This window comes from Bos indicus, chromosome 5, assembly GCF_029378745.1.
Source record: "Bos indicus isolate NIAB-ARS_2022 breed Sahiwal x Tharparkar chromosome 5, NIAB-ARS_B.indTharparkar_mat_pri_1.0, whole genome shotgun sequence".
NCBI lineage: Eukaryota > Metazoa > Chordata > Mammalia > Artiodactyla > Bovidae > Bos > Bos indicus.
Window position 1 is genome coordinate 54,907,699 of NC_091764.1, and position 72,089 is coordinate 54,979,787.

At 40.3% G+C, this 72,089-nt stretch overlaps 1 long non-coding RNA gene across 1 annotated transcript; it reads left to right on the forward strand.

Moving 5' to 3' along the window:
* Positions 1-16,308: 16,308 nt before the first annotated feature.
* Positions 16,309-51,406, forward strand: LOC139183133 (uncharacterized). Its single transcript, XR_011566617.1, has 4 exons — positions 16,309-16,418; positions 25,863-25,959; positions 50,201-50,324; positions 51,143-51,406. It is a non-coding gene; the product is annotated as an uncharacterized lncRNA (long non-coding RNA).
* The last annotated feature ends 20,683 nt before the right edge of the window (positions 51,407-72,089 follow it).

Here is a 72,089-nt window from a genome sequence, read left to right on the forward strand (position 1 = left end):
TTTTTTAAGGAATCTCCACACTGTTCTCCATAGTGGCTGTACTAGTTTGCATTCCCACCAACAGTGTAAGAGGGTTCCCTTTTCTTATGTGGAGTATTATCAGTCACATTGAGGCAGGATTTGAACTTGAGATCCAGAAAAACCTGGAGTAAGTTCTCATTGGTTCTCAAAAGAGTTCAGACTAACAAGTGTAGGATGGGAGAGTGAGTCAGGCAGCAGGGATCAAAAGCTTAAGACAACAAAAGTTGAAATCTAATTCATGGGTATTGATATTAGGAAAAAGCATCATCAAGGAAGAAAGTAGCTTATTATATGGCAAATTTCATACAAAATGGGAAGTCTTTCTCTTTTTCCTGCCAAAACCAGGTCATACTCCCAAATAGAGGGTATTCCTGAGCTCAAAATTATAGGTTAGTAAAAGGTTCTGTTTTTGATGGCATGAAGATGCAGAGGCAGAGTAGAACATCTCTGACACAAATAGTGTGTGGACTCTTAATGATTTGAAGATAGTTGTCTTTTCACTGCATCTTTTCATGGCATAGAGAGTGGCTCTTGGTCTTTCTTCTTATAAGCATACTAATCCCATTGTGGGGGTCCCACTGTCATGACTTCATTTAAACCTAGTTATCTCCCAAAGACCCTTCCTCCAAATACCATCATATTGGGTATTGGGACTTCAATATTTGAATTTGGAGAGGACACAAACATTTAGTCCATAACAACATACATCATGTTATGTGTGTATGTATGTATGTGTATATATATATATATATATATATACACACACACACACACTTATATATGGGCTTTCCTGGTAGCTCAACTGATAAAGAATCCACCTGCAATGCAGGAGACCCCAGTTCAATTCCTGGGTTAGGAAGATTCCCTGGAGAAGGAACAGGCTACCCAGTACAGTATTCTTGGGCTTCCCTGGTGGCTCAGAGGTAAAGAATCTCCCTGCAATGTGGGAGACCTGGATTTGATCCCGGTGATGGGAAGATACCCTGGAGGAGGGCATGGCAAACCCACTCAGTAATCTTGCCTGGGGAATCCCCACAGTCAGAAGAGCCTGGTGGGTTACAGTCCACTGGGTCACAAAGAGTCGGACACAACTGAGCAACTAAGCACAGCATACTGAAATATAGATAATGTATATAGGTATCCCCCACTTTTCAAAAGCTCACTTCACATCACTTTGCTTTTATGAAAGACCTACATTAGTACCTGTTTTCACTAACCAAAAGAAATCTAAAGAGAATTTTCATCGCAGCACTGTTTATAGTAGCCAGGACATGGAAGCAACCTAGATGCCCATCAGCAGAGGGATGGATAAGAAAGCTGTGGTACGTATACACAATGGAGTATTACTCAGCCATTAAAAAGAATACATTTGAATCAGTTCTAATGAGGTGGATGAAACTGGAACCTATTATACAGAGTGAAGTAAGCCAGAAAGAAACACACCAATACAGTATACTAACGCATATATATGGAATTTAGAAAGATGGTAACAATAACCCTGTGTACAAGACAGCAAAAGAGACACTGATGTATAGATCAGTCTTATGGACTCTGTTGGAGAGGGAGAGGGTGGGGAGATTTGGGAGAATGGCATTGAAACACGTATAATATCATGTATGAAACGAGTCACCAGTCCAGGTTCGATGCATGATACTGGATGCTTGAGGCTGGTGCACTGGGACGACCCAGAGGGAGGGTATGGGGAGGGAGGAGGGAGGAGGGTTCAGGATGGGGAACAGAGGTATACCTGTGGCGGATTCATTTCGATATTTGGCAAAACTAATACAATATTGTAAAGTTTAAAAATAAAATAAAATTAAAAAATAAATAAATAAAAGAAATGACAAAAACAAAAACTTAAAAAAAAAAATTTCCTATTTACAAAAAAAAGGTGAGAAATGAAAATAGCATTCAGCATTTGTTTTGCAGCAGAGTCATTATAGAGGCAGCACATACTCTGGGCAGCCAGGATGGCACCACCAAAATGGGGAAGAGTTTTTAAAGGCTGATTTGTGGAGGCAAGAATTGTTACAGGGTGTGTGATCCACTCGTGGACATGTTTCTAATTGGCTGGTGGTGAGGCAACACGGTGGTATTTCAGGAGTCAACATTATCAACTTTCTGGTCGCAGTCAATCTGGGTGCTCTGTGCTGCTAGTGAGCATGCTGTTTCCTCCACCTGCTGGGGGTTTTGTTGTTTAGTCACTCAGTTGTGTCCAACTATTGGTGACCCCATGGACTACAGACCACCAGGCTCCTCTGTCCGTGGGATTCCCCAAGCAAAAATATTGGAGTGGGTTGTCATTTCCTTCTCCAGGGGATCTTCCTGACCCAGGAATCGAACCCGTGTCTCCTGCCTGGCAGGTGAATTCTTTACCGTTGAACCACCTAGGAAGCCCAGGTAGGGGATTTAGTATCTACAAAACAACTTAAGAATATATGTCAGACATAGTTTTACCTTTGAAACAGAACTGAGGGTCCTTTTGACTGATTTATTAAGTTATGGCTACTTTCCTATATGACTGTCCTCTGTTCCTGCAGTTTTACTTCCCCAAATATTGACTGCTAGGCCCTGTTCTTTGCTCCACATGCAGAACCTAGGAGGGTTACAGTTCAGTTCAGTTCAGTCACTCAGTCGTGTCCGACTCTTTGCAACCGCATGAATCACAGCACGCCAGGCCTCCCTGTCCATCACCAATTCCCGGAGTTTACCCAAACTCATGTCCATCGAGTCGGTGATGCCATCCAACCATCTCATCCTCTGTCGTCCCCTTCTCCTCCTGCCCCCAATCCCTCCCAGAAGGGGGGTTCCAATCAGGGTCTTTTCCAATCAGTCAACTCTTCGCATGAGGTGGCCAAAGTATTGGAGTCTCAGCCTCAGCATCAGTCCTTCCAGTGAACACCCAGGACGGATCTCCTTTAGGATGGACTGGTTGGACCTCCTTGCAGTCCAAGGGACTCTCAAGAGTCTTCTGCAACACCACAGTTCAAAAGTATCAATTTTTTGGCACTCAGCTTTCTTCACAGTCCAACTCTCACATCCATACATGACCACTGGAAAAACCATAGCCTTGACTAGACGGACCTTTGTTGGCAAAGTAATGTTTCTGCTTTTGAATATGCTATCTAGGTTGGTCATAACTTTTCTTCCAAGGAGTAAACTTCTTTTAATTTCATGGCTGCAATCACCATCTGCAGTACAGTGTATCTCTAAAACCTCTTTTCTCAGTCAACAATAAGCAGGGATGCAGACGGATCTGTAGCCAGGAAAGCCCCTACATGTTCCTGCTTGGTTTCAACTTATCTATATAAATAATACCCTCAGAAGTCATTTCAGAATCAAAAACTGCTATGTATATATATGCTTATATATGACTTTATAGCTATGTAATTATTTTTATTTTGAAGGGAACGTATTTATTCATTAAATAATCATTCATTGATTAGCTATTTTTAGATCTCCTTATGCTAGATACTGGAGAAGGTGATGGCACCCCACTCCAGTACTCTTGCCTGGAAAATCCCATGGACGGAGGAGCCTGGTAGGCTGCAGTCCATGGGGTCGAAAAGAGTCAGACACAACTGAGCAACTTCACTTTCACTTTTCACATGCATTGGAGGAGGAAATGGCAACCCACTCCAGTGTTCTTGCCTGGAGAATCCAAGGGACGGGGGAGCCTGGTGGGCTGCCGTCTATGGGGTCACACAGAGTCGGACACGACTGAAGCGACTTAGCAGCAGCAGCAGCAGCATGCTAGGTACATAATTAAATGACTTCTGTGTCTAAGGAAATTAAAATGTTGCTGAGAAACACACAATATATACTTTCAAGCAGCAGTCTGATGCTACGTGTTTTGCAGATTCTTTCCAGGCGCTATCTCATTTGTTTCTCAGCATTTCACAGATTTCCAGCTGAAAGAGATCCAGAGATCATCTCCTCCACTGGGGTATAAATGAACAAAGATGAGACTGACTTGCTTAGACAATTAATATTAGAACCAAAATCCTTTGACCCAAGAGCAATGCACAGACTACATTCACTCTTCCTGAGCAAATAGATATGCCAGTGCTTCTTTTACTTTTTAATACACATTTAATTTTCAGTTTGTCTAGTTCAATTCCAAACTTGTCAAATAGCTTGAACTACTTTTCACATATTTGAGGTTTGGCTTGATATAAGTCATATTTATGAAGAACATTTTATTTTAATTTATATATATATTTTAAGGAAGAATTAAAACATATGCTTCTGATTTATTTACAATTAACTCAACCTTTTATTTTTCAATAGTCATTTGATGCTTAGATACTTCATTGTGGCTTCAAAATAGTTTCTCCTAAAAGTTGAAATCATAGTTCATTAAGATTAAATAAATTACCTCTAAAAAATCATTGTGTGTGTCTCAAAACTAGTTTTCATAATATTTTATGAAATATTTGGATTCCAAACTTAACAAACATTTCTCATTTTTACTAAGGCAAACTTATTCTCCATTTAAAATCTTTTCCAACTCTTAATGTGCTATTCAGACAGTGATTCTATTTTACATTTTCTCAGAATCCTTTAGAATATGTATATTATAGTTATTAAAATGGATTTGTCATCAAAAAGGAAAGGAGGAGGAAAAAACACTGAGGGTTTTTTTTTTCAAGAAAAGGTAATAAGAAGACTTTTAAATGAATACCTCTTTTCACCGTTCAGACATTAGTGAACTTGGCATTAAACCCATTCTTAATTCAACCCATCTGTTCAGTGCCCACTGCTTTATTTTTAGTGCCACCATTTAAACCACCTGAAATACTTCTTAGTGAAAATTAACAAAGAACACAACATTCCCAATATAATAAGTATGTATTATATATTCCCATTACTATATACATATATATATATTCACCAATGAACCATTTTCTCTGATATGGTATGTTTATCTTGTGTCTCTTAATACGAACTATACTTTCTGAAAAAAATTCTACAATTTTTATGTCAGAGAAGTTTAACCACTAATAAAGTGGTCTATTCAGTGTGGCATCTGAGTGTAAATTATTCATTTAATGTAGTGTCAAATAAATAGACTGAATGTTAGCACTTACTAGCAAAAAAGAAAAAAATAGAAGACAGAGGCATACTTTATCAACGTATGAAAATGTAAGAGGCAATGAAGACAACCAGCCTCCATATATTTACTAAAATTCTGTAGGTGGGTTTGTCTGCAGTGGCCAGCTGTTTGTTGAAGCTCAGACTTTGTCCCTGTCTTCACACCTCCTGACATCCTACAGCAGTACAGTGACGTGGAGGCAGCCTGCGACAGCAACCAGCAAGCCCTGATGGTCTGCACCCAAGCTTCCCCTGCTGACCCTCCTCTTTCCAAATCAGCCCTGAGAGTTTCTCAAAAAGACCTAATTGTACCTCTTTGGACTACAGTTTCAAGCTCTGTGCACCAGAGTTTCAGAACCAGAGTTTCCTGTTTCAACAGGAATTCCTGATATTTATTTTTAAAGCCAAAAATCAGAAGTTCCTCATACTCTAAAACTTTTTACTTTACATGAGCTGAACATCAAAGGTACATAACCAGGTAGCTTTCATTTTATGAGATCCTGCAGTTTCAGCTTCTGGGGTAATATGTTTTTTGTAGGATTTTTTTCTTAGTCTTTTCATTTCTAATAAGAATCTAAAAGCACTGGTGGGGATGGAGAGAATAAAAATGTGTGCAGGTAATTGCATAATCCAATGTTTTTCTAGTGTTGAGCACATTTTTAAAATATAATTATTGCTATTATAAGAGACAGGATAATCTAGTAGAGATGACAAAGTTTCATAGCTGCAAGTGACCTCAGAAAGCACATAGTTGAATTCCTTGGTGCACAGAAGCAGCCTTGCAAGGTTAAACAATATCCCTGAGCAACAGCCATCAGCTGACCCAGTCCTCAGGTTCTACATCCATTATCTGTTCTCTCTGCCCCACAACCTGGACTGGGAGTCAGAACGTGGTCTTTAACTTTCCACCAACCCTATGACCTTTCTGGGACTCAGTTTCCCCACCCCTGAAACAATGGTGGTTAGACCAGACGTCCTTTCCAGTATTAACATTCAATGTGTTCTAGACAGAAAGTTGCATATTTTTAATTTAAAGAATACACATTTATTTTTGAAAAATGTAGAATTCTATATTTTATCTTCTAATCCTTCTTGAATGATTGGTTTCATTGTTCAGTGTGATATTGAGTGTGAAGACCTAAAAATGCCTAATACTCCATACACAGTAGCTCTTAATGTTCTCATTTTTTCCTGAGGAAGCAGGAATATGTTCACTCCTTTGCCAAAAAGTCTTCTCTGCTAATTCTGACAGGACTTGGGCTCACCTCACTCCCTAGTCATGTTCTCCAAACTGAAAATGCAAACCAGACAGGAAAGGCTTGAACAAAGGAAGCCACGGAGCTGTGGAGGCATTGGGAGGGGTGAGACTGAGAAAGTGTTAGAAATGGAAAGAAATCTCATAATAAATAGCAAAAAAGAAAATACTTAAAGATAAGTCTTTTAATAGTCGACTACTCAGATTAATTAAAGAGGTCAAAAGAACTTCTGGGGATTTCCAAGTAACTTCCAATCACCCAAGGGATAGAAAACATTAAGTATTCAGTTAACAGTGCCCAGGGACACCCAGGGAAGGCCTGATACAACTCTGAGGGTTCTCTATGCATAATTAGACCTCACTCCAGGGCTTAGAACAGCTAATATGCAGCTAATATTCCCATCTTGCCTATCGTGTATGTAGAATGTGCACTGCAGCAACCCTTGGGATTGCTTTTTAATTCCTGCTGGTTTTCCAAATGCTTGGATGCTGTAGCTGTAGATGTGACATATACCAATTTATTCAACTAGTTTCTCCAAGTTTTCCAAATAAGCTGAATCCCAAGTGAGTTTTTCTTCCAAAGCCCATTATGAAATAAACACTGCCCAATCATGCAGCAAGGTATTCTCAATCCACAGATGGCCTGTCAATCAAAGGAGAGAGTGGGTGACTTCTAATTTTGAATACCCAGGAATCCAGCTGGATTAGAGAAATGATCCCTGGAGCAAGATCCTATCCATGGCCAAGTTTCCAACCCACCAGGGTACAGTTGAGTGCTCAGAAGCAAGAATCTGCTAAATTAAGCTCTGGTATCCTCGGGAAATGAAGGCACCTGCAAAAAGAAGTTCCTGGGGAACAGTGTACTCAGGCACAGGATCTGGCCCCAAGGTTAATACGCCACCTCAAGGCTCCATGAAATTGTTTCCATGCTCAGAGGGAAAAAGGAGAAATGAGGCAATGATTCTGGCTACTCTGTCTGTTCTCCCTTACAGTTATGCAGAGCCCTTTCTCTTCCTGAACTTCTGGAACAGTTTTCAGCTTGAGACATTTTGGGCTAATGAACTGTGTAGTAGCCTTCTGGGAGTTAATCTTGAGTTTAACTGGCAGACTGGCAGAACAATCTGCAGCTAGAGACCCCTTTGCATTTTCAATTCCCTTATCAAGAAATGGGGATAACTAGCCTTGGTTCTCCACCTCATGGTGGTCTATGTGATTAAGTAATTAATGTGAGTCAAGTTCATTGAAACCAGAAAGAACCATATAGATGCTAAGAAGTATTATTATAACAAACCCCAGTGGCTTGTCTGGTTAATTTCCTTGCTAAGTCAGACAAAAGGAGAAATTGAATTGGATTTGTAGGATGGATATGACTGTTTTGAGTCAGCTGTGCCATGGTGACTTCAGATTGCTTATAGTACTTGCCAGAGTGATTTTTCCCCTGAAGACAAGAAGGATTTAAATTAAATTGCATTCTTTCATCCTTTGACTATGGAAAAGATCTAATACTTTTTCCTAACCCCAGATTTTATTTGACACCATCCTCTGTTTTACGGTCAGTGAGAATTTATTCAGTACCCACATACTGAATATATGTAATGAGAGATGGAAAACCTTCACTTTGTTAAACAAGCTTCTCTATTCAGTCTATTGCTGGTAAGTGTTATGCCCCCAAAAGGGCCTCCCTGGTGGAGGCTCTGGGTAAAGAATTGTCTGAAATGCAGGAGACCCAGGTTTGATCCCTAGGTCAGTAAAGATCCCCTGGAGAAGGGAATGGCAACCCACTCCAGTATTCTTGCTTGGAAAATCCCATGGACAGAGGAGCTTGGCAGGCTATAGTCCATGAGATTGCAAAGAGTCGGACATGAGTTAGAAACTGAGTACACATGCACCCACACATGCCCTAAGATTGACACCAAGTTGAAAAAAAAAATACAACCATGCTTTATGGGAAGTCACAGTCTAGCTGGGTAGCTGGACCCATACACAAACAGTGAGAATGCAAGGGATGCATGAGTGGTATCACCTAAACACAAACATCTTCCAAGCATGAACTTCCTAAAATAAAGACACACTCTAACCCAGGAGAGGGAATAAATTGCATGTAGTAAGAAAGGCAGCCCTTGGGAAAGACCCTGATGCTGGGAGGGATTGGGGGCAGGAGGAGAAGGGGACGACAGAGGATGAGATGGCTGGATGGCATCACTGACTCGATGGACATGAGTTTGGGTAAACTCCAGGAGTTGCTGATGGACACGGATGCCTGGAGTGCTGTGATTCATGGGGTCGCAAAGAGTCGGACACGACTGAGCGACTGAACTGAACTGAACTGATAGTTATAAAATTGGCTATGTTCCCCTTATTGTACAATATATCCTTGTAGCTTATTTTATACATAATTATTTGTATCTCTGAAGCCCCCCTCTATGTTGCCTCTGCCCACTTCTCTCTCCCTATTGATAGCCACTAGATTTGTCCTCTATGAAGAGTCTCCTTCTTTTATTTTAGATTTGCTAGTGTGTTGTAAATGAGTCAACTCTTCGCATGAGGTGGCCAAAGTATTGGAGTTTCAGCCTCAGCATTAGTCCTTCCAATGAACATCCAGGATTGATCTCCTTTAGGATGGACTGATTGGACCTCCTTGTAGTCCAAGGGACTCCCAAGAGTCTTCTCCAACACCACAGTTCAAAAGCATCAATTCTTCAGCGATCAGTTCTCTTCACAGTCCAACTCTCACATCCATACATGACCACTGGCAAAACCATAGCCTTGACTAGATGGACCTTTGTTGGCAAAGTAATGTCTCTGCTTTTGAATACGGTATCTAGGTTGGTCATAACTTTCCTTCCAAGGAGTAAGCGTCTTTTAATTTCATGGCTGCAGTCACCATCTGCAGTGATTTTGGAGCCTCAAAAAATAAAGTCTGACACTGTTTCCACTGTTTCCCCATCTATTTCCCATGAAGTGATGGGACAAGATGCCATGATCTTTGTTTTCTGAATGTTGAGCTTTAAGCCAACTTTTTTTTTTTTTAAGCCAACTTTTTCGCTCTCCTCTTTTACCTTCATCAAGAGGCTCTTTAGTTCCTCTTCACTTTCTGCCATAAGGGTGGTGTCATCTGCATATCTGAGGTTATTGACATTTCTCCCGGCAATCTTGATTCCAGTTTGTGCTTCCTCCAGCCCAGCGTTTCTCATGATGTACTCTGCATAGAAGTATACAGCCTTGACATACTCCTTTTCCTATTTGGAATCAGTCTGTTGCTCCATGTCCAGTTCTAACTGTTGCTTCCTGACCTGCATAACTATAAATGGCATATAAACTTTAAAAATTCCAAATAACCATATTGTATATCTGTAAATTATATAATATTATACAACAACTATGTTAAATTTTTTTAAAAAATTCTTTAAAAATAAAAACACAGCCATGCTCTTCCCAGGCTTCCCCCATGACTCAGGTGTGAAAAATCTGCCTGCATTGCAGAAGACCCAGATTCAATCCCTGAGTCAGGAAAATTTCCTGGAGAAGCAAATAGCAACCCACTCCAGTATTCTTGCCTGGGAAATCCCATGGACAGAGGAGCTTGGAGGGCTACAGTCCATGGAGTCGCAAAAGAGTTGGACACAACTGAGAGACTAAACAACAAAAACAAGAACATGCTCCTCCCATCTAAACCATGGTCTTCAGGATAAAGTACAAACCTTAATATGGTTTAAGTGAACTTCATAATCTGGCCCCTGGTTAGCATCCAGCACCATCTTGACCTTCTCTCACCTCACACCTAACAGTCAAGTGACCCTTATCATTCAGTTCCAGTTTACCAAATCCACTGAGCTCTCTGTCACCTCCCTAGCACAAGGTATTCCCTTAGCCAGAAAAACATTTCCCCCAGTGTTCCCTCCTTCATTTCCCCCCAGCTCCTCCTCATTTGTCTAGTTTCTGCCTCAGTCCCAAAGTCTATATGGGATATCCCAACGGGCATATTTCAGTTTACAGTCACATCCTCCAGGAACCTTCCCTGATGGCTTCAGGTCATTGTTATGTGACTCTTTATGAACTTGAATTTCTCCATTCTTAGCCATTACTGTGCAGTATTATGATGCCTGTCCTCTTGTATTTTGTACTAAGCTGTTAGCTCAAGGGTGGCAGCATATGTTGCTGACACAGCACCAGCATAGCAAGCGCACGATAAATATTATGTGAGTGGATGAATGAGTATATAGTTGAAGAGTCTACCCAGAGCTGCAAAGTGCATCACGTAGCTACAAGAATATTAACCCCATTCTGTTTCATTTCTCCAAGACTATTTTCATCTCAACTAAATTATGTCTGGGGTCTGTCTCTGGTGCTCAGATGGTAAAAGAATCTTCCTGCAATGTGGGAGACCGGGCTTCAATCCCTGAGTCAGAAAGATCCCCTGGAGAAAGAAATGGCAACCCACTCCAATATTCTTGCCTGGAGAATTCCATGGAGAGAGGAGCCTGGTGGACTACAGTCCATGGGGTCAGACAGTCAGACATGACTGAGTGACTAACAAATTATGTCTAAAGCTAGGATCTATAGCCAAGATCGCTTTCTTATACTAAATCTCCTTAACAAGTATATATTGTTTACACAATAATGGGGTTTCTAGTTTTTATGCAGTGCTATTGTAACAAAAATACCAACCTCAAGTGACGTTAAAGTCTTAGTGTACTTTTAATTATAACCTTAAATTGAGTTTCTGTATAATCCATATCATTCATAAAGGGGAAACAGATTTATTGGCATGTTTGATACAATACCCAAATCAAATAAGATGTTTTTCAAAAATTTTAATGCATGCTGTCAATTTTAATTTTCCCTGAAAATCCATTTTGACATTGATCCAAACCCATTCTGTAAAAATGGTATTTTACTGCATATAATTATGTACTTCATGTTGCTCTACAGCTGTTCTCTGGTACTTTCATCAATCAATCAACCACACTTATTGAGTGCCTGCTAGGGGATTGCTCAGCACTAAGATGGGAGCTAAGGGGGGAAGAGAGAAAAAGTATAATTAATCTGCTTCCTGGCCTCAGGCAGTGTGTAATCTAGTTAAGCAATTGACTGACAAGCACAAACTGATTTTAAAATTCAAAATAATTATGGAACAGGTGAAAATATCTATCCACAAGCTTAGGGAAAAATGAAATGTATTTTTCTTTACTTCTTTCCTGCTCCAAGTGTGGCTTGAGAATCCACAGCACCAGCAACCACGAGAAGTTTGTTTAGAATACAGATTCTCATAGAAATTACACTCCAATAGAAAAAAAAAGAAGAAATATGATGGACCCAAATTAGGAACTTAAAATTTTCTAGTAGTACCAATAAAAGTTGAAATAAAACAAGGAAAATGAAATTCAATTACATATTTTCCTTATATAAATTATTTAGAGTATTATAATTTCTGCATATATTCATAATAAAATTATTATTGAGAAAAATTAATAAATTCAAATTCTCAGGCCTGGTCCTGGAACTACTGAATCAGAATCTGCATTTTAACTGGGCCCCCAGGTCATCAGGATGCTGAGAGAATCAATTCCTAGGCAGGTTGATAAGAAGTCCAGGGGTCCCCAAGGAGAGAGGGGTCTGGAATTCTCAAGGAGGAGGAAAGGACAAACTTGTTTTTCCTCTACATTCCTTAGGATTATATAACAATAATGTATCCTGCTTGAGGACATTTTCTGGAAAAAACCTTCTGGCTAATCCTGTAATCTTAACATGTAAATTATGGGAGTGGGTCTAGTAAGATCTTTACAACCTCCAGACATTCTTTTGATTCATTGTAATAAATAATTAAAAAGTATATAACTCCACTGCTAACACTAGCAAGAGGGTACTCTTTCTGCCCCCTTCTGATGTCTATGTCAGAAGGTTTCTCTATCTCTTTTATACTTTAATAAAACTTTATTACACAAAGGCTCTGAGAGATCAAGCCTTGTCTCTGGCCCCAGATTGAACTCACCTCCAGAGGCCAAGAATCCTGGCGTCTTTTGTGGTTCAGCAACAACCTTTCAATGCATGGTAAAGCTTTTGAAGCACTGGTCTGGTAGATTATTTTTCAAAGGAGTCCACAAATGACCTGCATTAGATCACCATGGGGCACTAGTTAAAAATGCAGGTTCAGCCAAGACCTATAAAATCATAATTTCTGAGTATCAAACCCAGGAATATCCAGTTATAAAAAGCCTGTCAGGTAAGACATATACTATCTAACATTTGAAAATTTTTGCCACGCTGCCTATAAATGAGGGAGTTTTATCTAATTATGGAATTTAAATTGCTTTTCAATAAAACCATACAAATGGGGTCTAAACATTGAAAAATGCACTTACACATTTTGATGGAGAAGAAAAGATTTATCTGATATGTGTTAGATTGATCACAAAAATACAAAATGCTTACATTTACAAAATATTTTAGAATTATATTCCAATGTAGTTCAACTAAGTTCAACAAACATTTATTTAGCATCTGCTATGGATAAATATTGGAGAAGGCAATGGCACCCGACTCCAGTACTCTTGACTGGAAACTCCCATGGATGGAGGAGCCTGGTTGGCTGCAGTCTATGGGGTCACTAAGAGCTGGACATGACTGAGCAAATTCACTTTCACTTTTCTCTTTCATGCATTGAAGAAGGAAATGGCAACCCACTCCAGTGTTCTTGCCTGGAGAATCCCAGGGACAGGGGAGCCTGGTGGCCTGCCGTCTATGGGGTCTCACAGAGTCGGACATGACTGAAGTGACTGAGCAGAAGCAACAGCAGCATGGACAAATATTACATCATTGCTAGAATAATTAACTGAATGTACATTTATTAATTTTCTATTGTGTGTCAGGGGTTGCATTGGGAGAACAGCGATGTAATATGATATGGACTCATTTATCAAGGAAAACCAGTGAAGGAACATTGTGGAGTTACAGTTTTTCTTAGAAGTATGTGTGTGCATGTGTGTGTGCTCAGTCACTCAGTCGTGTCCAACTCCTTGAGACTCCATGGACTATAGCCTGCCAGGCTCCTTTCTCCATGGGACTTCCAGGCAAGAATTCTGAAGTAGGTTGCCATTTCCTTCTCCAGGGGATCTTCGGAACCCGGGGACCAAACCAAAGTCTCCTGTGTCTCCTGCATTTCAGGCAGATTCTTTACTGCTGAGCCATCATGGAAGCCCTTGCTCAGAAGTATCTCACCTTAAAAAGGAAAGAGTAGAAAGAAGCTTGTCTGTGGGAATCTCTTAAAGAATATGGTTAATGACTATTTTACCTTAGTAGAAGTATATATCATATGGAATATGTTTTTATAGTTCAAATGTATCAGATTAGGTAAAATTTCATACTTATCATTGAGACTAGAACACAAATATTTCAGATTTTGTTATTAATCATCTTTGTTACATAATTATATCAAGCAGAATAGGCTATTATTCTGCACTAACAAACAACTCCAAAATCTTTGTGGTTTAAAAACAAGTTTATTTTTGTTCATGCTTTATGTGAATTATATTTGACCAAAAGGGCCCTTTGTGGTAGTTACTCAGGGATTGGGGCTGATGAAGGCTTCATCTTGACACAGGCTTCCCTGATTAAAGATCAGGGAAAAGAGGATATAATGGACAAACATGCTGACTCTCAAAGCTTCTGCCAGGAGGTGATGCATCTCACTGCAGCTCTCTTTTCATTGGCTAAAACAAGTTAGATCACTGCCCAAGCGCAACAGAATGGGGATGTATTGGGTTGGCCAAAAATTCACCTGGGTTTTTCCATAACATCTTACAGAAAAATCCGGATGAATTTCTTGGCCAACCCAGTATCATCCTTTTGCCTGGGGAGGCACCAAATATTTATACAGTCTATCACAGTAAACAGATAAAATGCTCAATAGAATGATAACTAAGTCAATCAGACTTCAGATCCAGGTTCAAATATTGAAATCTATAGTTTAGCCAGAAGCAGGGGAAGGGGAAGAAAAAATAACAGGGAAAATCCACATACTGTTTCCAAACTGAACTTGGGTCTACTCACCTGACATGGAGGAAAGCCAGTCTACTAACATCAGGTTGAGGTGAAGCAAAGTAAGTATCTATTGCAAGTCAAAGCAAGGAGAAGAGGAAGCTCATGCTTAAAAGACCCGAATTCTCCAATGACTTGCAGGAAAGGGTTTTTTAAGACAGTGTAAAGGAGAAAGAGGGTTGTGAGGTACGTGATCAGCTCTTGCTCTTCTCTAATTGGTTGATGGTGAGGTGACCGGGTGATGTTTCAAGAAACTCAATCATCAACCTTCTGGTTCCAACCAGTCTGGGGTCTACATTCTGGTGATCAGCATGCAGTTAACTTCCTCCACCTGGTAAGGGGTTTAATCTCTGCCAAACAACCCAAGGATATGTCTCAGGATACTATCTACAGTCCTTGAGGAGGAATTAGAAGGCTCTGACTTTGTTTTATGACTAGGTTATCAGCATTGTGTCTTTCTTGACTGCTTTTCTTTGTTTCTGCATTTTCTCACTTCTCTGGTTAAATTTATCCTTTGGAACTTGGGAAAGGCCCAGGAGGCCAAAGTTTTTTTTGCAAACAAGAGGCAGAGGACACAGGGAGAGGTGGCCCTGTCCCTAGGAAGGCCCTGCAGAATCCTGCTCAGTTTCAAGACAAGGAATGGAATTGCGGTGGTATACATCTAATTTTTTCAGTAAATGCCCTGAGATTCAATGTGGTCCTTCTGAATTTCTTCTTCAAATGAGCTATACCCAGCAGTATTCAAGTCATTGTCTGGAGAAGTCATTAATTCTTTTCCATGCCAACCATTTTACTGCCAAAGGTAAATGCTTTAATCTTGAAAGCATCAAGTTTGGCATCCAGAGGTGGGAGAGATCCACTAGCTGGGAGGTTCATTTTTTTCTCCTTTTCCCATCCTCTTTTCTTTATTTAAGTGTTAGGAACGCTTTATTCCACTGGTTTATGCAGGTTAGGGAAGAGTGGGATAATCCATTTCCCACAACTTTAATTCCTTCATCAAATAAACAGAGGTTTTCTATATATCTTAAACAAATATTACAACACATTTGCCAAGAACTGCTGTTAGAGATGTAAAGGTAATGCTGAAAAACATTGGGTAAATGGGTAAAATATGTTTTGTGCTTTCAAGTGTCCCACAGTCTCATATTATATAAGGATGTTCAAAGATAGAAAAATTCAAAAATTTTCAGAGCAGAGTGTCTAAATACTGAAGAAGTAGAAATCAAGGCAGAAAATGTAAAATGACCAAGTTGTCTGGTCAGGCACATAATGGACAGATATGACCCACAAATTAAAGAAAGACAATCTGGGAGTGGTGTGCAGTCAACAGAGTCACAGGGACGAGGCAGAAAGATATTGCATTAGGCTGGATTGGGAGGGGCTGGCAGAAGTAGAATTTAAAAGATCTGTTGACTGATGGAAGGTACAGGAGGTCAGAAGAGAAGTCAAGATTGACCACCAATCTTGTTCTCTCCCTATAGGAAGCTCCTGCCTGTTTGGGAATATCTACTGGCAGACAAGAAGCACCAGAATTCAGGAAGTCCACCTAAATATGAAACCACCATGTAAGTAGGACTGTACAGTTTCCCTCAGGGTTTTGTCCTAATGAGAAGAGTGAATATAACCAGGTTACAAAGGTTAGTCATTGCTTCTGCAATTGAAGTTATGTCAGGTCGTAGCTCTCAGACCACTCACCTGACCTTTCATGTCTCAGGGATTCTCCCTTGGATTTGTCAAAATACGGCTTCCCTGAAAATCACTTCTTTTGCTACTTATTTTCTTGCCAATGACAATCCATTCTTATGTCAATGGCATTATCTCTTTTCATTCTGTTACTCTTGGACAGGGGAGCAAACTTCTGTTTCCATGGTAACAGAGATGGTTAGACTTTATTGTGTTTCCTTCATCTGAGAGAAGAGATGGTTAGAGTGGGTTGGGTTGATGAGATCTTCTGAGACCACGAGAGTCCAATATTAGAGCTACAAGTGCCCATTTGGCTCCTTATGATCAGGTAAGGGCCATGGGGACTGTGACGGGAAACCTTCAAGTTCATTAAGAAGATATACTTGGTCTTTTTCTCCAAAAGCCTCTTCCCAAAGTAATAGTCATAAAGTTCCTCCCATCGATATGTGTCACTAAAAATGGAGAGAAGGAAGGTAACAATGATGGAACAAATGATGTAAGGAGATAGGCAAAAAAAGTGAGGGAAGGAAAGGGAATAGTGAGAAGATAGGAATAGGTAAGTAGGAGGAGTTGATCTATTGAGAAGGAAAGTTGTGGAAGTGGATTAAGACATTAGCAAAGTGGCATTTCCGATGGGCAATAGTGATGCAGAGGCATTTAGTAAGGCACAAGTGCTCTTCATGAATCTGAGGACCAAGTGGCAGGACAGAGCAGGGATCTGTTATAGATTCTTTTATCTTCTCTCTCAGATCCTGGTGAGACAAATAGTCCTTGGTGTGGAATCAGTGTGACACAAATGAGAGCCTAGGTGAACAGTGCTTTTCAGAAATGTGCATACTGCTGCTTCTAACTTCACCCAGACACCCATAAATATATTGGTGAATCAACTATGTGAGGGTTTTGTGATGTTGAATTGTGAGTTGGAGGGGGAGGGGTTTGAAGACTACTGCATGGAGGTGAACTCCCTAAAGACATGGTCGGTTGCTGAGGCTATATGCTTCTGGTTATGAAGAGCACCATTTGTATTGATAAAATTTGTAGATTACTTTTAGGGTTGTTTTCTTTTTTCTCTCCTAATCACCCCACTAAGGGACAGTGTAAAATGGGTGGAGGATTAATGTATGAGAATTTCACGTACTATTTTAAAGAAGGTGAAAGCTGCTCTCTTGTTCCCCTTTTAATGCTGATTTAAATAGGGTCAGTGTCATTCCACAGCCCTACAAGAGGCCCCTAACACTTCTTAGGTACACAAATCCCATGAGAAGAAAGGGTGAGAGGGAAACAGACCATCATAAAGGTATTATAGAAACCCCAATGCAAGAACTGTGATTGCCAAAAAAAAATGTTTTTTTCATCTTCAACTCTGGAATCTCTATATCTTTCATGAGAAAACTAATCCCACAATTTATGATGCATTTATGTCTCATTTACACTTAATTTATCAAAGCCACATTTTTCAGATAATTCTAAGATAACAGACGGATGACAGGCTTCTTTATTAAGCCAGTTTAAGAGGTAATTCTTGAAAGTGAAAAAAATAGACTTTACCCAAACTTACTAGAATTTGTTCTTGAGTTGGATTCAACTCCGAGTATTTCACAGCTTGGAAGATTTCAAACATGAAACAACCTGCTCTCCAATCTAATTATCAAGCTAAGCTTTCACTGACAAGGTATATTTTATTTATCAGACACTTATGTCATCAAGGGTTTTAACCAACTCTATATTGGGCAAGACCTGGCTACCTTCCAATTTATAATGTGCCATCTGATCACTTCGGAGCCACGGGGCCAGCAATTATCCAAGTCATCTATACTGACACAATAAAAACAGATTAGCCTTCTAAAACAAATGGATTTACAATTAGGTCATTAAGAAGATGGCCACCCTTCTAACCCCTTTTCTCCATCTCTGTCAGAAAGAAGGCCAAATAGGTCTGCTCATTTCCCACTATATTTCCCCTAACCCCTAAGGTATTTGGTGAGTGAAAAACCTATAAACTTTTCCTAATGCTTTTTATCTTCTGCTATTCTCCTCCATCCTGCCGCAGGTCATTTAAATAAATGTTTGCTGCTTGAATTCATTTGTCCTGGTGGCAGTGATTAATGTACCTGCTTGGTTTAATTTTATATGCATTTTATATCACCCATTGTGCATTTTCAGACTTATTAAATAAGTGCTCAATCTTTTCACATAGTCAGTAAGCATTTTATTTATATAATGTTTGTGTGTATATATCTGATTTTAAAAAGCATTTTCTTTTCCTTTGAAAATATAAATACCTATATCCTTAACCACCAGGGTTATGTTTGTTTTCTAATGCACGTGCTACAATGCAAAGTGAAGACAAAGCTCTAAAGTTAATAATCAGCTTCATTCATTTAAAACAAAACAGCTTCAAATTTAACTCCTTATTGACAACACTTTAAGTAGATTTCTTAATCACTTACCCAGAAGCAAATATCTACACTTTTCTTAACAAATGACTGGGTTAGAGGACTTTATAATATGGTTTATAGGCAGGATTTTACATGATTTTTATAAACTCAGTTTCATTAATGTGAAAAGTCCCATTTTGATTTTATGTGCATGCTTGGTCACTTGAGTCATGTCCAACTCTTTGCAACCCTCTGGACTGTAGCTTTTCAGGCTCCTTTGTCCATGGGATTCTCCAGACAAGAATACTGGCTTTCCCAGGTGGATCAGTGGGTAAAGAATCCGCCTGCAATGTAGGAGACATAAGAGACGCCAGTTCAATCCCTGTTATGGAAGATTCCTTGGAGGAGGTCATGGCAACCCACTCCAGTTCCATCACCAGGTGTGCAAAGAATTTTACTAGACCTAGTGTATTAAATCACTAATTTCAAAACTTCTTTATTCTGTCTTCAGTACATTAAAGGTAATATTTTCTCCTCTATACCTGCTCCTACAGTTTGAATATGATGCCACTAAAGAGCACTAAAAGCCAGAGAGTGTTACCAGTGGATAATTATGACTAAATGTACATACAAAATGCACACAAGCACATACATACACATACACACAATACTAAGAGGTTAAACAAAAGCATTTGATTGAAAGATAATGCTCATCTAGACCAATATTTTCAACCAGGATCTTTAAAATCCCCAACTTATTCAAACATTCTGGAACATTCTGCAAACTTTTGGTATAAATTTTGATATATTTTAAACTCACTTTAAAACTATAACTAAAAAAGCAATAACCCCACTCAAAATTGCTGCAGTAATACATTTTGCCAGTTGGAGGCGATCTGCATACTAACTAGGATGGTTAGGTTAATTGAATTTTGTGCCAATCTAAAAATTAATTTTCTTCTGCCACATCAACATATATGTCACATAACTTTGAGGTAGTAATTCTGTGAAGTTTTGTTCATTTGTTTATTTGTTTGACTTTTTAAAATTCAAATTTGAACATGTCTATATCTATAGAAGATAGTTCTTACTAGCATAGACTCTGGCCATGGCATAAAATTTAGTTAGACAATAACAAACAATATTATTAAAGTTCACATTTATTCAGCAACTTACTATGTAACACACAACACTTTAAGTTCCTTGCACAATCTATCTGGTTTAATGCACACACAACCCTATAAACTAGCTACTACTATTAACAAAATATTGAATAAATGAGGAAACTAAGGCACAGAGAGGTAAGTAAGCTGTCCCAAATCATGTAAGTAGTAGTCAGAAGAGCTTCCCAAGTGGAACTAGTGGTAAAGAACCTACCTGCCAATGCAGGAGACATAAGAGATATGTGTTCAATCCCTGGGTCAGGAAGATCTCCTGGAGGAGGGCATGGCAACCCAATCCAGTATTCTTGCCTGGAAACTCCCATGGCCAGAGGATCCTGGTGAGCTACAGTCGATGGGGTCACAAGGAATCGAACACAGTTGAAGTGACTGAGCAGCAGCAGTAGGCAAAAGTGGTGAGTTCTTAACCTAGGGGTGTGTGTGTGTTAGTTGCTCAGTTGTGTCTGACTCTTTGGGAGCCCGTGGACTGTAGCCTGCCAGGCTTCTCTATCCATAGAATTCTCCAGGAAAGAATATTGGAGTGGGTTGTCATTTCTTCTCCAGGGGATCTTCCTGATGTAGGAATTGAACTCAGGTCTCCTGCCTTTCAGGCAGATTCTTTACCATCTGAGCCACCAGAGAAGCCCTCTCAACCTAGTTGGTCAGGTTTCAATGCCCATACAGATTGCATTTAATGCCCATACCCAACTGTTTCTCATACTTTTTTGTTTTAAATGAGACTTCTGAGACATACGAATATATCCACATCTGTCTAATCATGGGAAATGCTGATATTTATAGTCTATGAGATAAAATTCTCTTTCATTTGTTAATGTAACTCTGCTAAGTCATTCACGCTTGCAATTATTTGCCTGCCCAATAAATCTTGATAAGAATATATGCTAGGTACTGGTAAAATAGAAAACACACTTCTTGCCCTCAAGTTCACAGTCTCATCTGTGAGACAATTGAGTCCAGATAATAAAAATACTCTAATTGGTATGATAGACTGAAACAAAATTCTGTGGGAACAGATACCTGATACTGGGGAAAGTTGAAGGGAGGAAAAAGGGATGACAGAGGATGAGATGATTGGATGGCATTACCAACTTGATGGATATGAGTTCGAGCAAGCTCCGGAAGTTGGTGATGGGCAGGGAAGCCTGGCGTGCTGCAGTCCATGGGGTCACAAAAAGTCAGACATGACTGAGCAACTGAAATGAACTGTCAATGAATCAAGCGAAGGTGGGAAAGCCATTCCAGATAGGGCCATTAGTGGGGAATTTCAAGTAAATAACTCAGTATGGCTAGAGTTCAGGGTTTAGTGAGGGCAATAAGGTGGAGATTTTGAAAAATGAACTTGGATAACCAAGTTGGATGAAATTAAAGAGGGCTGCGTGTGCTATGAAAGTAGCTTGGGTGCTGGTATGAAAGGAATGAGAAGAGTCCTTGCAGATTTTAAGCAAAATAGTGACCTTGTAAGCTTGGGGAAATGAATTGAAAGGGGAGCAGGGAATGGATGAGGAAGGCCACAGATAGAATCCATGTGAGAAATGAAGTAAAGGAAATGGTAATTCCAGTGATGATAAGGGGAGGCTGGATTAGATGAACGTCTCTCCTATGGACTGAGAGAAACATGTTCTCTGGCTGTGGAGGACTGAGATGTGAATCTGAGATTCCTGGCAACTTTGTCCTCTAACCTAAGAAGAGGCCAGTCCACACTAGAAGATAACGACACCAATATTCAGAAAGAAACAGAAGTGAGTAATCCTTGTTCAAATGCTACTAGCAAATTCCTCTTTGCAGTTTTTTTTTTTTTTTCTATTTTCATTTGCAATAAAGTGTCCTTGAATAATACAAGCAGAAAAAACTGAGCAAGTGGTCTTAAACCAAGGATTACAATAAAAAGTTGACACTGTGGGAACCTCAATGTATGACTTCCTCAACTCTTCACTCTTGTTATTTATTTGGTAAATTTCAGTTGTCGATATATGAAAATAGTCAAAGGGAGTTTCATCAGAGATAATGTCTTTGCCTTGTCCCTTTCCCCACAGTTTCCAAAGTCAATGACATATTCATTCATTTATTCTGCACTTGTTTACTGAGTATAGTATCTACTGGAATAGTATCTACTATTCCAGGCACAGAGGATAAAACAGTAAAAAAAGGAAGTCCAGTGCTCATGGAGCTTACATTTTAATAGAGATGTATAATAATGTAACAAGAAAGTGGAATGAAGCTAGGGACTTTCCCATATGAAAAATAGTTTATTTTCAGGTTTATGTTCTTGTGTTACTCCAGTAAGCTTGATTTTGCCTCAAACAATGCCTAGTATTTTAACTACTCACTTCTGATCCTAATGCTGGGAAAGCTTGAAGGCAGGAGAAGGGGATGACAGGGGATAAGATGGTTGGATGGCATCACAGACTCAATGGACATGAGTTTGAACAAACTCCTAGAAATGGTGAAGGAAGGGAAGCCTGGTGTGATGCAGTCAAAGGGGTTGCAAAGAGTCAGACACAACTCAACAACAATAACAACAAATGTAGAAGTATCCATGGCAATATAAAAAATAATGGACATGGTTATGTTCCAATAAAACTTTATTTACAAGACCATTAGGTGGGTTAGGTTTGGCCTGTGAATTGTAGCTTGCCAACCCCTTGACTGGATCATAGGATTTCCAAATCTAGGAGACTTTATGTAACAAACTACACAACCTAAAAGATCAAATGGGTTCCCCAGTGGCTCAGTGGTAAAGAACCCACCTGCCCATGCAGGAGACACCAATTCGATCCCTGCATCAGGAAGATCCCCTGAACAAGGAAATAGTAACCCACTCCAGTATTCTTGCTTGGGGAATCCCAAGGACAGAGGAGTCTGGTTGGGCTACAGTCCATGGTGTCATTAAAGAGTCAGACATGACTTAGCCACTAAACATCACCAAAGGATCAAATACTTTTTTGCCAGAAGTTTTTGGCTGACTTCCAGAAGGAGCTGTTTAACTTCTGTTGCTGCTGTTTAGTCACTAAGTCATGTCCAGCTCTTTGAGACCCCATGGACTGTAGCCCATCCAGGCTCTTCTGTGCATGGGATTTCCCAGGCAAGAATACTAGAGTGGGTTGCCATTTCCTTCTCCAGGGGATCTTCCCCACCCAGGAATCAAACTGGCATCTCCTGCATTGGCAGGCATATTCTTTACTGCTGAGCCATTGGGAAGCCTTCTGTTGAACTTTAAGGACAGTTAAATGAAGAAAAAGAAAGCAAACTGTGAGTTAAACCAAAGTGAAAATATATCATAAATCCTTATATGCTCTAAATATGGCTTGAGATTATACTGTAAATCCCAAAAGTACTAACAAGGTGGGGATCATAAACATGCATGCATGCTCAGTCACTCAGTCGTGTTTGACTCTGTGTGATCCTGTGGACTGTAGCCCAGCCAGGCTCCTCTATCCATGGGATTCTCCAGGCAAGAATACTGGGAAGGGTTGCCATGCTCACCTACAGGGGATCTTCCCAACCCAGAGACAGAATGGAGTTTCTTATGTCTCCTACAGTGGCAGGCGGGTTCTTTACCACTAGCACCACTTGGGAAGCCTTTTTTTTTTTCTCTTAAAACTATTATATAATCTATGGTATTGTTTTACTATAGATAGCATCTAAGAATTGAGGAGAAGGAACTGGCAACCCACTCCAGTATTCTTGCCTGGAGAATCCCAGGGACAGAGGAGCCTTGTGGGCTGCCCTCTATGGGGTCACACAGAGTCGGACACAACTGAAGTGACTTAGCAGCAGCAGCAGCAAGAATTGAGGAAACATAGTATTCCTTTCATGAGTAAGTTTGTTTCAACAGAAATTGTGTAAAAGTAGAATTAAAGCTTAGGGATGTATTTGGGTTTATCCAGTTCTGTTTAAAAGAGAGTATACTCTGACAGGGAGAAGGCAATGGCACCCCACTCCAGTACTCTTGCCTGGAAAATCCCATGGGCGGCTGCAGTCCATGGGGTTGCTAAGAGTCGGACACGGCTGAGCGACTTCACTTTCACTTTTCATTTCATGCATTGGAGAAGGAAATGGCAACCCACTCCAGTACTCTTGCCTGGAGAATCCCAGGGATGGGGGAGCCTGATTGGCTTCCATCTATGGGATTGCACAGATTCAGACACAACTGAAGCGACTTAGCAGTAGCAGTAACAGCATACTCTGACAGACATGAGTATTTCAGTGCCTGTTATAGTAAACACAGTAATGGGCAAATATTTTTCAAGTTTGATTAAAATAGTCTATAATAATAGAAAAATCAAAAATAATTAGCAACTTTCTTTTATCATATTTGATGTTCATCCGACTACCTACTAATTATTCATATGATTTTCTAGATACTAGGACAACGGAAACAGATCATGCTCACATGAACTTCATTAATATCTACTGCTTATTGACTGACTCTACTTGCATAAAATGCACTTTATATAAATTGTCATGACAATTTCATGGAATGGGACAATTATCTTCATTTCATATTGAATAGGTGGGGAAACCAAGACTTATGGAATTATGTAAATTTATAGGAGAAGGCAATGGCACCCCACTCCAGTACTCTTGCCTGGAAAATTCCATGGACGGAGCAGCCTGGTAGGCTGCAGTCCATGGGGTTGCTAAGAGTCGGACACGACTGAGTGACTTCCCTTTCACTTTTCCCTTTTCATGCATTGGAGAAGGAAATGGCAACCCACTCCAGTGTTCTTGCCTGGAGAATCCCAGGGACGGGGGAGCCTGGTGGGCTGCCGTCTATGGGGTCGCACAGAGTCGGACAGGAATGAAGCGACTTAGCAGCAGCAGCATACAACTAGTAAGTAGTGGATCTTAATTTAAGTTCAAGATTGATTGATCCTAATACCCACGCTATTAACCTCTGATCATTCTTGCCACTGGAAAGAAATAACCACCCACTGAAAACGATTAAATGGTCCTTCTGGGTAGTAAACTCAGTTCTGTTGAGATGAATTAGTTGCAGTTGCTAAACTATATAGGTAGGAACAGATCTTTGAATGCCAGTGGTTCCAATGTGATAAGTGCCCCAAAATGACCCACTCATACTTTATTCTAAGCCATTATTCTGACAGTTCAACTGCACCATTACAGTAGTTAATTTTGATAACATTCCTAAAAATAAATAAATATACGGTATAAATAAGCACAAATTCTAGAGCCAAACTTCCTGGGCTTGTATCCCCACTTACCAGCTGTGTGGCCTTGGACTGGTTACTTAAGCCTGAATTTACTCACCTATAAAATGGAGATTCTATTTGGATCTGCCTCATAACGTTATAGAAATGATTAAATGAGATAATCTATGTAAAGCACTTAATATGGCACTTAGAACACAGTAAATGAGTAACAATTCATACCTTTTTTAAAAAAGCCATGACTCAGATAATTGATTGGCAGTGTTCAAAAACAATCCTCTTAATGTCTCCCTCTGCCATACTGAAGCCAAAATGATTGACTGCTTTGCTTTGAGAAACAAATCCACTTCTGTAGCAGAGTACATTTAAGGTAAAAGTTCCAGTTTTTCAAAGGTCCCTCAATTCCCCCTTGACATGTCTACTAAATTTTAGATGACATAGTAAAATGCAAGGTGTCCTTTCTGAATGGCATTTCAAACATGAAGCCCAAAATTAGAGATTGGATCAGCCAACCCAGTTTCTGCCCACTTAATGGGGTAGTCAGTTCTGTCCTAAGGCTCACTACAAAATTATCACTAGCAAAATTATTTCAATGTGTTAGAAGCTGTCCTTCTGGACTGCTTGCATCAGTCATGGAAATCATATGATGAACTACCTAGCTGAGGTCAGGCAAACAGTGTTCTGAAATTTAGTCATTACACTTAAAGACTGACTGGGAAGAGGCTGCCATTCATACCACGTCAACTCCGCTTCCTCAGATCAGCTTACTCCAAGCAAGCCACACAGCAGCTCTATCATACAGGCAGATGAATGTTTGTGAAAATGTTAATAAAATGGCTGTTAGTTAAATCTGACAGCTTTGAGATTTGGGAGCCAGTCCTCTAGATAAATATGAAAGTAACTGGACAATTGCTCTAATCTGAACCTAGCCTTTATGTCTGATTCTGTGTCTGTTTCTGGCATTTTTCTAAGTATGTGCTTAGAAATAATAATTAGAATATATCGGCACTAGTGCAAGTGATGTGTCTTTCTTTCCTCTCAGGTATAATTCTGATTTTTAGAAACGAAGAGTTATGAATGCATTTTGCAAATGAAGAAACTGGAAAAAATGATGGAAGAGGACCATGTGGTATATGAAGGTATTATATTTTTTAGATTCCAACCATATAGCTTAAAGTTAATTTCAGTCCCTGAATGGACTATAATGCAAATATTACTACAGATAAAAATTGCAAAATCAAATAATTACCTTGTCAAAAACTAAAATTAAAAAAAAAAAGTTTTAGGGCTTCTTTTTCACTTCTGAAAATATCTATTAGTATGTAAGTTTATTATTATTACAAAGATGCTTTACTTCAACTGTTTTAAGGCTTTCTTTTTCTTTTTCTTAAATTGTAAATATTCTCTAGAGTATCAGTTACAAATAGATCAGTACACTCAATGTACTATAATAAGTACTAATGCAGTTTTTGCAACTTACAGCACTTTCTATGCTTCTGAAAGCATTTTTATGAATAATAGTATTGATCCCTAGACTAACATCATTTAAGGTCCAATTCAAATCTAATCTCCTCTACAGAACTGTCTCTAAAAGACTCCAGACTGAAAGACATCTAATGTCTTAGAGTACACATTTTCTGCCCATGCACTTGATTTTTATCTTTTATTTTCCATCACCTAATTAATGACTTAATTATCTGCTCATTTGTAATTATTCACCTCCTCATTCATCAATTCAATCTTTAATAAATGTGTCCTGAGTACATTCAATATATCCATCATTGTGCTGAAATCTGGGATATTAAATTACATAATAGTAATTGCTATATAATATAAAAACAGGACCAGAAGTCAGAAAACCTACCTCTGTTAAGAGGAGTAAAAGAAAGCATCACAGAGGAAAAGACACTGGGACTGGGACTTCCAGGATTGGATCCTGATAGTTTGCTAGGTGAGAAAGAGATCATTCCAGACCAAAGGATATGAAGAAATTATAAAATGGCAAGGAAGTTCAGAAAAGTGGATACATTTTCCCTGGTATTTCAACTCTCAGCCTGGATACATCATTTCCCAGTGGCCACTTTCTTCTGAGCATGGAGGCTTTCTCTGTTCATACTTGAATGGAAACACAGTCACACAAGTCCCTATTTGGAAAGGATCCTTCGAGGGAACTAGATAATCTTTCAATTATCAGAGTAATTAAATGCCCTGGGCTTCCTTTGTGGCTCAGCTGTAAAAATATCCGCCTACAACGCAGGAGACCTGGGTTCAATACCTGGCTTGGGAAGATCCCCTGGAGAAGGGAAATGCTATCCACTCCAGCATTCTGGCCTAGGGAATCCCATGGACTGTATAGTTCATGGGATCATAAAAAGTCAGACACAACTGAGCGACTTTCACTTCACTTCACTTCTGAGTAAGACACCCTGTTGTGACAGAATACCTTTATTGGGAGGGTACAGAAAGAATTAATTGATTAATCTAATGCTCCTGGCATACAATTATAAAATCTGGCCCTCTGGAAAAGCATATGCTGTAGTTGTCAGGGCTAGATATTGCCCTTTTTTGTAAAGACGCACACGTGTGTGCATGCTCAGTCGCTCAGGGGTGTCTGACTGTTTGCAACCCAGTGGACTGTAGTTCACAAGGCTCCTATGTCCATGGAATTTTCCAGGCAAGAATACTGCAATGGGTTGCCATTTTTTTCTCCAGGGGATCTTCCCCACCCAGAGATCAAACCTGCATCTCCTGTGGCTCCTGCATTGGCAGGCGGATTCTTTACCACTGCACCACTTGGGAAACCCAAAGTTGCACATACTTTTATGTAAAAAGACATCTTAGTTAAGCAGAACTGCGTGGATTGCCCATGTAGAAAGTTCTTGGTTTCACCACCTTCAGTTGGAAAGTTTATTTCCTCTCTTTTAGAATGAAGTATACTAACTATTCCTAAGTCTTTTGTAAATGTGTAGAGATCTTACCTCATGTTAGTAATTTTGCTCACTCCTGGATGGTACCAAAGTCTATAAAGTAAAGACTGGAATTAATGGTTAGTAACCTCAACAAAATAAACTGAGTTCATGAGGAAATCACAAACAAAATCCTACTGTGTGTGTGTAAAAACTAAGTGAATGGGAAAAATGCAATATGGAAAACTGGATTTCTGCTAACTTAATGTCAGGGTTGGAGTAATACAAGCATTTCCTTCATTAAGCTTCATCCTCATCAGATTCTAATTATTACCTGTCACAGGTAATTATTTTAGGTGTTACCTGTAGCTATGATAAGGCTTCCCAGGTGGCAGTAGTGTTTAAGAACTTGCCTACCAATGCAGGAAAGATTCGAGTTCTATCCCTGGGTCAGGAAGATCTCCTGGAGGAGGGTGTGACAACTCACTTCAGTATCCTTGCCTGGAGAATCCCATGGACAGAGGAGCCTGGCAGGCTATAGTCCATAGTGTTGCACAGGTGGCATGACTGAAAAGACTTAGCATATGTGCACATAGCTGTGATGATGGCTCTCTATTTCTCAACTAGGTAAGTCATTTGGCAAAGGAATTTTTGAAGACTGGAAAACAAATTTAAGTGGAATTTCTTTTAAAGATCTTAAAAGTCACATTTCATTATCTCTTTGTCAACTTAACTTTTGTGACAGAAGAAACTGTGTTCTAAGAGAAGCAGCCCCAAGACAAAAAAGTGTGGTCAAGTGACTAAGGAAGTGCCTGGGAAAACTATGGAAGGGAATAGAAAAAAAAAAATGAAGAGAAGGCAGGAAGGTGCCATCTCAGACTGCCTTAGTCAGGGCTGCTGCAGGAGACCTGTGGAGCGTGAGCTATGCCTCAAAATTATCCTGAAAAGTAACAAGGAAGGTGGATTTTCATACCTTGTATTCATTGTTATACCCAATGAATTAGGCCACCTAGAGGCACATGGAACTTGCTAGGTACTTGTATCTCTCAGGGTATACAGACAGTGTCCTATGATAGCCTGAAGATGGGCTACAAAAAAAAAAAAAAAGACAGATACTGGCTATTGGAAAAGAAGGAGTATTTTTTAGGAGGGTCCTTTGGGAGTCATATAGGATCTTAGCCCTGCAACCAGGGATCGAACCTGTGCCCCCTACAGCGGAGTCTTAAGCACTGGACAACCAGGGAATTACCAAGGAGTATTTTAAAGACAGAGAAAAAAGCAAAAAGTGAAAGGAATGGAGAGAAAGGGAGAGAGAGGGATGGAGGGAAAAGAAGAGGAGAAGACAAGAAAAAAGGGACCGGGGGGAGGGGAAAAGAAAATAACATTGAAAATGGAAGGAATGCAAGAGATCTACATGGAGCCCTGATACAGGCTAACTTGAGAATAACCTAGGAAAATGCTAGATGTAAAATCTGATACCTATTTTAATTTTCCTTACCAGTCTTACCTGCCCCCTGGGGAAACTTTATTATTAACCCATTAGTCCCAGCATTCAGGAATGCGAAAGTACTTAGTTGGGGCAAGAATGAGAACAAACCACTCCACTTTATTTACATGCCACCCGCTATCCTCCCTTTGGATACATCTGTGGCACTTTAGCGTCTGTATGTAACTTATTCTAAAGAAATTCTGTCCAAGTCGATCAGCACAATCCTGTCATGTGTGTGGTGGTTGACTCTTGCTTGTCGTTCTCTTTTTCGTGCTTTCTGAGCTCAAAACTTTGTAACCCACATTGGGTCCCCCTGTCATTAGTGTGAGGTGAGAGATTATGCTTCTGTATGAAATAGGCAGGTATGTATTAGTTTGATTTCTCTTCGGAGGAGAGAACTGGAAGGTAATTTGCATGCTCTGATGTTCCAAGATAGCTTAAAAGTTACCCCTTCTTTCCTTGACACTGATGAAACAAGACTATACCCACAGGCAATGACTCAAGGTCACACTTTGGATTTTCCTTCATCTTTGATTTCCCTTCATTCAATCCGTGCAAATTTATATTGGTAAAATGAGCTCACTTTGTACTGAATGACCCATCTTAATGAATACTGATGTTGTGTAACTTCTCATACTCCGAGTTCTGTCAGGCATTTACATGACAGTCTCTAGTGAATAGAGCAGGCTAGAATTGAATGGTTCCATGAATTCCTTTCTGCCCAAGGAGCTAAATATTTCTACCAGCTTCAATGAGATTTTAAAAAGAAGAATTTTTTATTTTACTTCTGATAAAATTCTGTGCCTCAAATCTTTTCTTTCTGCTATATCTTCAAAGGACATATCTTTTTTTTTAATTTGTTTATTTTACTTGGAGGCTAATTACTTTACAATATTGTTTTGCCATACATTGACATGAATCAGCCATGGGTGTACCTGTTTTGCCCATCCTGAGCCCCTCTCCCACCTCCCTTCTTATCTCATCCTTCGGGGTCATCCCAGTGCACCAGCCCTGAGCGCCCTGTCTCATGTATCAAACCTGGACTGGTGATCTTTTTCAGATATGATAGTTTACATGTTTCAATGCGATTCTCTCAGATCATCCCACTCTCACCTTCTCCCACAGGGTCCAAAAGACTGTTCTATACATCTGTGTCTCTTTTGCTGTCTCGCATACAGGGTTATCGTTACCTTCTTTCTAAATTCCATATATATGTGTTGCTGCTGCTGCTAAGTCACTTCAGTCCTGTCCAACTCTGTGCGACCCCATAGACGGCCGCCCATCAGGCTCTGCCGTCCCTGGGATTCTCCAGGCAAGAACACTGGAGTGGGTTGCCATTTCCTTCTCCAATGTATGAAAGTGAAAAGTGAAAGGGAAGTCGCTCAGTCTTGTCCGACTTAGCGACCCCACAAACTGCAGCCTACCAGGCTCCTCGGTCCATGGGATTTTCCAGGCAAGAGTACTGGAGTGGGGTGCCATTGCCTTCTCCGATATATGCGTTAGTATACTGTATTGGCGGAGAAGGCAATGGCACCCCACTCCAGTACTCTTGCCTGGAAAATCCCATGGATGGAGAAGTCTGGTGGGCTGCAGTCCATGGAGTCGCTAAGAGTCAGACACGACTGAATGACTTCACTTTCACATTTCACTTTCATGCATTGGAGAAGGAAATGGCAACCCACTTCAGTGTTCTTCCCTGGAGAATCCCAGGGGCGGCAGAGCCTGGTGGGCTGCTGTCTCTGGGGTCCCACAGAGTTGGACACGACTGAAGCGACTTAGCAGCATACTGTATTGGTGTTTTTCTTTCTGGCTTACTTCACTCTGTATAATAGGCTCCAGTTTCATCCACCTCATTAGAACTGATTCAAATGCATTCTTTTTAATGGCTGAATAATACTCCATTGTGTATATGTACCACAGCTTTCTTATCCACTCATCTGCTGATGGACATCTAGGTTGCTTCCATGTCCTGGCTATTATAAACAGTGCTGCGATGAACATTGGGGTACACGTGTCTCTTTCAGTTCTGGTTTCCTCAGTGTGTATGCCCAGCAGTGGGATTGCTGGGTCATAAGGCAGTTCTATTTCCAGTTTTTTAAGGAATCTCCACACTGTTCTCCATAGTGGCTGTACTAGTTTGCATTCCCACCAACAGTGTAAGAGGGTTCCCTTTTCTCCACACCCTCTCCAGCATTTATTTTTTGTAGACTTTTTGATAGCAGCCATTCTGACCAGCGTGAGATGGTACCTCATTGTGGTTTTGATTTGCATTTCTCTGATAATGAATGATGTTGACCATTTTTTCATGTGTTTGTTAGCCATCTGTATGCAAAGGACATATCTTGATATCACTATTTGTTAATACATGTGAAGATACTACCTCCAAATTTTCAATAATCAATTTAAAACATTGTTATAAATATCAAAGAAAGTAGCCAAATGACACTTGAAATTAATTGTATTTGTAAAACTCTTGAGAAAAAAATTTAAATATTTTCATGTACATTGAGAAAATAGACTATAAGATCAGCTGTATTCCCTTAAAAGAAAAATATCTTCATTGATAGTAGCGCATAATACAGTGTGCGTGAATGCTCTGTCGTGTCCACCTCTTTGTGACTTCATAGAATGCAACCTTCCAGGCTCCTCTATCAATGAAATGTTTCAAGCAAAAATACTGGAGCAGGTTGCCATTTCCTCCTCCAGAGGATCTTTCAGATCCAGGGATCGAAACCAGGTCTCCTGCAGCTCCTGCCTTGGCAGGCAGATCCTTTATCACTGAGCCACCTGGGAAGCCCTGAATAATACAGAAGTGTTGCCAAATCCAGGTTCATATGTTCGAGGCATAGTGAGGCCAAACAAACACAAACATCAGGGTTTGGAACAGACAAAGGTTTACTTCAGGGTTTCAAGCAAAAAGAACAGATGGCTTATGCTCAAAAGACCCAAACTCAAGGATGGTTTTCAGGAAAGAGTTTTTAAAGGCAAAATTTGGGATGAGGGCTACAGGGTATGTGACTTTCTTCTGGTTGATTGATGGGTAAGAGGGTGATATTTCTGGAGTCTAGATCAACTTCTGGTTCCAACCAGTCTGGGGTCCAGATCCTTGTGGTCAGCCTGCAGTCACCATCTTCCACCCCATGAGGGATCCTAGTTCCTGTTGTTGTTAGTCATGTGGTCATGTCCAACTCCTGGGATTTCCCAGGAAAGAATACTGGAGTAGGTTGCCGTTTCCTTCTCTAGAGGATCTTCCCAACCCAGGGATGGAGTCTCTGTCCCCTATATTGGCAGGAGGATTCTTTACCACTGAGCCACATGGGAAGTCCTGTAAGAACAACTCAAAGACGGGCACCAGATGGTTATCTAAATCCCTTCAGGAAGAACTAAAAGTCTTGTGAATGTCTTATGCTATTAACTGCTTGATTCTGCTCTTTGGGACTCAGGGAAGGCCTAGGAGACTAAATCCTTTTTTCTACAAACAAGAAAGCATCAAGGAGGGGTTTTGTACCCAGAAGGACTCTGCAGGATCCTGCTTGGTTTCAGAAGCACCATAATTGCTTTTCTCTAGTTCGTGTTAATGGGTATTCACATTTTCTCTAAATGTTTGATCTAACAAATTATGCTACAAACACCTTCTTTTTACACCTACACATACAAGTTAAAATTCCTAAAATGGTATTGCTAGATCAAAGAGTAAGTGCATTTTAAATGTTGAGATATTGCTCAATTATTCCCAAAGAATTGTACCAAAGTCCACTTCCCCCAACAATAACAGAGTTCTCTTCAGCACTTATCATCACAAAATTATATTGATCTTTCTGTGTTTTTCATTATGATTGGCATTTGTATTATCTGTATGAATAGCCTGTTCTTTTTGTACATATTAAAATTTGGTCATTTTTGTTTCTCAAAATGATTTGTAATGTGTTAAGAATATTATTTGAAGGAGTTTAATTTATATATATTTATCCCAGTTTCTTTTTGATGTTTTGCTTATAGTATTTTTCTCTGTAAAGAATTTTGAGTTTTCAATCTTCTCTTTTTTATGACTTTTGAGTTTGAGATTTTCTTATTCAATTTATCCTCACTCCTAAATTTTTTAAAAAATTCTGTTTTAAAGAATGTGATCCCCTCTGAGTCAATCCTGGTCTCCATCTCCCCTGGACACAGTGATTGGTTTAAGTATGAGCACATGACTCAGCTGCTGCTTACAATGGAAAGATCTCTCTATCCGTTCTAGTGAGACTAGTGGTGGAAGAATCTGCTGCTCCTGGCAGCCATCTTTCTTGCCATACCGTCTCATGCATGTGTGCTTCAGTAGCTTCAGTTGTGTCCAACTCTATGGACTGTGTAGCCTGCCAGGATTCTCTATCCATGGGATTCTCCAGGCAATAATACTGGAGTGGGTTGCCAGGCTCTCCTCCAGGAGAGCTTCTGGACCCAGGGTTTGAACCTGTCTGTCTTACGTCTCCTGCATGGGAGGATGCGTTCTTTACCACTAGGAAGCCCCCACTGAGCTTTGGCACCTAGAACAAAATGCAGCCCTCCTGATTTCTTCTGATCAGCCACATCAAGCAGAGGGCTCCTGTTACTGCCCTAAGCTGGCAGAGTTTGTTTATGTTGTCACAGAAAGGTTGGGAGCAAAGTGCTATTAGCCCCTATTGACTCATTTTTATGGCGCTTCTTGTCACCTAAAAGTCGCCTATCATCATGTACAAAAGGACCCCCTTCTCTTTCTTGGCACCATCTCACCAAGTCCCGGCGCTTCCTGATTCATGAGTCAAATCTGGTATTTATCTCACTCATATATCTTTCTGCTAGTTAATCTGTCCTGCCCCTTAGATTTAACTTGAATCCCAAATCTCTCACCCAGTGAAATTGCTACAATTATACAGAACTGTGACCTCAACATTTTAACACAACATTAGTAAAAATTATTGAATAGAATAGAAATGAGAAGAGAAACTGGTGGCATCCTACTGGAAAATACTTTTTTCTTTTTTCCTTCCTTCCCTCTTTCTTCCTCATCTTCCTCTTCCTCCTCCTCCTCTTCATCTTCCTTTTGTATGTGTTACTAGACTGAGAATCAGTCTCTGAATGAGAGTTATCTGGTTCCAGTTATAGCTTCTCCACTTACTAATGGCATAACTTTGGGGGAAGTTAGTCAAGTTTCTATGCCTCAGTGGTCTCATCTGTAAAACAGGAATTCAAATGGGAATAAAATAATAATAGCACTTGACTCCTAGTGTCTTTATGAGGATTCAGTGAGTGTTTCATGTGGTACAAGATAAGATAGCTGGTGACTGGTAGAGACAGAAAGTGCTTGGTAGAGGTGTGCATTTAAATTCAAGTTGCGCTGCCACTCAACACTACCTACCACCTCTCGACAATTAAAAATGAAGATGTTAATCATACCAACTTATGTAATTATGAGTATCACAAAAGATGATGCATGTAAAGCACTTAGGCACTGTAGCTAGTACATAGACATCACTAAATTCAGTGTAGCTTTATTGCTACTATTGTTATTATTTATAAAAGCATTCAGTTCTTTTGATTTCCTGTGCATTATTCTTTCCATTATTTTATATGACTCAGGTCCCTCTTTTCAAAACTAAGCTATTTGGCTGTTGGTACCTAAATAAATCTTTGTTCTTTTAAAGGAAGTAAAATGAAAATAAAATAAAAAATTTATACATAATCCTCCCCAATTTTAATAACTCCCCCTACAATAGACTTCTAAATGTAGTGCTTAGAATACCATTTCTAAGAGTTAATAAATCTTCAAAGCCTTTTATTTTTCTAGCTGTGTTTCAAGTTTCTTTCATTACATGTAGAAAGATCATGCTATGACTTCAGAACAATGCTGCTGTTCATTCTGCAGTCCTCAGTTGCCCTTGAAATAAGATCAAGCCTTCACATTGCTATTATTGCAGGATTCTCAAGATAGAAAAAAAAACTCAGTGCATTGAAGGCCCCTTACCACCATCTTTTATTGATACTATATCTGAGTATATATGATGTTTTATCACATGAAAATTTGACTCAGGTACCAGATACTAAAGAAAGTTCTGATGTGGAGAAATAATGATTGATGCACTAGATTGCTTTTTGGGAGCTCTTCCCTAGGACTCGTCTGACAGGTGAAGGTGGGAACAGTGGTATGTCTGTGCTCCTGGCAGCCATGCAACACGCCTCTGCTTGTCGGTCCTGGCACCTGCTTATGTTGCTAAATCCCCATCTGTGAATCCTCTTAGGTTCTGATTCTTCCCTCATGAATTATTTCCTTGACTCCTGACTCAAACGTGGCCCCATCCTTCTACTACAGGGCTCTGTAGTCTCCCATGATCTCTGAACATTCCTTCTTTTGAGCTCTTCTTGCAGGTTAACTGGTGAAGGCTTCCGTCTGGCCCCCCACCTCTCTTCACATCCCTCTTCCCAGGTCCTGCTCCCAGAATAACTGCCCCCAGACACAGGTCATCTGGAATTCTATGAACTACTTCGTTGATTGTCACCTGGATAACTTGGGATAAATACAGATTATGGATTTCCCAGTTCATTTGGTCTTGGTGTATGCTGCTGCTAAGTCACTTCAGTCGTGTCCGACTCTGTGCGACCCCATAGATGGCAGCCCACCAGGCTCTGCCCGTCCCTGGAATTCTCCAGGCAAGAACACTTGAGTGGGTTGCCATTTCCTTCTCCAATGCAAGTGAAGGCGCTCAGTCGTGTCCGACCCTCAGTGACCCCATGGACTGCAGCCTTCCAGGCTGCTCTGTCCATCGGATTTTCCAGGCAAGAGTACTGGAGTGGGGTGCCAATGCCTTCTCCGGTCTTGGTGTATAGATCTGTATGATTTAAAAGCTTCCCAGATAATCCTGAAGTATATCTAAGTTTGGCAGCTACATCTTACATAATCACTACCACCTCAGTTTTCCTAAATCATGGTTCAGATCATGCCAAGTTCCTGTTCAAAATACCTTAATGTTGCTCCAATGCCTACAAATTAAATTCAGAATCTCTAACCTGATACATAAAATCACCATAATTTGTTAATATTTATTTGTTTGTTTATTTGGCTGCTCCAGGCAGGTCTTAGTGGGCTATTTAGTTGAGGCATGCCAGATCTTTTTTCTTTCCAGTGGAGGCACGTGAACCCTTAGTTGTGGCATGTGGGATCTTTTTTTTTAAGTTGAGGCATTTGAACTCTTAGTTGTAGCATGTGGGATCTAGTTCCCTAACCAGGTATTGAACCCAGGCCCCCTACATTGGGAGCACAGAGTCTTAGCCACTGGACCACCAGAGAAGTCCCAAGATCCCCAAAATTTAGCTTCAACAATTATCTACTTTTCTTTCCATTGCTCCCATGTACGCATCATTTTCTCTGCCATGGGTTTCCAGCCTCCATGATTTAACAAATGCCTTACCCTCTACCTAGAGCACCCTTTTCCTACCTCAATTAGCTTCTCTTACCATCTTGTAAGACTCAACTCAAATTCTACATCAGAGCCTCACTTAACCTTCCTTCACCACCTTCATCCCCATATGGAATTTTCATTCACTCAATTAGCAGATATTTACTGAGAAGCAACCATGTGCCTGGTAGTAGGGAAAACACTGGTGATACTGGGCCCCAAGGAACACAGCCTTCATGGAGCTTACAGTCTAGCAGATTTATGTCTTTGAACCCTTGCATCACTTGACCTGTGCCTTTTTCCTGACACTGACCTTGTCTAGGTTATTTCTGTGTATGTCCTGTGTTCTCTCTTAAATTGTAAATCCATCTGTTGTGCCCTGCAGCATCTGCCGTGGGGTTGTACACATGGCTGGTGCTCTTCTAAGTGCTATTGGACTTGGAGTAGAATTCCTCTACGGAGATGAGCACAAAGTAGGTGCTCAACATTGATTGACATGAGACATGTCAACTACTGAGGATCGTTGTCTGCAATAGAAAATATGCAAAGCTGCAAAACAGGCAAAATGTTGCTCAACTTTTAAAGGTAAGTGTGTTTTTCTCAAAATGCCCTTAATATTAGCATCTGAAGCTAGAATACTTTGAATTACCCTTCAGAGGAAAGTACTGAAATAATTATAAGCCCACGTATGATTTATCAACCACATTGGTGAATTGAGATAAGAGAATATGCACAAGGTGCCCACATCAGCTTCATTCTCAGGAATAAAACTGAAGAGTTTCCTTTCTTGAAAATACCAAGGTAGGCAGGCTCAAGAAGAAATAATAGTAATAAAAACAGCTTGAAGGTATGTGACCAGCCTCTAAATTCTGCAATAAATGCACTTTGTTGAACATTAGTGTCAGCATGTCATAACGTCAGCTTATTTGATGTGGCATAACTCCTGTAAGTCTTCTTAAAATGTCAAAATACAGGCTAGAGCTCTTTTTTTTTTTTTTTTTTCCTGTAGAGGAAATAGGAAATAGTAATAAATTTTTATACTGTGTGCAGGCTGCTGGCCAGGTTTGTTTCCCAGCCCCCGGGTTGGGTGTCAAGTGGTTCTACCTTTGAGGAACATGAAATGTGGTCCCATGGGTATATGGTAATGTGTCTCCTGTGTTTACTAAAAGGCTAAAAGGTAGAGGTACCAGTGGCAAGCAGAAGTGAAGGGCAAGGAAAACCTGGGGAAATGCCTCTGTTCAGAAAATGGATCTGGCTACACAGTGCTTCTGTGCCCAGCATCGTGTAAGGCAAGCAGTAGACACGAAAGGCATCCTTTGCTGTTGTTGTTTGTTGCCTGGTCGTGTCCAACACTTTTCAACCCCTTCAACTGCAGCACACCAGGCTTCCCTGTCCCTCACCATCTCCCAAAGTTTGACTGTTCTTTCAAGCATCGGATTTTACTTTCATCACCAGACAGTTTGACAACTGAGAGTCGTTTCTGCTTTGGCCCAGATGCTTCATTCTTTCTGGGGCTATTAGTAGTACTCCTCCGCTCCTCCCCAGCAGCATTTTGGACCCCTTCAAACCTGAGGGACACATCTGTCAGTGTCATCGTTTTGTCCTTTTATACAGCTCATCAGGTTCTCTCGGCAAGTGTACCGGGTGGTTTGCCATTCCCTCCTCCAGTGGATCACATTCTGTCAGAACTCTCGGCTATGACCCTTCCGTCTTGGGTGGCCTTACACGGCATGGCTCATAGTTTCATTAAATGACCCAAGCCCCTTTGCCAGGACAAGGTAGCAGTCCATGAAGGGGCAAGACATCCTTTTTGTTCACGGGCAAATGCTGAATGAATCCTAGCTTCTCAATACTGGTGTGCACAGAGGTTGGTTCAGACACTGAAAGAACACGTGATAAACCTATGGACCTTCTCCATGGCAGTGTCCATGTGACTGAGCTTCAAAACAGTCCAGAGAAACATAATTCAATATATATTCCTAACTTCCCTCCTCCAATCTATTTAGAAATAGCTTCTTACGCTAGCAATGATAAACTTCTCAAGAGCAGGCTATACAGACCATATATCTGTGTATTCTCCTTAGCTCCCATAAACTTTGGAACATGCTTGATGCGTGTTTATTAGCTAATTAAGAATGGGAAGCAAATAGGCAAGAGGGAACTTTGGTGTCAACACACATGTCAAACCCACAAACCCGAAGAGAAAATATGGCTTGGTCCCCAGTGGGGCTTTGAGACCCAGCTGCTTCCACTGTTTCCATCCCCTCCTGTCTGTCCCAGCCTCTCCTCTACTTGTCACTGCTGAGGTAGAGGAACTGATGAAGAATAGAAATAAAGCACACATTAGTATTCTTCCCTCACTCATCACAGTAAGCCAAACTTTTCTTCCACCTACTGGGTCCCTTTCCTGCATAGTGAGTCTATCTTTCTGGCTGGCTCCATGGAAGTTTCTTGAAAGCATAGGAGTCCACCTTTCACCATGTTATTGCCCCCTACACTCTTTGAAATATCTACCGGGGAAAGTTGTTTTTTTTTTTTCACCCAAAAACTTCATGTCACTGCCAAAGTCTAAATTTGAAGAGATTCAAATGATCCCTTCAGAGTTGGCACACTTGAAAGCATTCAAAGTCACATTAACCTTTCTGAGAACAGTGCCTCTATAAGAATAGTCCCAGGTCCATTCTACTGGAATTGTCAGCAGGCATGTAAACCCTTCAGTCAAGCCTGAAGGCCACTCTACTTGAAACAGGTGTCTCAAGCGGAATCCTCAACATGAGCTATTTCCTCAGCCCACACCCAGTCCCTCAACTCTGACATCAGCCAGAGGATATACTAAACAAGTATAGTGTATCAAGGAGTGAAGTAATTCCCCAGCTTTGTCAGGACTGACAAGGGTAACTTGGTTTGTGAAAAGACTCTTGGATTAAAGACTCTTGCTTTCAGACCTGACAAGTCACTTATTAACTGTGTGTCCTAGGGCCAGTCACTTCACCTGTGTATAATCCTCTTTCTTCAGAGCGAACATGTGTTCTGCAAACTCTCATAGATCTTCTAAGGATTTGGTGAGTTAATGTACAGAAAAAAGAAAAATAAACAACTGTGAAATGTTACCTACATGCAAGGCAATGGCTCTACTCTGATATGTACAGAGATGAGGCAACAGTCCTGTAACCACTGGGACTCTCTTTCTTCATTCATTGGTTCATTTAATCTATCAACAGATAAGCATTGAATTCCTATGTGCCAGGCAGTGTTCTACGAGTTCGAGATATAGAAGTAAACAAAGCAAAATGTTTGCCTTCATGAAGCTTACATGCTAGTGGAGACAGCCAAATGATAAGTGTAATGCAAGGAACTCAGCTTGGAGCTCTGTGATAATGTAGAGCGGTGGGATGGGGGTGAGGTGGGAGGGAGGCTTAAGAGGGAAGGGATATCTGTATACTCATGGCTGATTCACATTGTCCTACAGCAGAAACCAATGCAACATTGTAAAGCAATTATCCTCCAATTAAAAATAAATTTGAAGATAAGTGCTATGAACCAAAATGAAACAGTGTTGTGGATAGAATCGGTTTTTGTGGGAGAATATATTACATAATGGCAGCCCACTCCAGTATTCTTGCCTGGAAAATCCCATGGACAGCGGAGCCTGGTAGGCTACCATCCATGGGGTCGCAAAGAGTCAGACATGACTGAGCGACTTCACTTTCACTTTCACTTTATATTACATATAGGGTAGGAAGGGAAGGCTTCTCTGATGCAGTGACAATTGGGCAGATCCCAGAAGAAAACCAGGGACAAAGCCATGAGACTATCTGGAGAAGCAGTATTCCGCACAGAAAGGACTGCTAAGTCACTTCAATCATGTCTGACTCTGTGCGACCCCATAGACAGCAGCCCACCAGGCTCCACCATCCCTGGGATTCTCCAGGCAAGAATACTGGAGTGGGTTGCCATTTCCTTCTCCAATGCATCAAAGTGAAAAGTGAAAGGGAAGTCGCTCAGTTGTGTCCGACCCTGCAGCCTACCAGGCTCTTCTGTCCATGGGATTTTCCAGGCAAGAGTACTGGAGTGGGGTGCCATTGCCTTCTCTGACAGAAAGGACATTAAGAGCAAATGCCCTGAGAAGGAAACATACTCAGTGCTCTCAGGAACAGGAAGGAGATTGGTGGAGCCCAGTGAGCAAGGATCAGAGTGGTTGCAGAAATAGTCTGGTGGTAAGGGGCCAGGAAATGTAGTCAAAATATGACTCACTATTGTCATGGGTCTGATGAAGGGTACTGGAGAGCTTTGGAGAGGATCGAGACAAGACCTGTCTTTCTCTTTTGGGTCTGATGAAGGGTACTGGAGAGCTTTGGAGAGGATCGAGACAAGACCTGTCTTTCTCTTTAAGAGGAAATCTCAGACTGGATGGTAGATCTTGAGAGCAGTGATGGAGGCAGAGAGACCAGTTAGAAGCATCTTCCAGTAAAGCACCAAGAATTCATGAGGATTTGGATTAGGGAAGCGATGAAAATAGTGATTCTAGACATAATTTTAAGATAGAGCCAACAGGATTGCTGATGTATTGGGTGTGAGATGTAGAGTAAGAAATGATTTGACTTTTCTTTTGAAGGCTAAGGAATTGGGAGGGGAAGAATCAAGGAGATAAAACAGTATTAATTTTCCTAAAAAATGATTTATTGAACTCCCAATATATATGACATGATTTCTGACCTCAAAGGAACAAACCATTTGGGGAAGCCAGATTCAAATGAGGAGTGATAAAAATTAAACAATGTTTTAAAGATAATCAATTACAAATCACACAGTTTTTAAAATATGTGACTTTTTAAATGGAAAAAAATAAGCAGTGCATCATCCAGTGAAATTATCTCTGGCTGGCTCATTGAGGCCAAGATTGAAATCTCAATGCTGCTGTAAATTGTGCAATTCGGAGCCAATTAGCCAGAGTAGCCACAACAATATAATACAAATATATGCTAGTCCCTTCAGTCGTGTCTGACCCTTTGAGACGCTATGGACTGTAGCCCACCAGGCTCCTCTGTCCATGTGGATTATCCAGGTAGGAATACTGGAGTGGGTTGCCATGCTTCCTCCAGGGGATCTTCCTGACCCAGGGATCAAACCCACGTCTCTTACGTCTCCAGCATTGGCAAGCAGGTTCTTTACCACTAATGCCACCTGGGAAGCCCAATACAAATGTTTACTTTTTCCTAATCAGATTCAGATTCAGTTTGATAGATCTGGATTCAAACAGTAGTTCCATTACTTATTAGCAGTGTGACCTTGGGCAAGTTCATTTTGTGCTCCTAACCTAGTTCCCTCCTCTGTATACTCTGAGTAATAATACTGGGTAACTCAATGGACTGTCATTGAAGATGATGATGTGATGTGATATTTGATGCATAGCTCTCAATAACTAGCTGGTTCTGGAATTCCCTGGTGTCCAGTGATTAGAACTCTATGCTTCTACTGAAAGGGGCACAGGTCCAATCCCTGGTCAGGGAACTAAGATCTAGCATGCCATGTGGTACATCAAAAAAAAACAAAACAAACAAACAAAAAAACTAGTTGGTGCTATTGCCATTGCTATCAACACTTGCTCTGCAGGGCTTCTCACATGCTCTGCAAGCCAGCCTCACTCATTCAGATGCCTATTATGCAGGGTACTCTCACAGAGACTGCTGGTCTGTGTCACAAATGGCAAGAATCATTTTTATACTCTTCACATTCCCTGAGTGCCTGGCCCTGTGCTGAGTGCTAGACAGAGTGGAAGATGTGTTTGCTATTTGACATGCAACAAAGTCATATGAAAATATTTGCTCATTGGCATGAAGCAGGGTGATATGGGAGGGTTTGCTGATTGACCAGTTGCAAAGCAGTAGCAGGTGAAGTACTCCCTAAATTGTACAAGCGAGAAAAAACAACGTGAACCTCACAACTTGGGTGTTTCTCAGTTTATTCATTTGGAAGGGATGCCAAACAGAGTATCATAGACTTGAGTGGGTTAAATGACAGAAATGTATTATCCCAGTTCTGGAGGCTAGACGTTCAAGATCAAAATGGCAGCAGGGCTGACTCCTTCTGAGGGCGGTGAAGAATTTTCTGACCATCCTTGGCATTCTTTACCTTGTAAGCATCACCCCAGTCTCTGCTTTCGTCTTCACACAGTGATCTCCCCAGCGGAGCTGTGTCCAAGTTGCCATCTTTATAAGGGCACCAGTCATACTGGAGTGAGCATTCCTATCCAAGTGTGTTGTTGCTATTCAGTCACTCAGTCTTGTATGACTCTTTGTGATGCCATACCAGGCTTCCCTGTCCTTCACGATCTTCCAGTGTTTGCTCAAACTCATGTCCATTGAGTCGATGATGCCATAAAACCATCTCATCCTCTGTTGTCCCCTTCTCCTCCTATCTTCAATCTTTCCCAGCCATCAGGGTCTTTTCCACTGAGGCAGTTCTTTGCATCAGGTGGCCAAAGCATTGGAGCTCCAGCTTTAGCATAAGTCCTTCCAATGAATATTCAGGACTTATTTCCTTTAGGATTGACTGGTTTGATCTTGCAGTCCAAGGGACTCTCAAGAGTCTTCTCCAACACCCCATTTCAAAAGCATCAATGCTTTGGCACTCAGCCTTCTTTATGGTCCAACTCTCTCATCCAGACATGACTGCTGGAAAAAACCATAGTTTTGACTAGACGGACCTTTGTCACTCAAGTGTGACCTCATCTTAACTAATTAATATGGAAATAACCTGATTTCCAAATAAAGCCACACACCCTGAGGTCCTGGGGAGTTAGGACTTCAACATATGAATTTGGGGGAACACAATTAAACCCATAGCACAGTCATGCTCCACATCGTCCTTCATGCTCTCCTTGTTCAGGACCTTGGCTCCCTGCTGCCTTCCTCTTCCTTGTTTTCTACGGTCTGCTGAAAACTAGTGTCTCATAAGCCCACACCCAGGAGTCACCTACAACACTGCTCTGTATGCTCTGTATTCTTTGCTGACGTTGCACCTTATAATTCAGGCCTTGTGCTCTGAAGGGAAGGAGATTTGCTATCTTGGGAGCCCTCCAGATTATAAAGAACAAACAGGACAAATTGTTTGAAGGACCTTTTGATGACTCACTCATCATTCCTACCCTACTATTGTCTTTGCACGTTTCTCCTTACTCACTGACCTTTCTTCTTGGCAAACTGCTCCAGACAAAGTGCTCACCTTCTCTTTCAACTCAGCCCACCCAGCAGAGGGATACTGTGTGTGGGCCATGCATTGGAATGATCAGCATGGGCACCATGGAGCAAGGTTAACAAGGACCAGTTTTAATTCTTCACACCCCTCCTCTCCATTTATATTTTCAACATATGGTTGGCTTTATAATGTTGCTTTAATGTTTTCTCTTGTATTTAATTATTTAAAGATTTAATAACAAACTGCTGAGAATCAATCGCACACAAGGGACACATTGCTTTGAATTCTTGCTCTTTTTTTCTGCTTTTACGTAAGAGTGAATTTAAGTCACTGGAAACTAAAAACACAAAGCTAAAGGGGGAAGAGAAGAGAATGACTTAAATACTTTCAGAAAAGGGTATCTGGAGGTGAAATCAAACTCTCAACAATATCTGATACCTATCTCTTATCAGCAATGGACAGTGGTGATAACCAAGGAGCATCAAAACAAGCAGCTTTAATTCCATTTTCTTTCTAAGATGGTAAAGGCAATAGCTTACACCTCAAATTCTTCTTTTTAAAATAAATTCCTTTTGGGCTTAGTTCTGAGTGTTGGGGACCAGGAGACAGAAGGACAAATACTGCTGTAGGGCTCTGGTGCTAGTGACAGACAGAGGGATTTTTTTTTTTTTTTTAATGTCACATTTAGAATTTTAAATGGCTCATTGCCCAGGATTTTAGGCTCTCCTTTCCTCATTTCTAGCTATTAGCTGGATGAGCTAACCTAGTTAGGAAGACATGCATTCATTAACATATTCACACGTTTTGCATGACCAGCTCTGCTGAATAGTGTGTCAGGCACCAAGGGTTCAGCAAGAAGCAATGCCAACTCCATCCTGCCTTTATAGCTACTCACATCCACCGTTGGGGAACAGAGTTCCAGAAAGGACAGTTGTAGTGTATGTGCCCTGATGGAGGGAAGTACAAGATACTGTAGACGCCCAGAGGAAGGGCACTAACCCAGAGGCAGAGGAAATGAGAGAGGCTTCCTGGAAGAAGAGACAACTAACATGAGACCTGAAAAATCAATAGGAGTATGACCAATGATGGGCTTCCCTGGTGTCTCAGATGGTAAAGAATCCGCCTGTAATTAGGGAGACCTGGGTTTGATCCTTGGGTTGGGAAGATCTCCTGGAGGAGGGCATGGTAATCCACTCTAGTATTCTTGGCTGGAGAATCCCCAAGGACAGAGGAGCCTGACAGGCTACAATCCATGGGGTCACAAAGAGTCAGACATGACTGAACGACTAAGCACAGCACAGCACAGTACAGTGTACAGAACGTACTTCAAACTACGGCATATTATGAGAGAGTATCTTAAAAATCCTGTCAAAGGAATGAGTTGCCTGATGAAGCTTTGTGTTCCCGTGCTTAAGAGACTGATGAAGCAAGAAGAGGATTGGAGAAAGGATCTTTGCGGGGTAGGGGGTTAACTGACAAATTATTACTATTTTAATGTCACAAATAAAATATCTGAGTTTCATTTTCATTGTAAGGATCATTTGAGATCAATATCAATAGTACAGACCAGAGCTTTCATATAAAATATATTTAATAGCTGGTGATTGTGCAGTACTATTGCCTGGAAAACCCCATGGACAGAGGAGCCTGGTAGGCTGCAGTCCATGAGATTGCTAAGAGTTGGGACACGACTGAGTGACTTCACTTTCACTTTTTACTTTCCTGCATTGGAGAAGGAAATGGCAACCCACTCCAGTGTTCTTGCCAGGAGAATCCCAGGGACGGGGGAGACTGGTGGGCTGCCGTCTATGGGGTCACACAGAGTCGGACACAACTGAAGCGACTTAGCAGCAGCAGCAGCAGCAGTGCTAGTAATATAGTGACAGTAATAGTAATTGCTAGAAATTGTTAGAAAAAAGAGGGTAAGAAAAAATAAAATACAGGATAGTAGAAGAAAATTTCAAATATACTATAATGTTTCTAGCCAGAGAAAAACGTTTTATATTTTTCATGTTTCTTTGGACTTCCCTGGTGGCTCATACAGTAAAGAATCCACCTGCAATGCAGGAGACCTGGGTTCAATCCCCGGGTCAGGAAGATCCACTGGAGAAGGGAATAGCACCCTACTCCAGATTCTTACCTGGAGAATTCCATGGACAGAGGAGCCTGGTAGGCTACAGTTCATGGGATCACAAAGAGTTGGACAGGACTGAGTGACTAACACTTTCACTTTGGATGGATGGATAGAAGAATGACTAGAAAAGAAAGAGAGAGGGAGAGAAAGAAGTGACGAAGGATGGTTGAAATAAAGGAACACAGGAGAAAGGACGATCATCTGGAAGGAAGGAAGAAAGGGAGGAAGGAAGTTAAAGAAAGACCCAAGCAATGAATTTTGAAGGCTTTCTTTTTGGCTTAGTACTTAATGATAAATTGGCAGATACAGGATATCTCAAAACCATTCTCCTCCAGAACTTTGTACACACTGTCTTGTTATTTTTAAACATACCATGAGGCAACAGAGCATTCTGCTATTAGCCCAATTCTTGCTTTTTATAAGCAACTTTTCTCTCCCTTAACTCACAGGATTTTCTTTTTACTTTCATTCATAGGTTTCATAAACATGTTCCTATCAGTGTTTCTTTTTATGTTTGTTTTAGTTTTCTCCTTCCCTGTCAAGTTTTTATTCATATCAGGAAATTTTACTTATATTTATCTACCTTGCTCATTTATCCTCTATGTTCTTTACTTCTTATAGTATTATAAGACAAATATTGACTATCTTAGATCTTCCACATCTCAGCAAAAGGGATAACCTTTTTCTCCCTCAGCAGTGAAGACTTGCTAATCACAAAAAATTTGACCACAGTGAGTGAGGGAAAGTGAACAAAGAGAGAGCTTGACTCCTGAGCCTTCGAGCTCCGTGTCCACTGCTTTATTCCACCACTTCCCTTGGAATCAATACTCATGCTGGATTTTCCCATAAATCAATGGCCCCATTTGTTTAAAGAACTCTTCCTGCATCTCTAAACTGTAGCAAATGCTGATTCAGGCACTTAACAGTGGAGACTTGAGCAGTTGGTCCCACAGGTCTTTTAGTAATCACCACATAAGCAGCCCTTGGCTTATTTCTATTTGCAAGTCTTGAATTTCTGATCTAGGGATTTTTCCTGAATGCAGTTGGGACAATTCATTCTTGAATGATGCTCGCTTTTGTTTTTATGGGCCACAGGCAGCCCTCTATCAATCCAAGTCCATCTGCTATGTGCCTCCTAGAAATTCCTTAGTGTTTTTGGTCTATTGATAGTGCATTTTCCAAGGGCTTCCAAAAATGCATTTTTTTTTTTTTTTTTACTTCTCAGTGGTATGCAGTGGCTCTGCCCTTTTTTGGTTTCTAGTTTCACAATGGGTTTATCCTTATTTTTATATTTTTTCCTATCATTTAAGTAGTATCACAGAGAAAGAAAATGGATTTTCTTAATCAGACATCTTTAACAGGAGTTGTTGAATTAAGATTTTTTTCTTTTTTTATAACTATTTTTTAATATCGAAGTATAGTGAATTTACAATGTTGTTTCAGATATGCAACAGTCATTTAGTTTTATATATATACATACATATTTATATAGTTTTTAATATTCTTTTTCATTATAGGTTATTATAAGATATTGAAAATAGTTCCCTGTGCTCTACAGTACATTCGTGTTGTTTATTTTATATGTAGTAGTATATATATTTTAATCCCAAACTCCTAATTTGTCTCCCCATCCATATTTTTAACCATGTTTGTTTCCTATGTCTGTGAGTGTTGAATTACATTTCAATTGTTCATTTCTATGCCTGTCTTTACCATTAGATTACAAGCCCCTTGATGCCAAGATCTCTGTATTACTTCATTTTTATATACCTGCCCCGGACACATAGAATCCACAAAATAGAGGTTACTTAATGCATAATTGATTAAATTAGGTAGAATGGCTGTAAAAAGGTATTTTGTTACATTCAGTGTGCATAACTAAGCCATAGAAACCAGTCGTCTCTTGAACATGCTGCAGAATGATAGGAGAGGAAAGTTCTACTGTTGCCAGTGCACTTCCACTGTGCTATGCAGAGGGGGAGGCTTTGTAAAGAACACAGAATTTTATGGGAGCTCAGACAAAGGTGCCTAGAGTGGCTGGGGTGAAGGGAGGGTGAGGAGCTGAGGGATAATTGATTCTCAACTGCTCTCCTCACCCTGTCTTTTGGAGAGATTTCATTCCCGTCTCATGCCTTCCACACTCTTGATCAGGTCTCCTCGTTCCTGAATTCACATTCAGCTTCATTTCTCTGGCTACCCTCTGGTTTCCTATCCCGGCTTCCCTGACTCACATCTGGCTAAATTCAATCCTCAGAAATCCTGCTGCTGCCCTTCCGACCTGGGCCACAACCTCTTTCCTCCCAGCTGCAGAAGTCAGAACTGGACACATTCGTACACATTTTGGCTTAACCTAACTTAACCCTAACAAAATTAGTATTATAATTCCCTCTTTCCTTCAGTCCAGGGCTAATGGTAAGTTTAATGCATCATCATTTATTTTCAGAGCATTCAAGAAGTATAAATTGTACCTAATGTATGCAAGAGTCATGTAGCTATGAGCAAAAAAGATAGAGTAAATAAAATGTCAAAGCACCAAGGCTTCCTGAGCTACTAGACACTTGCCCCTCCCCATCTCCAAGTTAAAAGAAGTGATGAATAAAAGTCTATGTGCATTGTTGTTTTGTCACTAAGTCCTGTTGGACTCTTTGCAACCCTGTGGATTATAGCCCACCAGGCTCCTCTATCCATGGGATTCTCCAGGCAAGAATACTGGAGTGGGTTGTCATGCCCTCTTCCAGGGGTTCTGACCCAGGGATGGAACCTATATCTCCTGCATTGTCAGGCAGATTTTTTGCCACTGAGGCACCAGGAAAGCCCCTATGTGCATTCAGAAGTCAAAGTAATCCACTGATTTTTCAAATTACATGTAACAAGTAAAGAGAGCAACAAAGATGATTTTAGCACCATAAAAGCAAAGAACTTATGACTGAATAAATGTACACATTTTACTGTTAGTCATTCTAGCAGCTAATGTAGCCAACTGTTTCCTTATCTGAAGAACAGGTGTTGCTCTGGGTCATTTTGAGGCATTGAGTGTAATAAGCTGGAGAGTTTATGCAGTGAATTTTTACTTGTGACAAGTTTTCCATCAGTGTTACATTTACATTTAGAATTCAAGATTGAATCATGATTCATTGTTAAGATTGGGAAAATGGGCCAGTTTGTGGGGATAAATAGTATGTGCAATATTAACAGTATCTAAAATGAGTGAGGGGGGAAATAATCATTAGAGATAAATTCATTGTCAAAGGCCCATTTTATCATTTATGCTTTTTTCTGGCTTTACGATGATGGGTAAATTTGGTTATTTTTCAGACCTTAGTAAAAAAGAGCTTTGGAAAAGCTGACTGTGGCAGAAACTAACCAGCCTTTTGCAAAATTAATTTCCTCTTCTTCCAGGATCACAGGAGGCTACCTTTCCCAGTCACTTTTGCACTGAGGCTTGGCACATCACCACTTGTATTGCAGGTGCTCAAAATCCCCCCACATGTGATCTTTTCATTCTTTTCCCGTCCTCTGGAGAACTCTGAGGTCCTAGAGGAGGAGGGAGCCAGAAGAAGACTAAATCTCAAAAAGTCACATGCAAAGAACACCCACATTGAACTGTTACATAAACAAGAAATTAGATTCTATTATGTTTAGCCACTGAGATTTGGGGGATTAGCTTGTGATGGCAGCCAGCTTTAACCTTACTGATTTATGATATTGATGTTTAAGTTACTGCCTAGCCTTTCAAAAGTAGAATTGGTCACTATGGCAAAGAAACTTTTTTAATAATCTTAATGGAAGTAGGAATAGAACTAAACAGATGGTGAAAGTAAACTGTATACCTGCAAGGGCAAGCATTTTAACTCACCTCAGGTAAGCTGAACTCTTCAGGATCTGCCCATTGTGTAGGACAAAGAGATGCAACGGTACCTTCTCATAGAACTCCAGTCATCACTTCACATTAACCACAATCACTGTTCCTACTACATGATATTCTCTGTAGAACTAATCACTCATTTTAAATTATCTTAGACTATTATCTATTTGCTTGTTTGTTTATCTGCTGTCACCCTCCCTCTCAAATGTCTCCCTCCTTTCTCTCTTATGAGAAAAGAGACCTTGCCACTCATGTCGTTTCTTGATACCCAGCAACTTGGATGCTTGTTCTGTATTAGACACTCAGTGGTCATTTTTATTGAATTAATGAATGATCTTTGATGTCCATGACTAAAATAGTTTGCTTTTTATTATTAGGTTCGTCCTCCAGTCAACAAATATCATAACTTAAAAGGAGTCTAAGACATTAGTCAGTGGTCTCAAGGAGCCTGTAGTCCAGGTGAGGAAAGACAGGACGTGACAGGGCACAGTACTGCAAACGGTGAGTGATAAATGCTCGGTTTAATGAAGGTGGTAGAATTCAAGTGTTTATAGCACTTCAGAGTGAAAGCATGAGTGGTTACTTCCATAGGAAAGGCAGCTTGAGTTAAATCTTAAAGAGTCAGTAGGGATTGATAGCCTAGAGATGTGTTCACCAAGTGAGAAGTGCTTAGCCAGAGGCAGGGTGGGGTGAGTTTCACCGGACACCCCTTGGAGAGGAGGAAGAAATTACTAGAACTTTCATGTGCACTCACTGTTTATTTTACACTTTTTAAAAATAAAGCTTAACTAATATTTACCATATGAACTAATAATATGCATGCATACAATTTATAAAATAAACATGCACATATTATGTTCATAATTAGAAAGTTTAAAGAGTACTTATATAGCGAGGGCATTTTAATGAGGAGATGTTAAGGAGGCCTGGGTGCAGGAATGACTAAGGGGATTAATTGAACCGTAGCTTGGGTGGCACCAAGGGCCATGTAAGGAGTGGAGTGTAAGTAAAAGTTACAATAGACAGTTGTAGCCAAATTGTGAGGAGTATTAAATGTCTGGTGGTGGTGGCGGCTTTGTTGATAAGTCGTGTCTGACTCTTGCAGCCCCACTGTAGCCCACCAGGCTCCTCTGTCCATGGAATTTCCCAGTTAAGAACAATGGAATGGGTTGCCATTTCTTTCTCTAGGGGATCTTCCCAACCCAGGAATCAAACCCATGTCTCCTGCATTGAGGGGATTCCTTTACTGCTGAGCCACCAGGGAAGCCCTACATGTCAGTAAAAGCACTTATATTTGACTGTTGGTTCCTCCTCAACAGCATATCCTTATGTGTCCACTGTTTTCATCTCCATGATTGCCTCCCTAAGGGAAGCCCTCTTCAATCAACCTTGGGGTGACTGCAACACCTCCTAAATCATCTCACTGCTTTTGTGCTGGCCCCACTATTGTCTCTCCTGACAAAGTGGCAACTGTGATATTTTAAAAATTTAAATTGTTTTTTAAATGGTTTCCCTTACTCAAAAGTTTCAAATGATACACCACTGCACTTAGAATAAAAATTAAATTTCTACCGTTTCTATATAATCTGTCCCTTGTTTATTTTTTCAGACTCATATCACTCTTGCCCTCGCACCCCTACTCAAACCACATCAGTCCATTGTCTCACCTTGTGTAAGCAGATTATTTCTCTCCATAGTGTTGTTGCACTAGCTGTGTCTGTGCTTGGGAGTGTTTCTCTCCACAGATGCATGACCCATCCCTTCTCCTCATCCAAGCTGCCCCTTGCTGGGTACTTGCATATACGCTTATCATTAATTTTACCCCCCCCCCCACCCATTTGATCTTCATCCCAATTCTGTCAGGTAAAAAGGAATTTATAGAGGAAAGAAGTGAGATTGAAAAGACTGTGACTTCACAGTGGAGAAGGCAATGGCACCCCACTCCAGTACTCTTGCCTGGAAAATCCCATGGGCGGAAGAGCCTGGTAGGCTGCAGTCCATGGGGTCGCTAGAGTTGGACACGACTGAGCGACTTCACTTTCACTTTTCACTTTCATGCACTGGAGAAGGAAATGGCAACCCACTCCAGTATTCTTGCCTGGAGAATCCCAGGGATGGGGGAGCCTGGTGGGCTGCTGTCTATAGGGTCGCACAGAGTCAGACACGACTAAAGTGACTTAGCCGTGACTTCACAGAAAGAGAAAAACGAATATTGTATATTAATGCGTATGTGTGGAATCTAGAAAAATGCTATAGATGATCTTATTTGCAAAGCAGAAATAGAGTCAAATAACACCGAGAATGAACACATAGATACCAAGGTGGAAAGGGAGCAAGTGGGATGAACTGGGAGATTAGAATTGACGTATATACACTGCTATCTATAAAATAACTAATGAAAACCTACTGTATAGCACAGGGAACTCTATGCTCTGTGATGACCTAAATGGGAAAGAAATCCAAAAAAGAGGGGAATATATGTAAACATATAGCTGATTCACTTTGCTGTACAGTAGAAATGAACACAGCACTGTAAAACAACTATATTCCAATAAAATTAATAATAATAAAAGAATGATTATGACTTCACCAAAGTCACACACAGATTGTAAGCACTGTATTAAGGATTCCACAAAGGTCATTTGGTTTCACAACCTCCTGGTCATTTTACTACACACCCTGTGGAGATAGGGGCAGTTTCAAGAATGACAGGTGAGGCAATAGCATCTCTTAGAGAGTCAGTGAAGAAAAAAAATGTATTAATTAGGAAGTCATCAGTGGCCTCTGATAACATAATGAATAGCCAACACATTTGTTAAAATTAAAACATTCATTAAATCCCTACCATGTACAAAATACTGACCGAGGCTCAAATCAGCATTAAGAGCAGTTCTTATCCCCTAAGGTGGAATTTTCAAAGAATAATGGCAACAGAGGTCAAATGAAATGAGTATGAGATACAGGGCTCTGGAGAAAGAGAAAGCACAGCCAGGTCAATTCTCTGAGAATCTGGCCGTTAAAGTGAAGACAACAGTTTCGTGAGAGGAAGAAGATCAATGAAGGTAGTATTCAAGACCCAAGATAACAAGCAACGAGGTAAATTTCAGCTTTTTTTTTAGCCTGACATTGTTTTGCGGGCTTTTAGGCTATGTTAATAAATTTGCATTTCCACCTTAGGCCTCCAGTTACCAAGTTTCAGTGGTGTCATCAAATTACCTTTTCCTAAGGACCTCTTCTGGGAGCACCTGTCAGTATTGAACCCTCCAGGGAGGGGTGATGTTGACTCACAGAAAATGCCTTCTGATAGCAGATTCTTGCCGCCTCAAGCTGGCAGAGTGACACATTGACCCACAGCCTCCTAGGATTTGGCTAGTCCTTGGGAATAAGATGAGAGCTTGGAAAGCCTCATAACTAGCCCTGGTGGGGGCAGGGGGCATTTGATAGATACACATGCCTGGCTTAGTGTACTCATTGGTACTCTAGAGACTTAACGGGTGAGAAATCAACCTCCAAAAGTCTGCTTATTTACTCAAGAAGAGTAGAAAGACTCTTGAATTTAACTTAAATACTTTCCTATCAGATCTGAATTCAGTTTACAGTAGGTCTCTCATTAGCACTGTTTTAAATTGCAGATATCATCCTGTACTGCCCGATTGTCCAGTTTCTGCCTTTGATTGGCATTCCTCAAAAGGGTCAGTATATGAGAAAGTGAAGCGTGCCTCAAGAAATGAGGTAACTTAGGGAATTTTTAATAAGATTCCCCAGGAGAAGAGGTGAAAATATGACAAGGAAGGATGATGAAGCAAAAAGCTAGATACACTGAAGGGTTTAGGCCAGGACAAAACAAAAGTCAGCCCTATGAGGTAACTGGTTAGTAACTGGTTAGTCCAGAGAAAACAAGGAACACAGTAGGTTAATTCAGCACATTTAGAAATTGTATCTGGTCTGTTAATTAAGGAAATGCTAAATAGTCTCTATAAGCTACATCCAAACACAGAATTCTTGGGGAAGCTCAGTATTTAAGCATCATTTCTCTTAATCTGGGTCTTGATCTGGAAGCCTTGGGGATGGGAATTGTTTTCTAATTCTGGTCTAAAGCCTTCCTTCTCTCCACCTTGTCTGATACTCCTGTTTGTTGTTGTTGTTGTTTGTTTGTTTGTTTTCAGCAAATAAGTAGTCTTTAATCATTTTTCTTACAGATTGTGATAGAAAATAGATCATTCAAAATCTCTAAATGTTCCACATTCAATTCTAAAATATTCATAAACTGACTTATTTCTATGTACAAACTAGTATTTTCTCTGTGTATTCTCTACCATTTATAAAAATTGTTTTAAAATCCTTGAGGATTTTTTAACCTGCATTTTTCATCCTAGAAAATCAGGTACTAGTTATATTTTTGTTGTTGTTGTTGTTTTAAATTATTATTATTTTTTTAACTTTACAATATTGTATCTCTTACACTGTTGGTGGGAATGCAAACTAGTACAGCCACTATGGAGAACAGTGTGGAGATTCCTTAAAAAACTGGAAATAGAACTGCCATACGACCCAGCAATCCCACTGCTGGGCATACACACCAAGGAAACCAGAATTGAAAGAGACACGTGTACCCCAATGTTCATCACAGCACTGTTTATAATAGCCAGGACATGGAAGAAACCTAGATGTCCATCAGCAGATGAAAGGATAAGAAAGCTTTGGTACATATACACAATGGAATATTACTCAGCCATTAAAAAGAATACATTTGAATCAGTTCTAATGAGGTGGATGAAACTGGAGCCTATTATACAGAGTGAAGTAAGCCAGAAAGAAAAACACCAATACAGTATACTAACGCATATATATGGAATTTAGAAATAAGGTAATTATATGCTTGTTAATATTACCTTCAGACTTTTCCTTTACTGTGCTTGGAGGCTATCTCTGTTCCACAAAATAACTTTTGCTCACATAATAACATCACATAAAACATTATCCATCTTGGAGAAGAAAGGTAGGAAAGAGCCCTTACAATATATTTCAATGGAACTTTTTTCTAGCTTTTTTCCCAACTATTACTGTCCCTCCATACCAGCCTCCCACAAATACTTGACTGCTACCCTAATCTTGTTTCTCTTTTCTCACCATTTTTCTTCCCTTAAATTTCCCCCCAAAAGCTCCAAGAGAAAAAAGTAAAACCCAGTAGCTATGGGAATGACAATCCAGTGCTCCTCCAATTGACAATAAACCCAACATTTCTCCTGGTCTGTATGATCAGCATGAACCAATTATGCTTTTCTTGCAACAGTATGGATAAGCAAGTTGAATATTCTCAAAGATCCAGACATGGCAATATCTGGGTAATGTACTGAGAAGGGCAACATATGATTTAGTGGTTCTCAACCCCGGATGCATACCTGACTTTGAAAACATACAAATGCTAAGGTCCCGTTGCAGACCAATTAACTCATAACACATGAATGTGGAGTCACTCATTTTATCAAAGCTCCAGGCTATGCTTTTAGGCAACAGATTGAGGAGCACTGATACCACACTCAAGGAGTTTAAGACTGAGAACTGATGCTAGTCTCTACTCCACACTCATTTGCTCAGTGACCTTGAACAATTTATCTAGCCCATGGATTTGAGTATCCTCCTCCATAAAATGTCTTCAGCCTCTTCTCTCTCTTTCCCTCTTCTTTCACTTGAACAACAACAACAACAACAACAAAAACTATCTTCCATTTGTAAAGGTTTATAATTTTCAGTGGCTCAAATGGGATTATTTTGGCTTCCCAGGTCAACAGAACAGGATTTCCCAAATGTTAACCCTTCATGGACTTAGTAGGAAAATAATAAGGAAAGAATTCCTGAGATAGTTGATAAAACAGTACAACCATGGAAGAATTCCAATGGGACATATCAGAATATTTATGGTTCCATTTTTGCATTTGCAATTCTATACTTTGCAAGGAATAGAATAAAATAAGCTTGAGGATCTAGTCTCATTTGATGTGAATGCTATATCTAACATATACCTTTGTATCTATTCCAATACATATATTCATATTGGTTACATGTCAATGTAAGTGTATTTGTATGTTCAGTGCAGCTTTTCATTTAACACATATTCATCAAGCACTCAGTAAGTGTTTCACATACTGAGGATATAGCATATAAAAAACAGGAAATTTCCTTCCCTATGAGAGCTTTCAGTCTAGTGGAGAAGACAGACTATAAACAAGTAAGAGAAAAATAAATAGAAAAATATTGCAGGAAAAGTAAGAATTGGGTAGGGAACCAGAGAGAAAGATAATCCCACGTATTTTATTTGGCTTTAGATCAAATTAACTTAAGTTTCTATTTGTGAAACGAAGGTTGTTTCCCTTCCTCTCCGGGTTTGTTGACAGAGTTAAGTGAAATTTTGTATAATCCTTGATTAAGTGCCTGGAAGGTACTAAGGGGCTCAATTAGTAGACAAAGAAAGAAAGAACAGGGGAGACTGAACTAACGTGGAGTCAGTGGCAGGTCAATAGCAGAGCTGGAACCTAAACACAGACCTTCAGATTTCATGGTGCATGCTCCTTCCCATCTCAGCTCTGCAGAATTGAATTTGAAGACTGGTTCTGAGCATTTTAGGTTATGCCAGTCACACCACACCTGAGACAAAATGTTAGGTCAACAAAAGCAGAGAGGGGCAGTCTGCTACCCACAGTAATCCAGTTCAGTTCAGTTCAGTTCAGTTGATCAGTCTTGTCCAACTCTTTGCAACCCCATGAACCACAGCACGCCACGCCTCCCTGTCCATCACCAACTCCTGGAGTCCACCCAAACTCATGTCCATTGAGTTGGGGATGCCATCCAGCCATCTGATCCTCTGTCGTCCCCTTCTCCTCCTGCCCTCAATCTTTCCCAGCATCAGGGTCTTTTCAAATGACTCAGCTCTTCCCATCAGGTGGCCAAAGTATTGGAGTTTCAGCTTCAACATCAGTCCTTCCAATGAACACCCAGGACTGATCTCCTTTAGGATGGACTGGTTGGATCTCCTTGCAGTCCAAGGGAATCTCAAGAGTCTTCTCCAACACCAAAGTTCAAAAGCATCAATTCTTCGGTGCTCAGCTTTCTTCACAGTACAACTCTTACATCCATACATGACCACTGGAAAAAACATAGCCTTGACTAGATGGACCTTTGTTGGCAAAGTAATGTCTCTGCTTTTGAATATGCTATCTAGGTTGGTCATAACTTTCCTTCCAAGGAGGAAGCATCTTTAAATTTCATGGCTGCAATCACCATCCTCAGTGATTTTAGAGCCCAGAAAAATAAAGTCAGCCACTGTTTCCTGTGTTTCCCCATCTATTTGCCATGAAGTGATGGGACTGGATGCCATAATCTTAGTTTTCTGAATGTTGAGCTTTAAGCCAACATTTTCACTCTCCTCTTTCACTTTCATCAAGAGGCTCTTTAGTTCTTCTTCACTTTCTGGCATAAGGGTGGTGTCATCTGCATATCTGAGGTTATTGATATTTCTCCCGGCAATCTTGATTCCAGCTTGTGCTTCCTCCAGCCCAGCGTTTCTCATGATGTACACTGCATATAAGTTAAATAAGCAAGGTGACAATATACAGCCTTGACGTACTGCTATTCCTATTTGGAACCAGTCTGTTGCTACATGTCCAGTTCTAACTGTTGCTTCCTGGCCTGCATACAGGTTTCTCAAGAGGCAGGTGAGATGGTCTGGTATTCCCATCTCTTTCAGAATTGTCCACACTACTTACTACCCTCATTTCTAAATGCAACACATAGAATTCAGCAAATCTGAGCCGTGGAAATGCTGCACCTCTCTAGGTGTATTTGGTTTTGTTCTCTGTGCAGAATGAGATATGAACACGTGTATAACCCAATTAATGTTTTGTTTGTTGGCTCAGTTTACTTTGGATTATATGAGCATAAGTGGATTTTCAGGCTTGAAATAAGAAAACAAAAAGGTACCATTTTGAATAAATATTTACTCTTTCCAAGCCCTTATTTATCACCATGGCATATCAATCCCCAACCTACTGTCTCCACAAATAAAGAAAAAAGCTTCATATTTTAATTACAGCACATACTGCTTCCATGTCTAAGCTCCATACTCACTCTTGCCATATAACAGACACCACTCTTTAGAAGATCACTAATGCCTCTTTAGGACCTGAATTCAGTCCGCTTGGCTTCCCAGTGGAGCCCTGGTGAACATCTTCAGCCCTCCTCAAAATGTCCCTTCCCTCAGCTTCCTGAAGTCTAGACTTCTGGTTATTCATCCTCTCCAGTCCCTCTTCCCCATCTTTCAGCACATATGCCTTCCTCTTCCTGCTCCCTATAGTTGTCATCCCCAGGATGTTGGCACATTCCTCTTCCCTTCTCCCTCCATTAACCTGTGCTTGTTGTTTCCATCTTGACTTCAATTATCACCTTTATGAGGGATGCCTCCAATTCCATTTCCAGGTTGTTCTTCTGGGATGGCTCCTAAGTCTGCATTTATGTAACCAAAACAGTTTCTTGGGTATATATCTCTGTTCTTATATGCATAGCCCACCCAGAATGTAACTCTATCCTCAGACCACCCTCCTCCCCTTTCTGTATTCTCTACCTCTGCTCATGGCATGGCGGGCCATCGGCTTACCCAGACTTAAAACTCCATCTCTTAACTCCTGTCCCCTAGTCCCCATGTGGGATGAGCCATCAGATCCAGTACACTCGGGTTCCTGATGTTTCTCACATCCATCCCTCTTGTTTAACTTGTTCTGTGGTCAACGTCAACTTGTACCTCTACTATTGTCTCTAGCAGTTCTCAGTCTCCGTATGTCCTTCAATGCTAATTGTATGCTCCTTCTTATGGTGCCAAAATAAAGCATCTAAATAAATGCAAATAAATAGATGCAAATGAATTTTGCATCAAAAAATCATAACACTCTGACCTCAAATACCCATTCTCAATTTCCGATCTTTCCCATCTCACGTGCTATCTCTCAGCTGTACCAAGTCACTCCTATTATTCAGACTTGCTGCTTTAATGCTATTGTTGCCTCTATGGTACTTCCCACCTGGAATGCATGGCCTCTCTTCTTCCTACCAAGTCCTTTCCCTCTTCCTTCCAGGTCCTCCTTCGGGATGTTTCTCTTGGTTCTCCCAAAGTAAGATCACAGATTTTGCTTCTGTGCTCTGTGAGTACTTCATCTGCTCTTTTCTCATCCCTCCATCACCCTGTCTTACAGTATAGTTGTAAGTGCACACGTTGTAGAGATAATCCGTCATGTGGCCACAGGCCTCCCTCCCCACTACTGTTCATTGTATTGACCTAGAATATCCTCCATGAGTCTCCTATTACTTTGTTATTACCCAGTCACCAGGCTCAATGAGTCTCCATCATCCCCTTTTGACAAGCTTGGCTCCCTTTGGCAACTTAGCCCAGCACTGCTCACCCTAATAAGGACTCTCCTTTGAGAAAGGGCAAGAAATTTCAGTTAACCGGTCATGTTTACATCTCCCTTTTCCCTTTCACTTAAGGTTGCAAATCAATTCTTTCTAATCACCACTTTTCCCATCAGCCTCAAAGATCCAACATGTTCCCCTTCCTTAGGCTAAGATCCTTAGAGCAGAGTCCTTATGCAAAACAGGGGCACCTCTCTTAGGAAACTCTTCATTTCGCAGTTTGAAATGTATGTGGCAGCCCGGCCTGACCACTTCAGAGCTGAGAATTCAAATTCCCTTGCCAGAGGCCATTATGTGTTTACTTAGCAGCAAGGAGAGTACTTCCTACATAATTAATTGCAAGTTCAGGATCTTCTTGACCTGTACTCAGTTCCTGGAATCCACCCTGAAGGATCCTGTATACTGCCGATTCATATCTGTCGCTGTTGCTGTAGTTTGCCTCTGGGTGCTTCTGATTTTTCTTTCTATTTTTCTCCAAAGGGAGAGAAAATGAATTCCCAGTTACAGTGTCATTTTAAAGATTTCTTTTAATTAGTCAAAAATGGAGACAATGAAAAAGCTTGTCCCTGGGATGCTAATCCTCCGAATGCTTACATTTGAATTTGTCCTTGGCATGCTGTTTCTCACAGTCCTGTTCACACTATCTCAAGTTCTTTGCCTGAGCATGCTTTCCATCTCTGCTTTTGTTTGGAGGCTTAGCATCTTAGACTACAAGTGGTGCAAATTTTAAACAAAGCAGGGGAGAATGATGGGTCATATCAAAGGATACCTGTGCAAGCAGTCAGAAAATTATTTTCCCACAACCTCCTAAATTCATTTTGGCCAGGTAAAACTTATAGGCCTAAACCAGATAATAACTCAAAATTAGCTTCATGATAAATAAATATTCTAAATCTCCCTAGAATTATGGTTGCTTATTTTTTTCTTCAGCATTGTATTATGGCAACAAAATAGGCTGTTAGGACCTGCAAAAATTACTGTACCAAAACAAAGACTCATAATTGATAAAAAAAAAAAGACAGGTATCAGTTGCACTCAGTTGTCCCAGAAATGAACATCATACAGTTGGGTTAATAGAGCTGTGAGCCATCATCCAAGCCAGCCCTCTTAGGAAACTGAGGCTCAGACAGGTAAAGAAGCTTCCCAACCAAGGTCTCACAATTCTTTTATTAGTATTCAAACTCTTTAAAGTCATGCCACTGACCTAATCTAATTACATTTAATATTGTATTGTACATATGAGGTAGCCTGTTGAGATTTGCCCAGAGTTTATCAAGAGAAACCAGATTTTAAGAAAACAAAAGAATCCCATCAACTGTTGAATGAAATTTCTTATTTGGAGTGAGGATGGGATAAGGATGATATGAAATCAAATCAAAGTCATCTGAAGCTTGAGGATCTAATAATCACATATTCAAATAAACAGGAGATAAATCTGCTACCCAATGATCTCTTTTTGTTCTCCACTCTTACATTACATTTCTTCTCTCTTCCTCTTGCTTCCAGTCCCTTTATTTCCTCTCCTCTTCCCTATCCTACTAAAGAATCCAATCAAAATTAGCCAAAAACTCTTAAATTAACCCAGCTAGGGTGAATCTTCTATGCCATTTGCCTTTAATTAATCAAATGGCAAATATGAAGAGTTGCTCAGAGCCAGCTTCTGGGGAATCTTTGTGATAAGTGTGCTATCAGGGTTCAAGAGCTGTCAAACAGCTAGAAGCCTTCCTCTCTTCATTAGAAATAGATTCAACCTGATTACATAAGTGGTCTGAATGGATATTTAAGTGACTTCATTTAAGTGGTAGCCATCCATGGCTGAGCCATCACAGTCCGGTGTATGAGAACCAGAGAGTCAAATCTTGACAAAACTTTTTATCTCCATGGAGACCTAGAAGCTGTAGGAAAGCTCATGATACCACCCTTTAATGCTCCTCACCATCCTGCCTGTGCATAGCCCTGCTGGTCTTTTCTCACCATCAAGCTCCACCCAATCAACTTCTTGTACACTCTTCTAGGACAAAATGTCCCAATTAAGTGGTATAAGACCTGGTGTTTTGTGTTTCATCTTTCTATAGACTGTACAGCTTTTAAGATTTGTCCCACAGTGAGACCTGTGCAAAAATGGCCCTCAATATGTTCCTTTGTCCAGACCCAATTTCTCATTTAGGTTTTTTTCCATTTTATTTGTCTTAATCCGATCTGGGGTTTTCTGTAACATTTCAGTGAATATGTTCCAAGGGCTGTGTTTTATTCGTCTTGTAACCTTTATCCTAGGGCAGTGCCTGGTAAAGAACAAGTATTTGACTTGTTGAATGAAGAAATAAATAAGCACTCAGATTTCTGCTTTTTCTATGAGCAGTGTCTTTGGGTCTCTTTACCTCTATATTCCTTTCTGCTCAGAACACTTTCCTCATCTCTGTCTGAACTTTTTCTGCAGACTTTCTCATGTAGTCTTACAAGCATCTTTCAGCTGCGGATTCTATCTACTTTCATGATGGGGCTGAAATATCAAGTGTTTTTCTGGTTGGATCTTTTTTTCTAAGGCAACTGGGGACATTTCTTGCAAATATATCATTAGAGTGATTTTTCAGTGGCTAACCAAGTTGTCATAGGCATTTAGCACAGCCAAAGAGTAAAGATCTTTGACACTACTTGGTAGCCAGTCCTGCTTTATTTATATAAAATATTACAGTGCTTTTGTGTGTGTGTGTGTGTGTGTATGTACACTCAAAACAGCTCCAGAGAAGTGCAGCAAGAAGCAAGTCAACAGGGGGATTAATGGGGCTTTGTTTGTAGAATGCAGAATTCTGTAATAATTCTAGAGGCAGATTTCTGGAGCATGAGATGTTTTCAAATTCATTCTGGAGTTTTTAGAGCATAAATTTCTATATGAGCAGCAGCTTGGGACTGTTAGGAATGGAATAAGCAACAGAGGTGGCTTTATTTTTTGCCTTTGCACATGGCAGATAATTTTCCTTTTTATACTTGGAAGCTCTCTTGCCCTTGTGGAATGTGATTAGCAGATTCAACAGTTGAGGAAAGAGAGAAGGCTTGATTCTAAGAATGTTCAGCAATGGTTAATCAAGAGGTAGGACTTTTAAATATAAATTCTTTGATCCTCTTTGTGCAGATGTGCTCAATTGCTAAGTCATGTCTGACTCTTTTGTGATCCAATGGACTATAGCCTGCCAGGCTCCTCTGTTCATGGAATTCTCCCAGGCAGGAATACTGGACTTGGTTGCCAGTAATCCCCTCCTCCAGGGGTTCTTCCTGACCCAGGGATCTAACCCAAGTCTCCTGCATCTCCTGCATTGCAGGCAAATTCTTTACCACTGCACCACTGGGGAAGTCCATACCAGACCTATATTACAAAGCAACTGATCATTCAATTTTATCAGGCTTGGGGGTCCAAAAACACTTCATTGTATGGATTAAGGACTTAGCATTTCTGTGCAACCTACCTGCTTGCATCACAGGCTCCTTGCAAGAGTAGGGGTCACCATCTCAAGATCACATGATAAATTTATTATTTTAATTATTGGTCCTAATTTTTTACTAAATTTGATACAGAAAAAAAAATGGAGTAGAGGGTAAAATATCTTTCAAAATTTTTCCATCAGGAGAGATCTTTTCCATCTGTTACAAAAAGCACCCCTTGATAAGAAAAACAAAAGTGCTCCCCCTTCTCGACTTTGCTTTGTGGGCTGTGGTCATGCCCGCTTCTGGTCTCTATGACAGAGTCTGTGAAATGTGACTGGAGTGGAAAGGAAGTTCATTTCTTCCTTTGATAGAGCACCTCACCTAGGGAAAGGTGAGGAGAGGGGAGGTAGGTGCATCCCCAGTGCTAGTAAGAATGAAAGCTCCTGAATGGAGAAGTTAGATGGAAAAGCAGAGACATTACTTTGCCAACAAAGGTCCATCTAGTGAAAGCTGTGGTGTTTCCAGTAGTCATGTATGGATGTGAGAGTTGGACTATAAAGAAAGCTGAGCACCGAAGAATTGATTCTTTTGAACTGTGATGTTGGAGAAGACTCTTGAGAGTGCCTTGGACAGCAAAGAGATCAAACCAGTCAATCCTAAAGAAAAGAACCCTGAATATTCACAGGAACAAGATGCTGAAGCTGAAGCTTTAATACTTGGGCCACCTGATGCGAAGAGCTGACTTATTGAAAAAGACCCTGATGCTAGGAAAGATTGAAGGCAGGAGGAGACGGGGATGACAGAGGATGAGATGGCATCCCTGACTCATTTGAGCAAACTCTGGAAGATAGTGAAGGACAGGGAAGCCTGGCGTGTTGCAGTCTGTGGAAATGCAAAGAGTCAGACATGACTGAGTGACTGAAAAACAACAACCCAGTCAGGATCTTCTTACTCCCACCAAAATATTGGTAACCATTGCTTTAATCCTGTGGAAACTGTGTGTCACTCTCTTCACACAAGGAACACCATCAGCTAGAAAAAAACAAAAACAAAAACAAAAACGATTTCTTCTTTCTCCCCAAGTATTAGAAACGATTCTTGGTCTGACTCAGGTTGCTTGCTGTGGAATGACTACCACTTGGTCCTGGTGTCCTCATCCCCTTGTGCACTGCACTCCTCAAGGCTTCTCACTCTGGTTTGTGTCTACAGACTCTTTGGAAATTATCAGACTAAAAAGCAGCTGATCTTTCTGCAACTCCAAATGACTCAACTCTTGTAAATAGAATAAATTGTCATCAAGGCTTCCCAGGTGGTGTTAGCAGTAAAGAACCCGCCTGCCAGTTCAGGAGACACAAGAGACTTGGGTTTGATCTCTGGATCGGGAAGATTCCCTGGAAGAAGACATGGCAACCCACTCCAGTATTCTTGTCTGGAGAATCCCATGGACAGAGGAGCCTGGCAGACTATAGTCTATAGCGTCACAAAGAGTCAAACATGACTGAAGTGACTCACGCTCGCACGCATAAATAGAATGAGTTGTCATCAGTAGGTGTGACACAGTACTATCAAGCAAAAGGGAGGCTATATGAACAATAGCTAAGAGCCTCCAACATTACTCACTGGGTGATCTGGTGCAAGTTCCATAATTTCCCTGGGACTCAATCCTCATCTTCTAATTTGGATTCATACGAACACTTAATTACCAGGTTCATGGAAGGTTATTGCACATGTAAAGTACTTAGAAGCCACTCAATAAATTCAAGATTAATTGTTTTATCACACCATCAATATTGTTGTTATAATTTCTCAGCTGTTATCACCATTTCTCTTATCTGAAGCATGACATGTATCCACTGGCTTTCTGGGGGCTTATTCCTCCCCCTTCTCCAGGTGTCCTTTTCAGCCATGTACAAGGCACCGTCACTTTGCTTCAGAGCACGGTTAAGAGAGAAGGGTATCAAACCAAATTCAGAAAAACTGATATAAACCCACAAAATCTCCCACAACGGCCTCCTTCTGGGGCTCTTTGTTCTAAGAGTCTCCAACACATACCATAGATGCCTGAGAAATAAACTTGGAAACTTAGTTTCAGCCCAGGATCACAGTGCAATAAAAGAAATAGGCTTAAAACATTGGAAAGACTCATTATTTCATCACTGGATAACTCTGATAACAGACAGAATTAAATGATTATAGGGGATATTTATGCTTGCTTATGTGATGGAAGGGAAATGAATATAAAACCAAACAGCTGTAGTAGCCTCTATTGCTATGGACTGTACATAGCTGGTGCCTGCTGTCATTCAGTATAGGAAAAAGACTAGCCTGCCAGGAAAAACATCAAGTGAGATGGTAGCTATGACCTGAAGCTATGATTCCAAAGGGAGTTAAAGAAATTATGATAATAGAGTTCTCAAACCTCCTGAAACAACATAGAAACATAACTTTAAAACTGGAATATGAAATATTACAAGGAGCAACATAAAGGACCAATTCATTATCATAAGATATTACATTATGGTCTTCACTGTTGAAAGTCCTTAAAATGTCAATATCCAATAATGTCTCAGTAAAATAATGGAAATTTGCTTTTCTCACAAAGCAACTATGAGGATAACGATGACGATTAAGGGATAATGATAGAGGGACGGTAATGCTCAACCATACTAGTTTAGGGAATAAACAATGACACTCTACAATAACAACCCCAGAGTACATTTCTAGCCAAAATGGCAGGGAAGCCTGAGGGTTCCCTGGGGTTCTCAGTTGCCTGTAAAAATCCAACAATATCAGGAGGTACTTACTCATGTGGAAATATTTGGTTTTTGTGACTTTTGATACTTATTACTAGTAAACGTTGAATCAGATGCACTTTCTTAACATCAGAGGACTCCACAACTACTCACCCCAATGCTGAAATTGAGTCGCATAGTCGTGTCCAATTCTTTGCACGGGATTGTAGCCTGCCAGTGTGATTTCACAACAAGAGCAACATTAACACCAGGTAAGATTACCAAGCACTTGCTATGAGCCAGGAACTGAACAAGGCACTTTGTTTATTAAATCAGGTATAGTTGGGTAAAGTTGTGGATATTATCGATTCAGGGCCACAATTTCCCTCCCTGTTTGAGCCTGTAGAACTCAAGAAACAAGTTATCTGCTCCCATAATACAATGAATAGGATATCCGTTATAGACATTCTGGTTCAAAGAGGGAGAAAATAGGAAAATAAGTCACCACTCCCAAGAAATTTTGAAATTTAGCCAAGCAAATTTCATTTGGTTTCAAAGTCTGAGAATAAACCTCTGGGGCTTGAGACTCTATACTTGGGATCAAGTCTCTGCCCTGAGGAAAAAGTAGCATGTTTGCAGTAGGTTTTTTGGGTTTGTTTTGTATTAAGACTTTTTTAAGATCAGTCACAGCAAAATTAAGGGAAGGAATATAGATTTCTCATTTATCCCTTGTCCCATATGTGTATATCCTCCCACATATCAGCACTCCCCACCAGAGTGGTATATTTGTAACAATTAATAAGCCTACATTAACACATCATATTCACCTAAAGTCTAGAGTTTATATTATAGTTCATTCTAGGTATTGTACATTCTACAGGTTTGAACAAATGTAGAATTTTTAAGGTTCTTTTCTAGGTTTTATTGTACTTGTTAGATTATTCTCAAAAGAGTCATACTGTAAAAACTACATTTTAACCTGCTTTTTAAGCCTAACAACACCTCACAGATATATATTTCTGAAATTGATATATATTTCTCAAAAATAATTTTGTTTAACCAGTTCTCTATTGTTTTACATTTAGGTTATTTCCATCTTTGAGGGAATATTGCAGAGTAGGCATGATTCCTAGGAAATGAATTAGCAGCAAAATATGAAAACAATTTTAAAATTTAAACACATGTAAAATTGCTTTAAAAAGCACAAAGTGTCTGAAAATCTCAACCATAAGAAATTAATACTGTCAATAAGTGGGGGCAAGAATCAATATATCACTTAGAATATTTATTTTTGGACCTGTTCTCTTTGCCAGTTTTTATTTGGGTCATTTTTCTGAATTAAATAGCTTTAACTAAATAATTTAAATCAAGCCTGGTTCAGTAATGAAGCTCTTTGCTTATTCATTTCATCACATGGTTTTTCATCAAAGTTAAAATTAGTACTGAGTAATGTGCCTCTGATGAGAAGGGAAAAAACTTTCTAAATCAAGACACAAAATGAAAAAGCAGAGTGTGATGGCATTGGGAAGCAGTAGAGAGAATATAAGGGATTAGTTAACTGGAAGAATCAAATAGCATTATTGTTCTGAATATGCCAAGATCATATTAATCTGAAATATGAAAATAGTGCTGGCAGTCATATCTTGGGTTTATATCACACTCTTCAAGGAGATATTTCCAATACAAAGTCATTCACCTTGGCTGTGAATGCTGGCAGAGATAATATTGCCCTAATCCAAATTATGAATTGATCTTCATGAGTCATTTGTCCTGAAATTTTAAGCAGACACTCTACCTTGTTCCCTGTTAAAATTTTCTGTACTGGTGAAGCTACAGGATAAATGCAGGAAGTATCAACTGCTGTCATGGATTAAAATTATTTCTAAATTGTTACTAGCTGCCTTTCTTGTTGTGACACTAGGGTAGTTACAATGAGTCCAACAAACTAATACCCCCTTTAAGTCCTATTAGAAATTCTTGATACTTTCAACATGTGACACTACATCTTCAAAAAATTTTGGAAAGTAACTTATTTCCTCTAAATGTATCAAAGTCTTTAAAAAGTGATAATTATATATATAACTGAATATAACCATGTATAATCTAATATATATATTTATATAACATATTTATATAACTGATGATGGGAGTAAAGTCCGATGCTGTAAAGAACAATATTGAATAGGAATCTGGAATATTATGTCCATGAATCAAGGTAAATTGGAAGTGGTCAAACAGGATATGGCAAGAGTGAGCATCAACATTTTAGGAATCAGTGAAGTAAAATGGACTGGAATGGATGAATTTAACTCAGATGACCATTATATCTACTGATGCAGGTAAGAATCCCATAGAAGAAATGGAGTAGCCATCATAGTCAACAAAAGAGTCCAAAATGCAGGTTTTGGGTGCAATCTCAAAAATGACAGAATGGTCTCTCTTCATTTCCAAGGCAAACCATTCAATATCACAGTAATCCAAGTCTATGCCCCCAATGAATAATGCTGAAGAAGCTGAAGCTGAATAGCTCTATGAAGATCTACAAGACCTTCTGGAAGTAACGCCCCAAAAAGATATCCTTTTCATCATAGGGGACTGGAATGCAAAAGTGGGATCAAGAGATACCTGGAGTAACAGGCAAATTTGGTCTTGGAGTACAAAATGAAGCAGGGCAAAGGATAGCAGAATTATCTATTGCCAAGAGAATGCACTGGTCATAGCAAACACCCTCTTCCAACAACACAAGAGAAGACTCTACACTTGGACATCACCAGATGGTCAATATCGAAATCAGATTGATTATATTCTTTGCAGTGAAAGTTGGAGAAGCTCTATACAGTCAGCAAAAACAAAACCAGGAGCTAACTGTGGCTCAGATCATGAATTCCTTATTACAAAATTCAGACTTAAATTGAAGGAAGTATGGAAAACCACTAGACCATTCAGGGATGACCTAAATCAAATCCCCTACAATTATACAGTGGAAGTGACAAATAGATTCAAGGGATTAGATCTGATAGACAGAGTGCCTGAAGCACTATGGACAGAGGTTAATGACATTGTACAGGAGGCAGTGACCAAGACCATCCCCAAGAAACAGAAATACAAAAAGGCAAAATGGTTGTCTGAGGAGGCCTTACAAATAGCTGAGAAAAGAAGTGAAAGGCAAAGGAGAAAAGGAAAGATATACCCATTTGAATGCAGAGTTCCAAAGAATGGCAAGGAGAGACAAGAAAGCCTTCCTCAGTGATCAATGCAAAGAAATAGAGGAAAACAATAGAATAGGAAAGACTAGAGATCTCTTCAAGAAAATTAGAGATACCAAGGGAACATTTCATGCAAAGATGGGCACAATAAAGGACAGAAATGGTATCTAATGTATCTAATAGAAGCAGAAGATACTAAGAAAAGGTGGCAAGAATACGCAGAAGAACACAAAAATACAATACAATACAAAAAAGATCTTCATGACCCAGAGAGCCACAATGGTGTGGTCACTCACCTAGAACCAGAATTCCTGGAATGCAAAGACCAGTGGGCCTTAGGAAACATCACTACAAACAAAGGTAGTGAAGGTGATGGAATTCCAGTTCAGCTCCTTTAAATTCTAAAAAATGATGCTGTGAAAGTGCTGCACTCAATATGCCAGCAAATTTGGAAAACTCAGCACTAGCCACAGGACCAGAAAAGATCAGTTTTCATTCCAATCCCAAAGAAAGGCAATGCCAAAGAATGCTCAAACTACTGCACAATTACACTCATCTCACACGCTAGCAAAGTAATGCTCAAAATTCTCCAAGCCAGGCTTCAACACTATATGAACTGTGAACTCCAAGATGTTCAAGCTGGATTTAGAAAAGGCAGAGGAACCAGAAATCAAATTGCCAACATCCGGTGGATCATACAAAAAGCAAGAGAGTTCCAGAAAAACATCTACTTCTGCTTTATTGACTACACCAAAGCCTTTGACTGTGTGGATCACAACAAACTGTGAAAAATTCTTCAAGAGATGGGAATACCAGGCCACCTGACCTGCTTCCTGAGAAATCTGTATGCAGGTCAAGAAGCAACAGTTAGAACTGGACATGGAACAACAGACTGGTTCCAAATCAGGAAAGGAATATGTCAAGGCTGTATATTATCACCCTGCTTATTTAACTTATATGTGGAATACATCATGTGAAAAGCCAGGATGGATGAAGCACAAGCTGGAATCAAGATTGCTGGGAGAAATATCGATAACCTCAGATATGCAGATGACATCACCCTTATGGCAGAAAGTGAAAAAGAACTAAAGAGCTTCTTGATGAAAGTGAAAGAGGAGAGTGAAAAAGTTGGCTTAAAGCTCAACATTCAGAAAACTAAGATCATGGCATCCAGTCCCATCATGTCATAGCAAATAGATGGAGAAACATTGGAAATAGTGAGAGACTTTATTTTGGGGGACTCCAAAACCACCGCAGATGGTGACTGCAACCATGAAAGTAAGAGACGTTTGCTCCTCGGAAGAAAAGCTATGACCAATCTAAGCTAAGTTAAGCTAAGTCACTTCAGTCGTGTCCGACTCTGTGCGACCCCATAGATGGCAGCCCACCAGGCTCCCCCATCCCTGGGATTCACCAGGCAAGAACACTGGAGTGGGTTGCCATTTCCTTCTCCAGTGCATGAAAGCGAAAGGTGAAAGTGAAGTCGCTCAGTCATGTCCAACTTAGCGACCCCATGGACTGCAGCCTACGAGGCTCCTCCATCCATTGGATTTTCCAGGCAAGAGTACTGGAGTGGGGTGCCATTGCCTTCTCCCATGACCAACCTAGAGAGCATATGAAAAGCGGAGACATTACTTTGCCAACAAAGATTTGTCTAGTCAAAGCTATGGTTTTCCCAGTAGTCATGTATGGATGTGAGAGTTGGACTATAAAGAAAGCTGAGTGCTGAAGAATGCCTTTGAACTGTGGTGTTGGAGAAGACTCTTGAGAGTCCCTTGGACTACAAGGAGATCCAACCAGTCCATCCTAAAAGAAATCAGTCCTGAATATTCATTGAAGGACTGATGCTGAAGGTGAAACTCCAATACTTAGGCCACCTGATACAAAGAACTGACTCATTTGAAAAGACACTAATGCTGGGAAAGATTGAAGGCAAGAGAAGGGGACAACAGAGAATGAGATGATTGTATGGCATCACCAACTCAATGCACATGAGTTTGAGAAATCTCTGAGGGTTGGTGATGGACAGGGAAGCCTGGCTTGCTGCAGTCCATGGGGTCGCAAAGAGTCGGACATGACTGAGAGACTGAGCTGAACTGAACTGAACTGATAACTGAATCACTTTGTGTATACCTGAAACTATCACAACATTGTAAATTAACTATACGGCAATTTTTTAAAAAGGCCTAGGAACCAAGAGTAAAAGAGATATGCAAAAAGTATTCAAAGAAAAGAAAATCAGAATGACCAATAAAACATGGAAAATCTACATATATTAGTAATCATTAAATTGCAAATTAATTCTTCAATAAAATAATTATTTCATGTAAAAAATGTTTGGGTAGTTATCACATACTAGGGAAACAGAGAGAGAAAGAAAGGAACTGTGCATCAAGCACAGTGTCTCCAGAACTTAGAATAGTGCCCAGTACACAGTAAGTTCTCAATAAATGCTGAGTAAATAGAAAGTAGAGAGAAATGGGACAAGGGAAGAAGGAAGGACAAAGTATCTGCCCTTAGTAAGCTTTGAATCTTTTTGTAGAGTTACAGAAAAGCCCTAAGCTGGGAGGTAGGACACCTGGGTTCCCACAGTCAGCTACTAACCTTGCAGAATCTGGGCAAGTTATTTCTCTTTTGATCCTTAATTTCTTGCAATGCAAGATTGGTGGTTCATTTCAGTTGAAAGTTCTAGAATGCTCTAAATAAAAGTGGTCATTTATTTTTCTTAATTCTCTTTTGCTCACACATAGTCATCCTCATGGAAGAAACTCAACTCACCTTTCTGTCTCCTATGTTCCTCATTAAAAACATCAGGCTTGAGGATAATCCTTTGAGCCCTGATTCTGTAACTTAAAGATAAATACTACTTTATTTTTTTGGTCATATCCTTGCCTTTCTCTTTAACGACAGGAAAGGTAGCCAGCTGGATTTTGTCCAGGTATGTAGCATGTCATGCAACTCTAAGTCAAACAGACCAACTGGAAATGCAAGTTCTCGTAAGGATGAGTGTCCTAACATGGTTCAGCTGGGTTGGACCCACAACAACTTCTTTCAGAGGTGGTGGGGGGTGGGTACACTTCAGTCGCATCCAACTCTTTGCAACCCCATGGACCACAGCTCACCAGGCTCCTCTGTCTATGGAACTGTTCATGCAAGAATTACTTGGAGTGGTTTGCCATGCCCTCCTCCAGGGAAGAAGCTAAAGTTTCCTGGTTTATCTAGCTATGGTTACAGGCAGTGAGTTTGCTAATGCTGCTTTCCTGTATCTTTTTAGCTGCTACCTTCTGGGCCCTCATTAACAACCTATTGTATGATAATTACTACTCTTTGCTTCTTCAAAATGTCATAGAGCCTACTTAGCCAATAGATCACCTCATGCAAGGCTATAACCTCTCTTTTAAATATGGCATTCATCGCTTAAATGTCACATGATGTGAGTTACTGACTTG